This window comes from Procambarus clarkii, chromosome 10 (genome assembly GCF_040958095.1).
Source record: "Procambarus clarkii isolate CNS0578487 chromosome 10, FALCON_Pclarkii_2.0, whole genome shotgun sequence".
Lineage (NCBI taxonomy): Eukaryota > Metazoa > Arthropoda > Malacostraca > Decapoda > Cambaridae > Procambarus > Procambarus clarkii.
The window spans coordinates 39,186,432-39,258,520 of NC_091159.1; the positions used below are offsets into that span (position 1 = coordinate 39,186,432).

Consider the following 72,089-nt stretch of genomic DNA (forward strand, 5'->3'; position numbering starts at 1 on the left):
CATCATTGGAACCCTAATAGTGTTAAATTAAAGCTCATGATTGCAGTGGATGAAGGTGATGTCAGAATCTTAAACAATTGCCTCACAATTGTATGGAGTTTTACTCTATTGTGTAATTAAGCAAATTTATTTGCAGGTTTTTAGCCAACTTTGTGACTGGTTATATAGTAATTTTACATGTAGATGCCTGGCATTTCATTACACCTACCAGTATAAATACTAATATTTCCCTCTTACTCTTAAAACCCACCCCTCTCCATTCTACCCACTATCAACTTGAACTACCACTATCTACCATAACTGCCACATCTATTATAACCTCAATCACCACACAAGCCACAATCACCTACTCACAACCACAACTTCAGACATAACCTCCACTACAAATACAACAACCACTATAGCTACAATCGCTAGAATCATTACCGCAAACACTTTATACACAGCCGCTAATACAGCTAATACAACTACTACATATACTCCTCTCCTTTTACCAGCCTGTGCTCATTACACTTGGCTTTGCCTGTTAAACCAAACAGTACTCATTATCATTCTGAAGCTCATTTTACCCCTCGTAATCATTTCAGTACTTAGTAACCATTTCATGCCCTATATTCATTACACCCCACTGTCCGTATCTGTAGATATGTCGGCCAAGGGATACCTTTCCCTGTCATCCACTATACAGCATGCTTTACAGTTGTTGTTTTTATTTCGTTAGTGTTTTGTCTCTGATAAAAAGCTGTACTTGTAAATTTGTAAGGGAGTTATACTTTTGGGTTTATAATGAGGTTGCTACCGGATTCATGGAAGTCAGTATGGAACTTGGTTCATTATAAAACCATTCTTGGATTAACTGATAATGTTCTACCTCAAAACAAAGAACCATTAGGTGTTTTTTCCACCACTGTGTTGTGCACTTATTGCATTAGAAAACAGTTTTTCATTTTAATTTATCAATAATAAAATTATGGAAGATATATTGTGTTCTTTGAATTGAGTGTTACTGTTATGCACAGTTTTCTAAGTTTCATTTACATATTAAATTTGTTCTCGTTCACTAGGCTGTGCTCATTAAATCAGGCTGTACTCATCATCATTCTTAGGCTCATTTTACCTCTCATAATCATTTCAGTACTTCATGCACATTAGCATACCTCATCATATATTTATGATCAAGATTTCAATGATAGAAAAAAATTGTAAATTGTATTAAAAGGTAAAGTAAATGCCTTTCTCTATTTTTTGTGATTTTTTGTCTTTCACTTGTATTGTAAAAAGCATTCAAGGCCCCCATTCAATAGGAAGTGGAGGGGTTTATTGTATTACTAAATGTTGGAATGGCAGTGAAAATTAAAGTTGGCTGACTCTTCACAATTTCATAAGCAGAATTGTTGAAAGAAGAGTTTGGATAGCATATGTGCATTGCTGACCAAAACTCCAGAGCAGTGCACATATAGAATGTAACAAAAAACTTGGTCACAGTCAGAAACATGTTCTGGCTATGGAGTCAAGGTACTTGCCATTGTGATAAGCTAACCATAAGGAAATATAACTCATGACAAGGTAAACATTACTTAATTGTGTCTAAGGCAGAGTAGATTTATAAGTCCTTAAGAGGTAAATTGTCATTTCCAATAAAGTATACTCTGAGCTTGGTGTTTCACTACATCATTGGAGTGAACAGTATTGTTTATGGTTAAAGGTTTTATGGCTACATTAATGTTCAGACACTTATTAATACCCCCCATAAACTCCCACTATTGCAGTGCTGTATTAATTTATGGGAAAAACTTAGTTTTTGAGTTTGCTGTTAGCTGTATAACTTAAAAGTTAGGAATGATGTAAGGTTGGTTACTTGAATTAATATTGTTCAGGTTATATGCCCAGTCTCCTAATTTTAAAAAGTTCAAACACCTAATTTATTAAATTGAAATTATTGTTTGGTAGATAAAAAATTTTGATTAACTTGTTTCAACTGATTTGTTATTATTAATTATTATTATTAATAGTAGTAGTAGTATTAGTATTATTATTAACAAGCTTAGGTATACATAGCAATGTGTTGCTACCCTACTAGGACTTGTGTGTTACACCAAATTTGTGAATTGATTCTTATACATGTGGATAATTCTTTCGGGATTCCTGATAGACATCAAGTATAAGCCAGTTATAAAAGACGTGGAATAGGCTACAAGTGGAATCATTTTATCATGCTGAAGGTGGCCAGATGAATAAATGCAATATAAACATTTGTCGTGACGATTACAATGTTCAATTGGAGCAGGATATAACTTCAGCCATCTGTTATGTTGAAATTGCAATATGAGTGTATTTAACACCCCATGATTAAATGTACCTTAGACAACTGATCCTAAAAGTTGAAACATTGAAAACAGAAAACTGTCAGTATGTTGCTGAAAGACTGAATTATTTATCAATGATGTGGACTGTGCATGAACTATTATTGAACATTTAATAAATTTTCAGATATCTTGTAATCTTAATTTAATCTTAGTGAAGAGGCAAAGGTGAACATTTGACATAGAGCATATGTTTTATTATCAGTGACATGAAAATAAAGCATTTATAATTTACATTACTAAATTTTATTTACAAAATAATGTGAACATTTAATTTGTTCATTTGTGTGATTTGAAAATGAAGATTTTATATTTTATATTTCTAAGTTTTATAAATTAATAGGGACTTGGAAACTTTCCATGGATTACTGAAATTTTCAGACCAGGGTCTTATGTCTGTTTAATGTACTCACCTAGTTGTGTTTGCGGGGGTTGAGCTCTGGCTCTTTGGTCCCGCCTCTCAACTGTCAATCAACTGGTGTACAGATTCCTGAGCCTATTGGGCTCTTATCATATCTACATTTGAAACTGTGTATGGAGTCAGCCTCCACCACAACACTACTCAATGCATTCCATTTGTTAACTACCCTGACACTGAAAAAATTCTTTCTAACGTCTCTGTGGCTCATCTGGGTACTAAGTTTCCATCTGTGTCCCCTTGTTCGTGTTCCACCTGCGCTAAAGAGTTTGTCTTTGTCCACCCTGTCAATTCCCCTGAGAATTTTGTAGGTGGTTATCATGTCTCTCCTTACTCTTCTGTTTTCCAGGGTTGTGAGGTTCAGCTCCCATAGCCTTTCCTTGTAACTCATTCCTCTCAGTTCCAGGACCAGTCTGGTGGCATACCTCTGAATCTTCTCTAACTTCGTCTTGTGTTTAACTAGGTATGGACTCCAGGCTGGAGCTGCATACTCTAGGATTGGTCTTACATAAGTGGTATACAGGGTCCTGAATGATTCCTTACACAAGTTTCTAAAGGCAGTTCTTATATTGGCCAGTCTAGCATATGTCACTGATGATATCCTTTTGATGTGAGCCTCTGGGGATAGGTTTGGTGTGATATCTATCCCCAGATCTTTCTCTCTATTTGACTCTTGTAGGATTTCACCTCCCAGATGGTACCTTGTGTTCAGCCTTCTGCTCCCTTCGCCTAATTTCATTACTTTACACTTTTCTAAGTTGAACTTTAGCAGCCATTTTCTAGACCATTCCTCCAGTTTGTCCAGGTCGTCCTGTAGTCTCTGTCTATCTTCATCTGTTTTGATTCTTCTCATAATTTTTGCATCGTCAGCAAATATTGAGAGGAATGAGTCTATACCCTTTGGAAGGTCGTTTACATATACTAGAAACAGGATGGGTCCGAGTACAGAGCCCTGTGGAACCCTGCTGGTGACATCTCGCCATTCTGATGCCTCCCCCCCTCACCGTTACTCGCTGTGTCCTATTGCTTAGATACTTGCTCCCTTATCCACTGGAGCACCTTACCTTTTACTCCTGCCTATTGCTCCAACTTTCGTAACAGTCTTTTATGGGGTACTGTGTCAAAAGCTTTCTGACAGTCCAAAGAAAATGCAGTCTGTCCACCCTTCTCTTTCTTGCCTAATTTTTGTTGCTTAGTCATAGAATTCTATTAACCCTGTGAGGCACGATTTACCATCTCTGAACCCTTGCTGGTGGTGTGTTACAAAGCTATTTCTCTCCAGATGCTCTACGAATCTTTTCCTCACAATCTTCTCCATCATCTTGCATGGTATACAAGTTAGGGAAACTGGCCTGTAGTTCAGTGCCTCTTGCCTGTCACTCTTTTTGTAAATTGGGTCTACATTAGCTGTCTTCCAGCTTTCCGGAAGGTCTCCCGTTTCCAGTGACCTGTTATACACCATAGAGAGAGGCACACTTAATATTTCTGCACCTTCTTTTAGAATCCACGGTGAGATTCTGTCAGGCCCAACAGCCTTTGACACATTCAGCTCCAACAGATTCCTTTCGACCTCATCACTGGTGAGGTAAATTTCCTCCAAGGTTGTTCGGTTTGCCTCCTCATTTAGTGCAGGGACCTCTCCTTGTTCTATTGTGAAAACCTCCTGGAATCTCTTGTAGAGTTCTTCACACACCTCTTTGTCGTTCTCTGTGTATCTGTTCTCCCCTTTTCTCAGTTTCATCACTTGTTCCTTCACTGCTGTTTTCCTCCTGATGTGGCTGTGGAGCAGTTTTGGTTGGGTCTTAGCTTTACTCGCAGTGTAAATGTTCGATGTTACAATGTTCTATTGGAGCAGGATATAACTTCAGCCATCTGTTATGTTGAAATTGCAATATGAGTGTATTTAACACCCATGATTAAACGTACCTCAGACAACTGATCCTAAAAGTTGAAATATTGAAATGTGGCTAGAATGTGGCTCTAACACCATGTGCATATTATAAATCCCTATAATGAATATAATATACTCCTGCCTTTACCTCAGTTTGATGTCATTCTTGTTTGTTACTACATTACCAACTGTGATTTGAACTTCAGTAATCAAAGTGATACACCAGATGCTGATATAACGTGTGAAAGATATTCTTGTTTGTTACTACGTTACCAACTGTGATTTGAACTACAGTAATCAAAGTGATACACCAGATGCTGATATAACATGTGAAAGATACTATCATCTACATGCATTGATAAAACACTCAGTAGTATAGTTATGATAAAAAAAATTCCTCTTGCAAAGAATCTTGAGAATATACATTCAAGGCATTCTGTAGCTTTGATCAATACAATTGAGTCGTGTGGGGAAAATAGGAGCTTTACCTCATCACCAGATGCTTGTCCCTCCCCAGGCTGACCTACTTTCTAAGATGTTCGCCATCTTTCAACAATATTAAATTAGAAGAGTACGACAGCTTGCTGAAATCAACACTAGAAAAAGCCCTCAATCTTTCCCTCAGCGACTTACAGTGGAAACAGGCCTCCCTTCCTGTCAGACTCGGGGGGCCTTGGCGTGCGCACAGCAACACAAATTGCTGTACCAGCGTTCCTGTCCTCTTCAGTGGGGTCTGACAACTTGGTGAAGGAAATCCTACCTGAGCACCTAGTTCAACAGGCAGGGGTACATGATCCCAGCTTCACAGACTGCACAACCAAATGGGTCTCTCTCGCAGGACCAGCACCCCAACCACCGCCTTCTGAAGCCCATAAGCAATCCAGCTGGGATCGCCCCATTGCCGACCAAGAAGCTGCGACTTTGCTAGAATCTGCGACAACACCACATGACACTGCCCGACTTAGAGCTGTAGCAGCTCCCCATGCAGGTGATTTCCTATTAGCAACCCCAATGTCAGCAACCGGCACCCGTCTCACACCGCAGGCCCTCCGAATTGCCGTGGCTCTCCGCCTCGCTGCCCCAATCCACACCGAATATGGTCACTGCTTGATCGCAAGCGGGGATGTTTCTGGCGGGGGAGAAAGAAGCAATTGCGCAGCGCGTCCCGCGGCGTTGCGCGGGCAGTTTGGGGCCGTATAAATACGGGCGCACAATGGGGCTCTGCCTCACTCCGCCTGCCCTCGCCGCTGCCCTCGCAAAACATTATTATGACATTATTAAGAGAAGCCTTACCACAGCCGGTTGTCCAGCAGAGAGAGAGCCCTGTTACCTAATGTCCCGCAACTCTGATGAGCCTGTCGGTCGCCCAGACGGAATCACGGTGAACCCCTGGAAGAATGGTAGACAGTTGGTGTGGGACTACACTTGCGTTTCAACTTTAGCCAATACCTATGTTACTTCAGTGCTACACATGCAGGAGGAGCTGCCAATCACCGGGAAGCGGCCAAGTCACATAAATACAGAGACCTTGAGCACCACTACAATTTTGTCCCCATTGCCTCAGAGACACTTGGTGCCTGGGGTAAAAATGCTGCTAGCTTTTTGAAGGAATTGGGGTCTAAGCTAATAGAAACAACTAGAGACTCTAGAGCTGCCAGTTTTCTTTTTCAGCGCCTTAGTGTGGCAATCCAGAGAGGAAATGCTCACTGCATCCATGGTTCCTGCCCGCCATCTGAGGAGCTGGAAGAGCTGTACAACTTGTGACAAGCAGCCTTGCACCCTGCATGTAATCAATATTGTAACTTTTTTTATGTAATGACATTTTCAAATAAAGTTAGATAAATATACACACATACCAAAAGAATAGGGGTGGTAGGAGAAGAAAATATCAAAGTGTTCAGTGAGGATCCACAAGGTCTTCTCTGAGTACTCTTTATTTTCTTCTCCGAGGCTATGGGTCCCTACACTTGCACCAGAGGTGGTACCCCTTCTAGGTTGAAAAAAAAATATATATATATATATATATATATATATATATATATTGGCTGTTGATTGCTGGTGTTGACTTCTTGATGTGTAGTGCCTCGCAAACATCAAGCTGCCTGCTATCGCTGTATCTATCGATGATTTCTGTGTTGTTTACTAGGATTTCTCTGGCGATGGTTTGGTTGTGGGAAGAGATTATATGTTCCTTAATGGAGCCCTGTTGCTTATGCATCGTTAAACGCCTAGAAAGAGATGTTGTTGTCTTGCCTATATACTGGGTTTTTTGGAGCTTACAGTCCCCAAGAGGGCATTTGAAGGCATAGACGACGTTAGTCTCTTTTAAAGCGTTCTGTTTTGTGTCTGGAGAGTTTCTCATGAGAAGGCTGGCCGTTTTTCTGGTTTTATAGTAAATCGTCAGGTGTATCCTCTGATTTTTGTCTGTAGGGATAACGTTTCTATTAACAATATCTTTCAGGACCCTTTCCTCCGTTTTATGAGCTGTGGAAAAGAAGTTCCTGTAAAATAGTCTAATAGGGGGTATAGGTGTTGTGTTAGTTGTCTCTTCAGAGGTTGCATGGCTTTTCACTTAATTTCCTTCTTATGATGTCTTCGACGAAACCTTTGGAGAAGCCGTTATTGACTAGGACCTGCCTTACCCTACAGAGTTCTTCGTCGACTTGTTTCCATTCTGAGCTGTGGCTGAGAGCACGGTCGACATATGCGTTAACAACACTCCTCTTGTACCTGTCTGGGCAGTCGCTGTTGGCATTTAGGCACATTCCTATGTTTGTTTCCTTAGTGTAGACTGCAGTGTGGAAACCTCTGCCCTTTTCCATGACTGTTACATCTAGAAAGGGCAGCTTCCCATCCTTTTCCATCTCGTAAGTGAAACGCAGCACGGAACTCTGCTCAAATGCCTCCTTCAGCTCCTGCAGATGTCTGACATCAGGTACCTGTGTAAAAATGTCGTCAACATACCTGCAGTATATGGCCGGTTTCAAGTTCATGTCGACTAAGACTTTTGCAACATATATATATATATATATATATATATATATATATATATATATATATATATATATATATATATATATATATATATATATATATATATATATATATATATATATATATATATATATATTCTTGGCCTATTCCTATATATATATATATATATATATATATATATATATATATATATATATATATATATATATATAAAATGCTGAACTGTAATGCCAATCCTGACCTTAAAAGCTTCATTGAAGGTTGTAACAGAACCCATGAGCACCACACCAGAAACATATACCTTTTTGATATTCCAAGAGTACGACTTAATCAAACTAGAAATGCTCTACAAATAAAGGGACCCAGAAAATGTGGAATGACCTTCCCAGTCATGTTAAAGACTGTACCTCTCCCAACCAGTTTAAGATAAAAACTAAGAACTACCTAATTAACTCCCTGTAACCTACCTTACCCCTATAATGTCAACCCATGTCTGTTATTTTTAAACAATGCTGTTTGTCGACCAAATTGTATTTTTGCTGTTTTTTTTCCATGTTCCCCCTTTTTTATTTTTATATTTTCTCAACATATTTTATACTTTAATCTCAATTAGTATTAAGTTTTAGTCTTTAGTGTTTTTCCTGCCCGAAACGCTTTGCGTAATAGTGGCTTTAGGCATTGTATGTACTAGCTCTATCGATAAATTCATCAATATTTGTATCACACCTTGTATGTATGTACTTTACCTGAATAAACATTTGAATTTGAATTTGAATATTGACTGACTTTCGCCCTCCTGGGCTGAGGTATGCTGAAGTCTGTAAATACTATATGAATACTGGAACACTTGATAACATACTAATGTTTATACCGATTGGACTCTTCATTGACCTAAGAAAAGCCTTTGATACTGTTAATCACAACTACCTCTTACTTAAACTCCAGCATTATGGAATCCGAGGCCTTGCCCTTGACTACATCCGATCCTATCTTAGTGACAGACACCAATATGTAACCATCAATGATACAACTTCTTCCACTCTACCAATTACCGTTGGAGTGCCACAGGGCAGCATCTTAGGACCTCTTCTATTTCTTATATATATAAACGATCTGCCTAATGTCTCTAATATTCTCAAACCTATATTGTTTGCTGACGATACTACCCTTATCTACTCAAACCTCAACCCACATACACTAAATAATGTTGTGAATAATGAATTAAAAAAAGTCCACTTATGGATGTCAACGAACAAACTAACATTAAACATCGAAAAGACTTACTACATCTTATTTGGAAGCAAATCATCAAATGCAATTCAGCTACAGATAGACAACATTAACATCAGTAATAAAAATGATGGCAAGTTTCTTGGCCTATTCCTAGACAAGAGACTCAACTTCAGCACCCACATTCAACACATAACTAAGAAAGTCTCTAAGACAGTTGGTATACTCTCCAAAATCAGATATTATGTTCCTAACTCTGCTCTCCTCTCACTATATTATGCACTAATCTACCCCTATCTTAATTATGGTATCTGTGCATGGGGGTCTACCACTGCAAACCACCTTAAGCCCATCATCACACAGCAAAAATCTGCTATCAGAATTATAACTAACTCTACTTTCAGACAACACTCAGCTCCCTTGTTTAAATCCCTAAACTTGCTAAATATTAACTCCCTCCACACATTCTCTTGTGTCAACTACATTTACAAAACCCTGTTCTTAAATGCAAACCATGCTCTGAAACTCTCCCTGGACAGATGTAATAGGACCCATTATCACCACACCAGAAATAAATATCTCTTTGATATCCCCAGGGTCAAACTTAATCTGTGTAAACACTCTATGCAAATTAAGGGACCTAGTCTATGGAACTCACTCCCTAGTGAATTGAAAAACTGTAAAACTTTTGCCTTATTTAAAAGCAAAACCAAAAAGTACCTAACTTCATCTTCTTAGTTTCCTACACTGAGCTTTAAATTTGCTCTGTACCTAGTGTTACCCAATCTCCTAATTTTTATGTAATATCAAACAACCTTATCATTGTGTTCATTGCTGTCTTCTTTTATGTGCTAGCCATATGCTGTATTGTGACTACCAATTTTTGTCAACTACCATTCAAGCTGTCATTGCAATCAATCTTATATTGTTTCTGCTGTATTGTGCCTACCAATTTGTTGTCAACTACCATTTTAAGCTGTCATTGCAATCAATCTTAGCTACCTATGTGCTTTAATATACTGTACCTACAATTTTCTCTCATCTTCTTTTTTTTTTCATTTCATGTAATCTGTTATCATTTCTGTCTATAAATTTTGCAAGTATTTACTTCCTTAAAATTTTCTTAGATTAAGGACCTGCCCGAAACGCTGCGCGTGCTAGTGGCTTTACAGTCTCTGTAATGTGTGGCCACGTCACGTCTGTGGTAGAAAAACAAAAGCTGCTCCCGCATCCCGGGAGCTAAACCTAATCTAACCTAACCAAACCTTACCTTTAACCTAACCTAATCTAACGAAACCTTAACCTTATAGAGAGTAGATAAAAACACTAATTATGTAGTCATTCTCAATCCATTCCTATGAGGGTACTTCCCCCTCCTCCCTAAGGACGAGTGCCCGTGTCCCGTCGCACACCAGCATCGGGATTCAGATCCTGAACCCAATATGTGCCTCTGTAACCCTTCCCACCACTGCCCATGGGACAGGTATGGGATGCATGATAAATAAATGAGTGATGACATCGTCAGGAAAGCCGCGTCAGTGATCGGTTGTCAATTGTGTCAAGTTAGGTTTTGTCTACGAGTGGACCGGACTCGATTATTAGTTAAAAGTTCATGGTGTTTTGCTATTGCGATAGTAATGTTGCTGACACCAAACTAGAGTAAACCATGCACTTATTGTATTTGTGGTTAGGTTGTAAATAAGCTTTATGCGGTGTTTTCTGACCAGGGGGAGAAAGATACTGGCAGTATGGGGCGTTAAAGTTTATTGAAGATTAAATTCTGCAGAACATGTAAATATATAAAGTTTATATTAAACACGGTTTATATTATAGACTTATAACAAAGTTGATATTATATTAAACTTAATATTGAACATGTAAATATATAAAGTTTCAAATATAAATTAAGTAAATATATAACGTTTATATTAAAATATATAAAGTAAATATATAAAGTAAGAATTAACAGTAACAATTCCAAGTCCGAGGACTAGATTTAACTTAAAAGGTACACCCGTAGTAAGTATGAGACCTTAGCCTATAGTGACATGGAAACTAATTCTGCAGAAACCTAAAGGTTAACTGGTACTAGAATTAAGGCCGAGTGCAAATGTGTAGTAATTATATAACACTAGGATATAACAGGCAGGACACAAAGAATAACTAATAAGTGAGAGACCACATAACACGTAATGTACCCGGCCAAGAGGCCGTAAAAGACCTAATGGATAAGGAGAAGGGGGTGTGACTACAAGTAGGGCTTACTAGCACCTAGACTGGGCAAAGTATTAGCTGCGGACAGCGGGACACTTGGAGACCGGCGCTGCACCCCCCTTCCCACATGCAGTGGGGAGACAATCGGGACAACTGTGCAAAGCATGACGGGGGCACAAAAGCAGCCGCTTGCAAAGGGGGGGAGGGTGGGGTTTTGCGAGGGCAGCGGCGAGGGTAGGCGGAGTGAGGCAGAGCCCCATTGTGCGCCCGTATTTATACGGCCCCAAACTGCCCGCGCGACGCCGCGGGACGCGCTGCGCAATTGTTTCTTTCTCCCCCGCCAGAAACATCCCCGCTTGCGAAGCAGTGACCATTTCCGGTGAACCACTTCTAAATACTGCCTCTACTAGCACTTAACCTTCAGCAACTGAACTGCTTATTAATCGCTAATCTACAGATGTAATGAGGGCCCAAGGAGCCCTTTAAATTGTTTCTAAATTTGCACAAGATAAGAACAAGTGGGGAGAGAGGAGTTGTCACGCTGAGGAGAACAAGTGTCGGGGCATAACACAGCTGTCTGGCGTGTGGTTGTAGGTTGGCGAGGCAGGTAGGGGCGAGGGGTGGTTGGCGAGGCAGGTAGGGGCGAGGGGTAGTTGGCGAGGCAGGTAGGGGCGAGGGGTGGTTGGCGAGGCAGGTAGGGGCGAGGGGTGGTTGGCGAGGCAGGTAGGGGCGAGGGGTGGTTGGCGAGGCAGGTAGGGGCGAGGGGTGGTTGGCGAGGCAGGTAGGGGCGAGGGGTGGTTGGCGAGGCAGGTAGGGGCGAGGGGTGGTTGGCGAGGCAGGTAGGGGCGAGGGGTGGTTGGCGAGGCAGGTAGGGGCGAGGGGTAGTTGGCGAGGCAGGTAGGGGCGAGGGGTGGTTGGCGAGGCAGGTAGGGGCGAGGGGTGGTTGGCGAGGCAGGTAGGGGCGAGGGGTGGTCAACGTTGGACGACACAGGAAGCATCATCAGTCCTGTCGCATCACTGCAGTGATGCGACTACAAAACGCCGACCACAAAACACAAAACACAACCACAAAACACAGGCTAGACTGGCATTTGCCCGTCTAGCTTTGCGACCACAAAACGCCAGGCTAATTGGGATGCAGTTAATTGGGCTGTTGAGATGCTGTTCTGTCCCTGGTGGTAATTTATGCAGCCCAATGAAAGTACTTATAGTAACGATGTGGTTGATCGTACAAATATGGACGTGACAAAGGTGACGGACTAATAGAACGTAGATTTTTGTTTTACTGAATTTGGACAAAGTTCTTATATTTGTTACTAATAAGACCTAACCTAACCATCCTAGGAATAATACACGCTATCTGAGGCCTAATACAATTTACCTGAGAGCCACTAACACTAGTGGCCTCGACGAGGACAGGAAGCCGGCGGCTTGTCGAAGGTCCCCCCTCCCATTTGCCTTGATGATCTTTTCCAGCTATACATTAAAAGTTAACAGAGTTTGGGCATTTACGACTTTGACGGGTAGGGAGTTCCATGGGTTTATAACCCTGTGGGTGAAAAGCATTCGTTCTCTGTCCTACATTGTGGCTTGTTGAACTTGAAACCGTTGCTCATTGTTTGTGTTACATCTGACCTTTTGAAGAAATTTTCCGAATCAACATCCTCCAAATTATTCGGTATTTTAAAAGTTTCAATGAGATCCGCCCATTCATGCCTGATTTGCAGTAGTGTTAGCCCTGTGGCCATCACTCGTTCCGAGTACGTGAGTTGACTTAGTTCTGGAACGATTTTTGTTGCCTGGTGTTGCACTTTCTCAGAGCACCTATGTCCTGAAGATGAGGTCTCCATGCTTGGATACAGTAATCCAAATGGGGCGCACCAGAGATTTGTGCAGTTGAATCACTACCATCTTTTCCTTAATGTCAAAGGTACGCTTGATTATTCCAAGTGTTTGGTGAGCCTTTTTGACTACTACCTGCTGTGCAACTTTCACTGAGTGGATTTTGACTCTAGGGTCCTTTTCTACATCAATCTGCTGTAATGTAATGTTATTAATTTGGTAGTTGTGGCGTGGGTTGTTGTGCTCCACATGCAGGGTCTTGCATTTGTCGATATTAAAAAGCATTTGCCAGTCTTCTGAACATTTATTCACCACAGTTCCGTTGGCACAGTGGTAAAACACTCCCCTGGCGCTTCGCGAGCTCTTTGGCCTGAGATTGTATCCTGTCCGGGAAGTCAATCCTTAACTGTAGCCTCTGTTCACCCAGCAGTGAATGGGTACATTTGGCAGGTCGTATTCCGGGAAAAATTACCATTAAGGACCTGCCCGAAACGCTTTGCGTGCTAGTGGCTTTACAAGAATGTAAGAACTCTTGTATATATAAATTTGTGGAGTTCATGTATATCTCTTTTTAAGGCTTGAATAGCATTATCATTTCGCACTTTACCACAAATCTTTGTGTCATCTGCACATTTGATGATGTGGTTTGTCACATTTTCATCTATGTCAATATTGGTGATATTGTTAACAACATAAACGATATTATGGTTGGAAATGGGAACAAACCCATTATTTGTATTGGTGCCGGTGGAGATGATGTTATAGTGATATGGGAATTGATATGGAGAAAGGAGGTAAAAAAAATACGTGTTTGCGGGAGAAACCACTTGGCAAAATGATCAGGGGAGGAGTGGAACCTCAAAATAACAATACACTTTGGGTACATTACACGAGCAGTAGGAGTCTAAGAAACAAAATAAACGATTTAATTGCTCTTGTATGCACGGAAAAAAATAGATATTATTGCACTTACCGAAACGTGGATGAATGTAGAAAATGGAGAACTATTAGCAGCATATCAAATAAATGGATTTAAACTAAGTAAATTTTATTCAGGAAAGTACATTGATTTACAAACATTATGTTGGATATATAGATAGAGCTAGTACATACAATACCTAAAGCCACTATAGTATGCATAGCGTTTCGGGCAAGGTGAGGTGGGGAAAACAGACTAAAACTTAATAGTAATTGAGCTTAAAGTATAAATTGCGTTGAAAAAAAGATAAAAAAGGAGGGAACATGGTAGAAAATAGTCAATATACAAGTTGGTCAACAAACAGCATTGTTTAAAAAAAATAACACATGGGTTGACATTTAGGGGTAAGGTAGGTTACATGGAGTTAATTAGATAGTATTTAGTTTTCTTAAACTGGTTGAGAGATGTACAGCCTTTGACATGATTGGGAAGGGCATTCCATATTCTGGGTCTCTTGATTTGTAGAGCATTTCTAGTTTGATTAAGTCGTACTCTTGGAATATCAAATAGATATTTGTTTCTGGTGTGGTGCCCATGGGTTCTGTTACAACTTTCTAAGAAGCTTTTAAGGTCAGGATTGACATTATAATTCAGTTTTAAACTTATAGAGTACACATGAGAGGATGTGCAGTGACTTAATATCTAACATATTCAGAGATTTGAGTAAGGGTACCGAGTGCTGTCTGGGGCCTGAGTTAGATATTGTTCTAATAGATGCTTTGTGTTGGGTAATTAGAGGACTTAAATGATTTTTGGTAGTAGAATCCCAAGCACAAATAACCATAGTTGAGATAAGGATAGACGAGAGAGTAATAGAGCGTCACCAGGGCAGGGCGAGGAACATCTGATCTTAGAAAGAATACCAACAGTTTTAGAAACTTTTCTGCTATATTTAAAATGTGTCCCTGGAAATTCAGCTTGTTATCGATGAGGACACCAAGGCATTTACCATCGACATTACTACTGATTTTTTTTATTGTTTATTTTTGGATTAATTTCATTTGAGGATTTATTACCAAACAAAATATAAGTTTTGTCAATGTTAAGGTTGAGTTTGTTAACAGTTAGCCAAAGATGGACTTTATTTAGTTCAATATTCACAGTGACATTTGTGACACAGTGACGAAGCAAACTATTTCACACAGATATACATATATATATATATATATATATATATATATATATATATATATATATATATATATATATATATATATATATATATATATTTATATATATATATATATATATATATATATTGTGACGATAATCTCCTTCAAGAGATTGAGCCTGCTCTTCCCTCCAAAATTACGTCTTCACAATTATATAAAAAGACTATGGAAGAAATGTCCGACAACAACACCAGCACCAGCAAGGCTTGCCAGGGTGAGCAGAAACGTATGCATCCAGCCACCTGTTCGGACCCAAATCACCAAACTACCCGTTGATCGCTACGGCTCCGCTGATTGGTCGCCGGTCTGGCTGCACCTGCACTCGCCCCCCAATACTACCCGATGTCTGGGGTCGCCCCAACATCAGTCTTCAGAATGTTCCGTGCTTTCGTAGCCAGCACACCTCCCAGCTAGACTCTAGAGTGTACTGAGAGAGGTGGTGGCTTTAAGCCAATATTCCAGCACCTCCCACTTACTGTTGTATTGCACTTCTTGTTATTTTGCCTTAACGTAACTTTTCATTTTGTCATTTAAGTATTCTTATTATTTTGATTCATTGATTTTATTATACATATTTGTTTGTGCATTATTTTCATGTTTTGATTTATTTAACGTAATTAAAATTTCATTGTTAAAGTTTTACTTGTGTTTTGTGTGTCTTCTCCTTACCTTACCACAGACGAAGTTCCAGTTTTTCTATTTTTTTTTATAACTATGTGACGAGGCCACACCCCTAGCCTTAAACAGCCGAACACCAACGCGTTACCGTCACAAGTTATATGGGGGCCTGTCCTAGGAGCCTCACTCAGGTACTGGTGCCAAGTGGTAATTTATGGTAAGCGTATTTAACTTTGTTAACGTAGCTTTACTATTTTTCATTCAATTTCATTTTTTATAAGGTGCGGTGTATTGTGCATTACGAGAGTAACATATAGTGAAGGTGAGACAACTTTGGATTACGTGGTGACTGTAGGCCGCAGTCATACTCTTAATTGGTCATCTCTCCCTCCTTGTTATTACTCGTATTTACCATCTATGTCCCTTGAATATTTCTCATTCTGACAGATCATCATATTGGTACCCTGGTACTGTGGTCTGCCCCGGGTCAAGAGTACCCAATCTTCTGCAATCTGACTGTAGGAGGATAAAGAGGGCCATAGTTCCTCTAGCTCGAACTTTAGTTGCTGAATTGGGACCTCAGCAGCAGTTCTCGTCACCAGTTGACACCTCGCACCCCTACACGTCAGTCAGAGATGATGATACATACAACGGTAGGGAATTAGCTTATTTTTTCAGAGCACAAAAGTTCGCTAATTCTGTAAGTATCATATTAAATTCAGTAGGAAAAACTTGCTTTATGTCCTATAGAGACTTGGCAAGGTATGCCTACATCCTTGGACTACCAATTTTACTTTTGAAGCATTTAACTGTTTCATTTGTTTTCGAAACTTTGTTTCATTTGTTAGTAGGATTTTCTTGCCCTTATTCTCTTACATGAGTACCGGGTACAAGATTTCCTGCGCCCTTGATTTAATTTAATCATTTAATATCTTTCACTTAACGTTAATTGTTAAAGATCACACAGGATAGGTACCAGTTGCCACGTTGTCCTGTTTCTGACATTTCATTATTGAACATTCGTGTACCTTTATTTGCTAATTTCACCATGTTTCGTCTCCAAACTTTCCGTGCAAATCCAGCAGGTGAAATAGGGACTTTAAGTCGTGCCAAGAGGACTGAACTACAAACTCTTGCACATGAGTATCAACTAGAAGTTCCCTACCAAGCCAACAAAAATGACCTACACAACCTGTTGCTGGATTACTATTTAGAGCAAGGTAAGATAGACTCTGAAACTCATGAAACTTACTATATTGCAGATAAAACTGATTTGGCAACGCTGAAACTCAAACTAGAGCTGGCCAAGATTGAACGTGAGCAGCAAAGGGAAGCCCGCGAACAGCAAAGGGAAGCAGCTGACATACGAAGGGAAGAAATCACCCTCAGAGAACGTGAAGCTGCCTTGAGGAGAGAAGAACACGAACGTGGACTCGCCCTCCAGGAACGTGAGGTTGCACTACTCCAGGAGCGGGAACGAGTACAGCTTGAAACCAAACGACGCGAGTTGGAGATGCAACGCGAACATGACAAGCAACAAGCGACTCTGGTTCTTGAGTGTCGTCAACGGGAATACACGTTGGAAACTTCACACCTCGCTCAACGCCAGCAAGCTACTGCCAATCTTCCCATCAGTTTTAATATATCACATGCAAGTAAGTTAATGCCATCCTTTGTAGAAGCAGAAGTTGATGTGTTCTTTACCACCTTTGAAACCCTTGCTAATCAACTCAGTTGGCCTGTCGACCAATGGGCCACACTTCTCAGAGTCCATCTTACAGGTAGAGCTGCAGTCACACTCAGTACTTTGGCGTCTGAGAATGACTACTACACTCTGAAACAAGCAGTGTTGGACGCCTACCTCCTCTCTACTGAAAGTTATAGAAGGAAATTCCGTGACCACCTGAAGGCAAGTACCACTACCTTCCTCGAGTTTGCTAACACGAAACGGAGGTATTTCATGAAATGGCTGGAAGCAGCACATGTCTCTACTTTTACAGAACTCGTCAACCTGATGCTTGTTGAAGAATTCTTGAGACGTGTGCCGCCTCCTGTCCGCCTCTACTTAGCAGATAAAGAAGAAACCGACTACCTGAAGTGTGCTAAGTCGGCTGACACTTACAGCCTCATCCACCGGCTGACACCTGAACCATCCTCCAGTAAGAAGTCGTGGTACAGTTACGAGAAGGTGAGCCCCGATCAAGCTGGTTCACAACTGTACTGCAAATATTGTAGACTCTATGGACATACCATAGACAAGTGTGGTAAGTCTCAATACAAGGGAACCACTGACCAACAACGACCCAAACCAACTCCTCCTAAGTCCGGTAAGCCTGTGATGAATGTTGGTGTTGATGTTAATGATCTTTCTCTTTTCAGTAACCACCTGTATACTGGAACTGTCTCTGCCAACGGTTCAAATCCGGAGGGACGTTTCAAATTGAAGATCTTGAGGGACACAGCGGCTCTACAATCGATCATCTTGAAGTCGGCTGTGCCCAACATAGTCTACACCGGGGAAACGGTCTTCATCACTGACCTCACTGCTACTACTCCATACCCTCTCGCCAGAGTCCACCTGGATTGTCCCTACGTGAACGGGGAAGTCCAAGTCGCCGTCAGGGAAAAGCCTTTTCCCATGCCTGGAGTGCAACTTCTCCTAGGCAACGACTTGGCAGAAGACCTGCAACCGACCAACCTGATCGTCATGGACAAACCCCAGGTGTGTAACTCTGTGCCAAGTAACCCTATTCTTGAGTATGTTCCAGCAGAGGTTCAAGAGAGTGATGAAGTTTCTCCTCCGGTTCTCGTGACCACCCGTGCACAAGCCGCACGTCCACAGCCAGCTGACTCTACTGCTACCGCTGTCCCTCAAGACCCTCAGAAACTACCCCCGCATCTGACCAAGTTGGAGTTCCGTAAGTTGCAGAGGGAAGATCTTACTTTAACACCATTGTTTTTCCAGGCTGAGACTCAACCCGACAGTATTCCTGGGTTCTTCCTAGAGAACGACTTGCTCTACCGCAGATATAGACCCAGTAAACTGAAGGAGGAGGACGATTGGGCCAACACCGAACAACTTGTGATTCCCACCAGCCTGCGGCCCACTATTCTACACCTGGCCCATGGAGCATTCTCCCACTACGGCTTCAACAAGACTTACCATGGGATTCGTCAAGACTACTACTGGCCAGGTATGGTAAATAACGTCAAACAGTACGTAAAACAGTGTCATACATGTCAGATGGCAGGCAAACCGAACGTCTCCATTCCCAGAGCACCACTGATTCCCATACAGGTGCCTGCGGAACCTTTCCACAGACTCATAATAGACTGTGTTGGTCCTTTACCTCGGACCAGTTCAGGTAACGCCTACATCCTAACCATCCTGTGTCCTACCACCAGATTTCCCATAGCAGTTCCAGTGAAGAACATCACGGCTGCTACGGTTATCAAACATCTACTGAAGATCTTCACTCAATACGGATTTCCCAGGGAGATTCAAAGTGACTGTGGCACCAACTTCACCAGTGATCTCTTCAAAAGAACACTGGAGGAGTTCAACATCAAACAGGTATTGTCCAGCCCCTATCATCCTGCTTCACAGGGTTCTCTTGAACGTAGTCATCAGACCATCAAAGCACTCTTGAAAAAGTTTTGTAGTGAAACCTCAAAGGATTGGGATAAGCAGATTGACCTAATAATGTGTATTTTCAGAAGTCTCCCCAATGAGTCCCTAGGAGTATCTCCTTATGAGATGCTCTACGGCCGTAAGTGCCGTACTCCCCTTAAGGCTTTCAAAGACTCTCTCAGAGATGCCACCTTCAGTGAGCATCAGAATGTGCCCCAGTTTCTTCAAAACCTTCAACACATTCTAGAGAGAGTCCACCGCTTTGCTCATGATAATCTATTGAAAGCCCAGGTGAGAATGAAGACTCATTACGACCAGACCAGCAAAGTAAGAAAATTCAAGCCGGGAGACTTCGTCCTTGCTTATTTCCCTATCCCAGGTTCACCTTTACAAAACAGATTTTCAGGACCCTACTGCGTCAAAGAGTGCAGGAATAATAATAATTATGTGATAGAGACTCCTGATAGGCGGCGGAAGACCCAGCTGTGCCACGTCAACCTCCTGAAGCAATATAATGGTACTCCTCCCACTGTCTTGACTAACTATTCCACATTCACAGAACCCTACATCCACAGTGAGACCTTCCCAGCTTCTTCTCCCGAAAGCACTGACAAGGAGTCGGCGCCTTCTAATTCCAAAATCCTTAATGATCTTCCCAAATGCTTTCAGGATAATACTCGTGCTCCTATGCCCTCTTCTAATTCCACTCTCACCTCGTCAGATAAGCCCTTCATCCTCCATGTCGACGCCAATGGTACCGACGTGGGTGGTGTCGTGATGCAGCAACGAGGCGAGAAGAATACACTTGTCAGCGACTACTGCTACAAGGATCTACGGAACAATTGGCAAGGAGCTACTCTTCCTCATCCTGAAGCTTCAGCACTTCACTCCACACCTGAAAAGTGCTCGGTCCACCATCAATACGGACCACACCACCCTACACCTCCTGCAGCACGCCCACTTCTCATCTCAACGTCTTCTACTATGGGCTTGCTAACTGCAGAAATTCAACCTGGAGACACGCTATACCAAGAGTCTGACAACATCTTAGCCCATGATCTCTCCAGAGTTTATGAAGTAGAAGCAACTCCATCTAATACTCCACCACATAACGACGTACTTCTTCCAGAACCGCAGGCTTCGGGGGAGAGTTGTGACGATAATCTCCTTCAAGAGATTGAGCCTGCTCTTCCCTCCAAAATTACGTCTTCACAATTATATAAAAAGACTATGGAAGAAATGTCCGACAACAACACCAGCACCAGCAAGGCTTGCCAGGGTGAGCAGAAACGTATGCATCCAGCCACCTGTTCGGACCCAAATCACCAAACTACCCGTTGATCGCTACGGCTCCGCTGATTGGTCGCCGGTCTGGCTGCACCTGCACTCGCCCCCCAATACTACCCGATGTCTGGGGTCGCCCCAACATCAGTCTTCAGAATGTTCCGTGCTTTCGTAGCCAGCACACCTCCCAGCTAGACTCTAGAGTGTACTGAGAGAGGTGGTGGCTTTAAGCCAATATTCCAGCACCTCCCACTTACTGTTGTATTGCACTTCTTGTTATTTTGCCTTAACGTAACTTTTCATTTTGTCATTTAAGTATTCTTATTATTTTGATTCATTGATTTTATTATACATATTTGTTTGTGCATTATTTTCATGTTTTGATTTATTTAACGTAATTAAAATTTCATTGTTAAAGTTTTACTTGTGTTTTGTGTGTCTTCTCCTTACCTTACCACAGACGAAGTTCCAGTTTTTCTATTTTTTTTTATAACTATGTGACGAGGCCACACCCCTAGCCTTAAACAGCCGAACACCAACGCGTTACCGTCACAATATATATATATATATATATATATATATATATATATATATATATATATATATATATATATATATGTCGTACCTAGTAGCCAGAACGCACTTTTCGGCCTACTATGCAAGCCCCGATTTGCCTAATAAGCCAAGTTTTCCTGAATTAATATATTTTCTCTATTTTTTTTCTTATCAAATGATAAAGCTACCCATTTCATTATGTATGAGGTCATTTTTTTTTATTGGAGTTAAAATTATCGTAGATATATGACCGAACCTAACCAACCCTACCTAACCTAACCTAACCTAACTTTATTGGTTAGGTTAGGTAGCCTAAAATGTTAGGTTAGGTTAGGTTAGGTAGGTTAGGTTAGGTTAGGTTAGGTTGCCGAAAAACAATTAATTCATGAAAACTTGGTTTATTAGGCAAATCTGGCCTTGCATAGTAGGCTGAGAAGTGCGTTCTGGCTACTAGGTACGACATATATATTGTAACACCACTCTATTGTAACACCACTAAAATGTACCACTATACTGGAACACCACTATAATGTACACACTACTGATCCTGAGTAACACTTCCTCATCGGTTGCACTTGATAACACTGTTATGAGCTGACATATGATGGTTACACCGGAACCAAAGGTACACTGCCAATAAGGAAATGCTAACACAGAGATTAAATACGCTGCCACCATCTGCCTTTGACCATTGAAACTATATCAAGCAACGAGGCAAGAAACATTGCTTGACTTGGAGAGTACTTTCTATGACTGTCATTAATTTTGAAAACGGTTGTCAGCCACTATATCCAAAAGGCTAAGAGGATTCAACAATTGACACAGACGGGAAATTTCACGTAAGTTTATTGAGACCAAAATTATGTCAATCACCACTTATAAATGCTACTCTAACACTGGCAAAAAGTTAAGAAATTTGGACATGGAACAAAAACTCAGAGATCACACACATTACCTTAAGACCTCTGTCTCTCCCGGGCTGAGATGTTCTTCACAGACCCGCTCTCGATCCCGGTGTATCGCACTCTCCCCTCCTATGTTCCTACAGGCCCTCTATATACAACCCCCACAGGGGGGAGGGGGAGATCTGCTGTTGCTACCCACCAAAAGTGTACAAACACTCAAGAAATATTTCAAAAAGCTTGTTTGACATTCACCATACACTCTTCAAGAGAGGAGTTATTAATTACGTGTGTGACTAACCTCTGACCTGGCCAAAAGGGGGAGATCCAGGGATGTTTACACATAAGAATCTGGAGTCTAATTTCCTTGCATGAAATATTACATACTTGAAACTATGCTGACTAAGACTAACCCAGGAATTTTTAATCAATATACAAGATAAACCGGAGGTCATCTGGGCTGACCTCTTGGAGAAGGCTTCCCTGGGTGTGAACTCTAAGGGGAGGGGAGGTCCTGGGTGTTACAGCTCCCTTCCCCCGGAGTTAAGACAAAATCGGGTGTATGATAATTAAGCCCAATTTTGTCTTATCCTAACTCATCCAAAATACCACAACTAACCCTAAAAGAAAAAAAAAATTGCCAGTGACATAATGATAAAAGTAAGCTAACTAAATTAACATGAAGCAAAGTACATTATACAGTTATACTGCAGTAAGAACAAAACATAAATGTATAATGAAAGAAACAAACGTACAAAAAAAATACCTTGGCAAAAGTACAAGCAATGATACCGTCACACATGATACGATTCCGATATCCTAATATGACAATAAAGTATCAATGAAAAAAACAAATCCCGACTGCACCCAAGGCAGTCCAGCAAGGCTCCCTCAGAAGGCTGGAAGACCAAAACAAAAAATCGCCTTAAAACAAGCATGACAAAAAAAAAAAATTCCTAATGGAACAGGAAAATTACAAGTAACTAAAGATAATATAATGTCAAAATACAAGGAATAACACAAGGCTACATAATACAACCCTGAGTGACAATACATGGCAATAATGAATACTAAGAACCAATGACATATCCTGCCTGCACACTAGGCAGGCTAGCAAGCCTTCCTCAGAAGGTCAGAAGAACAAAACATACAAAAAAAATGATCAGCAACATGAAAAAAAAAAAAAAATATATATATGTAATACTCCTACTCTAACATTTAAATCTAACTAATTAAAAAATAACAGGAAACATTATACCTAAGTGGGCATACCCCAAACATCTGCTGCGTACCTCATGACCCACAGCCAAACGTATGAGTTATACAAGTTATAAAACATGGTAAAAATACAACAATAGACATGAAGACTCATCAACAGAACCGTACGTTAACAGAATACTTGTGGGCCAATCCATATACCGCACACGACAATAGTGCCAGGGTCAACCTGCATGCACCCTGCACACACTGAAAGTAAGACTACCTCTTACCACAACAGAAATATTACTTAACATTACAACATTTCAATGAAATAAAAAGGCATGCAAATAATAAAAAAAAATATGTACCCATACACTGGTAACAAACAGGAAACCTGGACACTCATCACCAGGACAGACTTATCACATAGACACATGCATGAAATAAAATAATAAGAAATTTCAATAAAAAGTTTGTGCTAGAGACCGAAGTCATCTAGCTAAGAACACTGTCTAGGACCACTTTTTCTAGGCCTAGTTACTTTACATCCCCATAAATGTTACACTTTTAACCCAATTAGACAAAACTATTTGACACCGTTAATAATAGAGTCATTTCTCTGAACCATCATTCGTAAATCTTGACACATTAATGTTCGTGTTTATATACGCGTTTTCTATCGTGCATCCGTTATACTCTCGCGTGGTGGCCTGATGTTGGAGACCCGATGTTGGTGGCGATGTTGGAGACCTGATGTTGGTGACGTGATGTTGGAGACGTGATGTTGGAGACGTGATGTTGGTGACGTGATGCTGGTGACAATGTTGGAGACCTGATGTAGAAGACCTGATGTTGGTCCAGCGTCTGCCCGTCGATGATGCCTGCATATACCCTAAGATCTTCTTGCAACAGCTCTGGGGTACGTCTGGTGACAGAGCGAGTCTACTGGAGACAGACTCCTCGTCAAGCTATCAAACTGCTCGAAGGTGGTGGTGTGAAGAGCAGCGGCAAGTGACAGCGGCCGGGGACTTGGCCGGTCACAAGTGAACGGTGTTAGGAGAGATGTATGGAGGCACATCTCACCTCCAGTTGCTTGAAGCTGACGGTCGATGATGAGTGACATCAGCTACATAGCAGGAGTCGTGACAGCAGGGCAGAGAGTGTGACGTCAACGATGTCTTGCAACAGAAGTAAGCAGGTGCAGGTGTTGGGGCGTGGGTGGCGTGGCGGCAGGCCAGATGGATCCCGACTTCAGCTCCTGGGGCCCATCACTACACAGGCGTTGCTTGTGTCACATTCTACTGAGCCGGTACGCCTTATCGCGCATGCCCTAATGTGCCTGACCTTGGGCCGATGGTGCGAAACGTGCACCCTATTGGCGAGTCAAGCACACTCAGTAGGGAGGTGCCGTTGGAATGTGACCGCCTCGTTGCGCATCTTGGTGGAGTCAGTGATGTGGCATCCCCAAGGTCGAGGGGGAACTGGTAGGTGACTGCTGCTGGCATACACGCTTGTTGACCTCGCGCCTCCACTTCCGGTGTGCCTGCACGGTGTGTCGCAGCAGGCAGGTGGGTGCCTCTGATGATGAACTGCAAGACTGGGGCCCACCATGGTACGTTGACATCTGGACAGCTATGCTCTGCTGGCAGGAACTCTGGCTTGGACAACCTCGTGTGGAGGGAGGTGTCGGCTGGGTGAATGGTGTCATTATCACCGTCCCAGGTAACCGAGTGGTGGGGTTACCGGGAGTGTTGGGAGGGGGGTGGGGTGTAACGTAACCCCCTCTCCACTGTACCAGAGGGGGTGACCCCTCTGGCCTCAATGTTGGTTCACGAGTAGCTGGTACCGGGGACAGAGCGGTGTGGACAAGCAGACCTGGGGAAGACAGAATAACACTCCGACTGGCGGAAGCAAGGACTCTCCCCTGGGCTTTGGTGACAGGGTACAGCCCAAGGGTAGGTAAGGCATGTTCTCTGAATACATTCCATGACAAAATCTCAAAACAATTGCCAGTTTAAAAACTCTGCGAAAACAAACAACTACTAAGGGACGAGACAGTTTACTGAAACTCTCCCTGCCTCGCCCGTGACCTCGTTAACATAGGGTGACAAGGCTGACCCTGGGTACCAATGAGAGTTGACAGAAGGTCCTCCTCCCCATCCTGGACAAGCCCAGCTGGGTCAGTCAACTCAGAAGGGTCAGGAATGGGAATCGCTGAAGGCAGTTCCAGTTCCTCCCTGGCAACGTAACACTTTAATTTGTTGACATGAATAGTTGTGTCACCCTGGTCATCAAAGATTCCCCTGATCAGAAAATTAACTGGGCCAAGCTTCTTAATTACTCTATATGGTCCACGCCATCTAGGTGCTAGCTTCCTACTCTGATTGGCAGGCGCCTTTTCATTTAACCTCATAACCAAGCTTCCCTCTCTAAGTGTCAACGGTTGAACCTTCTTATCATAATAGTGCGCATACCGGCTCCTCGCTGTCTTAGAAGCCTCAGCAGCAATCCTCCAAGCATTTCTCATTTTAGAGAGGATTTCTGAAGGATAATCCTCACCGTACACAGCCTCGTGTCTGTTAAGCAGACCTGATGGGAAGTTACATGAGCGCCCCGTGAAAAGCAGCAGTGGTTGTGTGTTAATTGACTGATGAATGGCAGTGTTCAAGGCTAGTTGAACATAGGGGAGTTGTTCATCCCAGGTGGCAGCATCTTTCTCTGCAAGAATTGCTAGCATATCCTTAATCGTACGATTTGTTCTTTCAGTCATACCGTTTGCTTGCGGATGGTAAGCAGTCGTGAGGGCTGTTGTTGTTTCTAAAATTTTACAAACCTCTTTAAAAGTGTTACCAACGAACTCTTGACCTCTGTCAGATACTAATACTTTAGGTGGTCCAAACACAGTGACAAATTTACTTAAGAAAGCGTCTGCAACAGTCTGGGGGTCCTTACGAGGAAGAGCAACCAAGGTAGTGAACCGGGACAGATGGTCCACTAGCACCAACACGTAGCGATTACCAGAATGACTACTATGTAAATCAATCAAATCCGCTCCCACTCGATCTAAAGGCTCAAAAATGTCAGGGAACTCTTGTAGTGGCGCCTGTACCTTAGGGGTACCTTTTCTCCTTTGACAATTCGGACACGATCTGACAAACTTAGTGATATAAGATAACATCCTAGGAAAATAGAATAAAGTTTTAGCTCTCATATAGGTCTTAAAGACCCCAGGGTGACCAGCGATCTTAGATGCATGCGCAAGTTTCACGGCTGATGATCTTAACACGTCGGGGATGACTAACTGGTAAACCGCACGATCTTTCATGTCGTTAACATAATATAGGACACCCTTCTGCAGGTCAAAATGCTGCAGGGGAAAGTTACCTTTCTTCATAGGGTATTTACCACCCTCCAAATATTCAATTATTTCCTTCCATCGCTGTTCTCCCATTTGAAATTCTCTCATTTTATCACTTGCAATAGTTTCAATGTTGACATTTACGTTAACTGACGCGACGTTCCTACTCAACGTGTCTGGCACAACGTGAGATGGTCCAGGCTTATAAAGGATCTGAAACGAGTGAGCTGACAGCTCATGAGACCAACGGGACATCCGGGGACACTTTGTTTTCTTTTTAAATATATATGTGAGGGCTCTGTGATCTGTGAAAATAACAAAATGACGTTGGAATAGGTAGGGCTCAAAATAACGAACACTTTCAACCACAGCAAGCGCTTCCTTGTCTGTTGCTGAGTATCTAACTTCAGGTCCCTTCACTTTTCTGCTGAAATACGCCACAGGGTGAGGATGGTTCTCTGAATCACGCTGCATTAAGCACCCTCCTATGGCAATACCACTAGCGTCTGTATGCACCTCCCACTCCTTATCAAAGTCAGGCACAGCTAATACTGGGGCGGTAATTAATTGACGTTTGAGCCTAGTATAAGCCTCATCGTGTTCTGAGGTCCACATAAATTTAGCATTCTTCTTTACAAGGTCAGTTAAAGGCGCTGTTATACTAGCAAATCCCTCAATATGGCGGCGGAAGTATCCGGCTGCTCCCAGAAACCGGCGCACATCCCTTGCTGACCTAGGCCTGGGCATCTCAGCAATGGCGCGGCATGAGTCTGGGTCAGGGCGGATGCCATCTGTGCTCACCTGGAACCCCAGAAATTTGAATTTCTGAGATGCCAGGGTGCACTTGTTGATATTTAATTTGAAGCCTGCCTTGTCTAACAATGACAGTGTCTCAGTCAAGTCCCGCAGGTGCTCATCAAACGACCTAGAGTAGATAACCACGTCATCCAGGTATGCTAATGAATGCCTACCTAGCACAGGGCTGAGGATGTAGTTAATAGCCCTCTGAAATGAGGAAGGGGCTGTCTTGAGCCCAAAAGGCATGCGCTTAAACTGAAACTGGTGAACCCCATCAGAGAATGCTGTTTTCTCACGGTCCTTAACTGCAACTGGAATAGCCCAATATGCTGACTTAGCATCCAGAGTGGAGAAATACTTGGCTGCCGCGAACTGATCTATAATTTCCTGAATCCGAGGTAAGGGGTACACGTCCCCCTTTGTTATTTCATTAACTTTCCGATAGTCGACACAAAACCGGTAACTACCATCCGGTTTGCGCACCAGCACCACCGGAGACAGCCATGGTGAAGTGCTTGGTTCTATAACTCCCTGTCTTAACATCTTCTGACACTCCTCTCTGATAGTTTTCTTAGCCTGTTCCGGGAGCCTCCACTGTCTCGTGTACACGGGCTCGTGATCACCTGTTGGAATGGTGTGCTCAATTCTGTCTAACAACCCAATTTGATCATCGTCCGTTGCAAATAATTTGGGGAACATCCGCAAAACTTCCCGCACCCGTTTCCTCTCTAACTGTGGAATGTGCTGTAAGTCTAGTGCTGATATTAATTTATTCAAATTGTTGGTATCGCAAGGTGGCGCAAGCACCGTTGTGCTGTGCCTAGGAGTCTTACTAGTGTCTCTAACATTAAGAGCGCCACATTGCTTAGTGTCTGTAATTGTTTCCGATGGATCTGCTTGAAAGATCGATGTCTCCTCTAAGATAATACCCTGAGACACTCGATCACCCACTCTGAAGCGGTAGGTCTTGTGTGAGAGATTGACTACAGGTATGAGGGCACCTTTGTCCAGGACAACAATTAAGTGGTGGGGAATTAATAGTTTATCAAACCTGCCGGCCACCAGAAGGGTAGTACCAGGCTGGATATGACGACCCACGGCCACCCTAAGGAACCTAAATGATCGTGGTGGGCAAGTCTGCTTGCCAAAAGCATGTAAAATACACGACTTCTTATTATTGTCTGGAGGAGACTGAAACAAAAATTTTGCGTAATTGGCATGATGTTTCTGCTTCCGTTGGATGGAAGCTACAACCGGGGGATGGTCAGTCAATGTCACCGGATAGGATACAGTTCCTAATTTCAACCGGCAATGTCTCGCCCCTTTCTCAGCAGACAGAGAATATGAAAACCTGTGTAAGAAATCCATGCCAATCAAGATATCACCCGGATAAGCAAGATTCTGAACCACTGTACAAGTGTGAGGGTACGACCCATCATGACCTATTTCAAAATTAATTGTGGCCTGACCCAAGATGTCAATTTGTCCCCCATTAACTGCTGTGAGCTGCTTACTACTACATTTAAGCCGTGCATGTTTGAATTTGCTGAAGGCTGAACTCTTAATGAGTGTTGCTTGGCTACCCGTGTCCATGAAAGCAATCAAACTCTCACCCTCAACCTTCACCTCAAATGTAGGTCGACCATCATGAAACGGAACCTTATCTCAGGCTTCAAACACCCCGCTAGGGCAGGCACGCTGCATATGTCCTCGACCCCCACAATTATAACACGTAATATTGTATGTGTGTACCCGCCGAGGGGAAGGCCCTGTCCCCCTTTTCGTAATGGTCTGTGGTCGTGGGATGTCCCCTGGTCCCTTGTCGACCTGCACTGTTGCAGGATCGGCAATAGCATTAACATAAGGGGTCGGCTGGGTGCTGACCCGAGATGCGGTCTGTTCCACGTCACAGAACCAGGATGCGTGTTCTAATAATCTATCAAAGCTCATATGGAGACCCTCTGTTGCAATAAACGGGCCAATGGTGGGAGGTAAAGATCTGCAAAAGAGCTGTTTCGCCAAGCTCTCAACCGCCGCTGTGTCATACCCCAGTTCCTGTCTGAGGTCCCTGACCCTACTCAACACAACAGTACCGAACGCTTTGACTGTAACATTCGGGTCGCGACGAAGATTTGACAAATATCTGTAAGCCTCTTCCTCCGTGATCCGCTCCTTGTAACGTTGTTTTATCGCATGTACGAACTCTGGCCATGTGCCCAAACGTCTAAACGTCTCTAGTTTCATAAGAGGGCCGCTCGGATCCACGCAAAACCCGGCGGCCAGATGGATCTTCACAGGATCGCTGGGCGCCGACGCTAAGGCAGAATCCACCTGCCAGAGCCAGTCCTCTACTGCTCTGTTGCGCTCCACCTTATCACGCGATAGGTCATTGCAAATCAATTTAAGCACGACCGGCTTGGGTAACAACCCCGCTAAGGCTGGCAAATGAGGAGACCCACCCGGGAGGGGCGCGGAGGAAGGGGAATACTGGGCGGGGACATAGGGGAGGTGGGGGGCAGGAGGGTAGGAAGGGGAATGAAGGAAAGGAGGGGGGTTAGGTGTTAAGTGGGAGGGGTAAGGAGGGGAGCTGTGTGTCATGTGAGCTAGGGGGGTGGCTGGTTGATAGGACTGGGGGGTATAGGGTGGTTGAGGGGTAACGGAGGGTTGTGAATTACATTGGTGTTGTTGATGTGGGTGCGCCATGGTTAGTTGTGATGTTGTACCAAGTGCCTGTTGTTGTGGCTGAAGTGGTATCTGAGGTGTTGTACCAAATGCCTGTTGTTGTACCTGAGGTGTTGTACCAAATGCCTGTTGTTGTACCTGAGGTGTTGTACCAAATGCCTGTTGTTGTACCTGAGGTGTTGTACCAAATGCCTGTTGTTGTACCTGAGGTGTTGTACCAAATGCCTGTTGTTGTGGCTGAAGTTGTACCTGAGGTGTTGTACCAAATGCCTGTAGTTGTACCTGAGGTGTTGTACCAAATGCCTGTTGTTGTGGCTGAAGTTGTATCTGAGATGTAGTACCAAGTGCCTGTTGTTGTGGCTGAAGTTGTACCTGAGGTGTTGTACCAAGTGCCTGTAGTTGTACCTGAGGTGTTGTACCAAATGCCTGTTGTTGTGGCTGAAGTTGTATCTGAGATGTAGTACCAAGTGCCTGTTGTTGTGGCTGAAGTTGTATCTGAGATGTTGTACCAAGTGCCTGTTGTTGTGGCTGAAGTTGTATCTGAGATGTTGTACCAAGTGCCTGTTGTTGTGGCTGAAGTTGTATCTGAGATGTTGTACCAAGTGCCTGTTGTTGTGGCTGAAGTTGGATCTGAGATGTTGTACCAAGTGCCTGTTGTTGTGGCTGAAGTTGGATCTGAGATGTTGTACCAAGTGCCTGTTGTTGTGGCTGAAGTTGGATCTGAGATGTTGTACCAAATGCCTGCTGTTGTGGCTGAGGTTGTACCTGAGGTGTTGTACCCAATGCCTGTTGTTGTGGCTGAAGTTGTAGGGAACACAACTGAGTGGATGGCGCAACCGCCGGTATAGGTGGGGACGCGGGGGGCGGTGTGGGCTGTACCTGAGGGGTAGACAGTGTTTGTTGTTGCAGGGGCCCTTGTGACAGCAGGGAGGACGAATGGCTGGGGGAGGCTTGTGGCACCACGGGCCCCTCCCCCAGTAAATCCTCACCTCCTGCCGGTGGGGGTGTAGCGTCTTCTGTAGACTGGCTACCTAGCCCATGGATGATTCCAGGTGCCGGCGAATGATCTGGGTCCGCCATGGCCACAGTACCCGGAAGCACAGAGAATTCGTTATCCCCTAAATGCAAGACCGGAGTCACCCCACGTTGAGACCTCGCTCTGGTCAACATACAACTTACCGGCAATCCCGTAAAACCTTGACCAAGCAAGACAACGCGATGAAATTTTAACACAATATTACTTGCAACGATTGAACGTTAAAAAGTAAGTCACAACAAACGCGCACTCGCTGTAAACACAATATACACCGCGCGAAGCGTCTGCAGAAAGAGGTGGGGACATAGGACAGTACCCTTCCTGAGTGGACAAGAGTTATGACCGCGCGCCCAAGATGAAACAGGTGTTGATAACTTAGTATAAACAATCTCCCAGATCGTCGCACGAGAAACACATGTACACATATGTGCACACAAGAGACGGCAGGTGCACATACAACCTTATCGACACTGAAATTCCTTACACTTATGAAAATATCAGAGTAGAATAATGAAAATAAAAAGATATAATATACTTAACTATGAATTCCCTTAACTAATTGTAAAACTACTCTCGTGGTGATTAAATCTACGATTGTTCCTCGGTAAGCTACGCCTGCTAACTACGTCTGACCCGCCCTTGGGGAAAAACATCCAACACTAGCAGCCGTCCTTCCTAAGACACAATTCACGACCAGAATGTTTGAGGTCAGTCTCGCTGCCAACATGACCCCCTCTATGATGATAACTCAGCTACACTCTAGGTGACGAAGCACCGTCTGCGGCCTTATCGTTAAGATCTAGAACTCGAGGCATCTCCATGTACCTCAGAAATATATCAGTAAGCGTCCTTCACTGATAATTTCCCAGACAACCTGCCGAACAGATTGCTGTACAACCTATAACTGGGTTGTACACCCCTGGAAGCTATGAAGGGAAACGAGAACTAATTTCTGTCCATAGATTTCAGAGCGACGCGCATACCCCAAACTTTCTCTAGTTTCCCGTATGTCGCACTAATCATAACACTTAAAATACGTGTGGCCCCGAGCAACGAAATCGCGAGCCCGCCTAAACTAACAAACAACTACGTGGCCAACTGAGCAGCCGCCGGCGCGCAGGACTCCAATAAAGTGTGAACACACCCACAATTTATTGGACCACCGCTAGCACCATTGTAACACCACTCTATTGTAACACCACTAAAATGTACCACTATACTGGAACACCACTATAATGTACACACTACTGATCCTGAGTAACACTTCCTCATCGGTTGCACTTGATAACACTGTTATGAGCTGACATATGATGGTTACACCGGAACCAAAGGTACACTGCCAATAAGGAAATGCTAACACAGAGATTAAATACGCTGCCACCATCTGCCTTTGACCATTGAAACTATATCAAGCAACGAGGCAAGAAACATTGCTTGACTTGGAGAGTACTTTCTATGACTGTCATTAATTTTGAAAACGGTTGTCAGCCACTATATCCAAAAGGCTAAGAGGATTCAACAATTGACACAGACGGGAAATTTCACGTAAGTTTATTGAGACCAAAATTATGTCAATCACCACTTATAAATGCTACTCTAACACTGGCAAAAAGTTAAGAAATTTGGACATGGAACAAAAACTCAGAGATCACACACATTACCTTAAGACCTCTGTCTCTCCCGGGCTGAGATGTTCTTCACAGACCCGCTCTCGATCCCGGTGTATCGCACTCTCCCCTCCTATGTTCCTACAGGCCCTCTATATACAACCCCCACAGGGGGGAGGGGGAGATCTGCTGTTGCTACCCACCAAAAGTGTACAAACACTCAAGAAATATTTCAAAAAGCTTGTTTGACATTCACCATACACTCTTCAAGAGAGGAGTTATTAATTACGTGTGTGACTAACCTCTGACCTGGCCAAAAGGGGGAGATCCAGGGATGTTTACACATAAGAATCTGGAGTCTAATTTCCTTGCATGAAATATTACATACTTGAAACTATGCTGACTAAGACTAACCCAGGAATTTTTAATCAATATACAAGATAAACCGGAGGTCATCTGGGCTGACCTCTTGGAGAAGGCTTCCCTGGGTGTGAACTCTAAGGGGAGGGGAGGTCCTGGGTGTTACAATATATATATATATATATATATATATATATATATATATATATATATATATATATATATATATATATATATATATATATATATATATATATACAGAGCAATAAATATATTAATAGCAAACTATTAGCTAAATTAAAACTAAAAATTAGCTAAAAAAAACTAAAGAAATAGCAAACTATTTCACACAGATATATATATATATATATATATATATATATATATATATATATATATATATATATATATATATATATATATGTATATATATATGTATATATATATATATATATATATATATATATATATATATATATATATACATATATATATATATATATATATATATATATATATATATATATATATGTATATATATATATATATGTATATATATATATATATATGCCTAAGGCACAACTCTCCTAAACACGAGAGTGAAGTATACAACTTTAGAACACTTTCCCACCAGGAGACTCGAACCCTAGCCAGTACAGAAGCCTTCCAGCAACTGGCATAACAGGTACGCCTTAACCCGCTCCACCACCTGCTCAGACCCTTAAAAGAGATGGTAATTTCCGAGTATTTATATACCCCAAAGATCACCACCTCCCAAGAGCACTAGAGCAAGTGAGGGGTCATTTATACGTTTATTTCATCAAGTCCCTGTTAATATGGGAAGACACAGTGTCTATGCTTAAGGCACAACTCTCCTAAACACGAGAGTGAAGTATACAACATTTTGTATACTTCATATACATTTACTTCATATACTTCATATACTTCATATACGTATACAACATTTTGTATCTGAGTTGTATACTTCACTCTCGTGTTTAGGAGAGTTGTACCTTAAGCATAGACACTGTGTCTTCCCATATTAACAGGGACTTGATGAAATAAACATATAAATGACCCCTCACTTGCTCTAGTGCTCTTGGGAGGTGGTGATCTTTGGGGTATATAAATACTCCGAAATTACCATCTCTTTTAAGGGTCTGAGCAGGTGGTGGAGCGGGTTAAGGCGTACCTGTTATGCCAGTTACTGGAAGGCTTCTGTGCTGGCTAGGGTTCGAGTCTCCTGGTGGGAAAGTGTTCTAAAGTTGTATACTTCACTCTCGTGTTTAGGAGAGTTGTGCCTTAAGCATAGACACTGTCTTCCCATATTAACAGGGACTTGATGAAATGAACGTATAAATGACCCCTCACTTGCTCTAGTGCTCTTGGGAGGTGGTGATCTTTGGGGTATATGATACTCCGAAATTACCATCTCTTTTAAGGGTCTGAGCAGGTGGTGGAGCGGGTTAAGGCGTACCTGTTATGCCAGTTGCTGGAAGGCTTCTGTGCTGGCTAGGGTTCGAGTCTCCTGGTGGGAAAGTGTTCTAAAGTTGTATATATATATATATATATATATATATATATATATATATATATATATATATATATATATATATATATATATATATATATATATATATATATACATATATATATATATATCAACTGAAAACTCACACCCCAGAAGTGACTCGAACCCATACTCCCAGAAGCAACGCATCTGGTATGTACAAGACGCCTTAATCCACTTGACCATCACGACCGGACATAATGAGGTGATAGCCGAGGCTATTTGAACCACCCCACCGCCGGCACTCGGATAGTTATCTTGGGCATAGCATTTTACCAAATCACCTCATTCTTTGGGGCAACACGTGAGGAACACAAATGCGAACAAGCCTGAATGGTCCCCAGGACATATGCAACTGAAAACTCACACCCCAGAAGTGACTCGAACCCATACTCCCAGAAGCAACGCATCTGGTATGTACAAGACGCCTTAATCCACTTGACCATCACGACCGGACATAATGAGGTGATAGCCGAGGCTATTTGAACCACCCCACCGCCGGCACTCGGATAGTTATCTTGGGCATAGCATTTTACCAAATCACCTCATTCTTTGGGGCAACACGTGAGGAACACAAATGCGAACAAGCCTGAATGGTCCCCAGGACATATGCAACTGAAAACTCACACCCCAGAAGTGACTCGAACCCATACTCCCAGAAGCAACGCATCTGGTATGTACAAGACGCCTTAATCCACTTGACCATCACGACCGGACATAATGAGGTGATAGCCGAGGCTATTTGAACCACCCCACCGCCGGCACTCGGATAGTTATCTTGGGCATAGCATTTTACCAAATCACCTCATTCTTTGGGGCAACACGTGAGGAACACAAATGCGAACAAGCCTGAATGGTCCCCAGGACATATGCAACTGAAAACTCACACCCCAGAAGTGACTCGAACCCATACTCCCAGAAGCAACGCATCTGGTATGTACAAGACGCCTTAATCCACTTGACCATCACGACCGGACATAATGAGGTGATAGCCGAGGCTATTTGAACCACCCCACCGCCGGCACTCGGATAGTTATCTTGGGCATAGCATTTTACCAAATCACCTCATTCTTTGGGGCAACACGTGAGGAACACAAATGCGAACAAGCCCATACAAGAGTATGGGTTCGAGTCACTTCTGGGGTGTGAGTTTTCAGTTGCATATGTCCTGGGGACCATTCAGGCTTGTTCGCATTTGTGTTCCTCACGTGTTGCCCCAAAGAATGAGGTGATTTGGTAAAATGCTATGCCCAAGATAACTATCCGAGTGCCGGCGGTGGGGTGGTTCAAATAGCCTCGGCTATCACCTCATTATGTCCGGTCGTGATGGTCAAGTGGATTAAGGCGTCTTGTACATACCAGATGCGTTGCTTCTGGGAGTATGGGTTCGAGTCACTTCTGGGGTGTGAGTTTTCAGTTGCATATGTCCTGGGGACCATTCAGGCTTGTTCGCATTTGTGTTCCTCACGTGTTGCCCCAAAGAATGAGGTGATTTGGTAAAATGCTATGCCCAAGATAACTATCCGAGTGCCGGCGGTGGGGTGGTTCAAATAGCCTCGGCTATCACCTCATTATGTCCGGTCGTGATGGTCAAGTGGATTAAGGCGTCTTGTACATACCAGATGCGTTGCTTCTGGGAGTATGGGTTCGAGTCACTTCTGGGGTGTGAGTTTTCAGTTGCATATGTCCTGGGGACCATTCAGGCTTGTTCGCATTTGTGTTCCTCACGTGTTGCCCCAAAGAATGAGGTGATTTGGTAAAATGCTATGCCCAAGATAACTATCCGAGTGCCGGCGGTGGGGTGGTTCAAATAGCCTCGGCTATCACCTCATTATGTCCGGTCGTGATGGTCAAGTGGATTAAGGCGTCTTGTACATACCAGATGCGTTGCTTCTGGGAGTATGGGTTCGAGTCACTTCTGGGGTGTGAGTTTTCAGTTGCATATGTCCTGGGGACCATTCAGGCTTGTTCGCATTTGTGTTCCTCACGTGTTGCCCCAAAGAATGAGGTGATTTGGTAAAATGCTATGCCCAAGATAACTATCCGAGTGCCGGCGGTGGGGTGGTTCAAATAGCCTCGGCTATCACCTCATTATGTCCGGTCGTGATGGTCAAGTGGATTAAGGCGTCTTGTACATACCAGATGCGTTGCTTCTGGGAGTATGGGTTCGAGTCACTTCTGGGGTGTGAGTTTTCAGTTGCATATGTCCTGGGGACCATTCAGGCTTGTTCGCATATATATATATATATATACAACTTTAGAACACTTTCCCACCAGGAGACTCGAACCTTCAACCTTCCTTCAACCAGGTAAAAAGGGATGTGGTACTGGAAGCAGTTCGAACAAGCTTTCCTTCTCTACTCCCCTTCGTCTCAGCAGGGTACAGTAGGGAATCGACGCTGCTGTTTGGGGAACATGAAGTTGTTTCTGCAGAAGGTGTCCAGCAGGGAGACCCACTTGCTCCTTTTCTTTTTTGCATGGCTGTTAAAGAGGTCACAAGCAGGTTGACCAGCGAACTCAACATCTGGTTCCTGGACGATGGCACCCTGGCAGGGACACAGGAGTCCCTGCTAGAAGATCTACAGCTGGTGAAATCTAAGGGAGAGGAGTTAGGACTCACCCTAAACCCATTAAAGTGTGAAATCATCTCATCTAGCCAACCAACCATAGATGCAGTGCGAACCATATTGCCAGGAGCCCAAGTGATCGCTCCCACCGACAGTGTGCTGCTAGGGGCACCTCTGGGCTCGAGCGCCATTGAGGTAGTCCTCGAAGAAAAGCTGAACGACCTGAGGAGGATGGAGGGAAGAATAGGGGCTTTGGACGCCCACGATGCTCTGTACCTTCTCACAAGGTGCCTGGCTTTGCCCAGACTGACCTATTTCCTAAGGTGTGCTCCCTCCTTCGACAGCCCAAAATTAACAGAATATGACACACTCCTAAGGTCAATAACCGTGAAAGTGTTAAACCTCTCCCTGCAAGATGACCAATGGGACCAAGCAACGCTCCCAGTTAGACTCGGGGGGATAGGTATTCGCAAGGCGACCCAGTTAGCATTGCCGGCATTCTTATCCTCGACCAGTGCAACAGGTGAATTAGTTAAGGAAATACTACCGGAACACCTAAGAGACTTCATTGGGATTCATGATCCCAAATTCGCGGAAGGAGCCGGTCAGTGGGACACTCTTGTCAACTCTCATCCTCGACCGACTTTTCCAAATGACTGCAAACAGTCCAAATGGGATAGCCCCATAGTGGAGAACATCGCCACATCATTGCTGGAGGCAGCTTCCAGGAAGGACAAAGCGCGTCTTCTAGCTGTGCAAGCTCCCCATGCCGGGGACTTCCTGTTGGCAGTCCCTAATTCCGCCTTGGGGACCCGCCTGGACCATCGGACCCTAAGTATTGGTGTTGCTCTGCGCCTTGCCGCCCCTATCTCCACCGAGCACCGGTGTATTTGCGGCCATGCACGGGCAGACCAATACGGCAGCCATGGTCTCATCTGTCGTAAGACACAGGGAAAGATTGCCAGACATGAAGCAGTCAATGACATCATCAAGAGAAGTTTGGCGTCAGCTGGGTGCCCAGCACAAAGGGAACCTCAGTTGTGCAGGCCTGACAACAGCCAAAAACGCCCAGATGGAGTCACCCTGCAGCCGTGGAGAGAAGGTAAACAGGTCGTGTGGGACTACACGTGTGCATCCACATTGGCTGATACCTATCTACCTTACAGCGCAGCTGAGGGAGGCGGGGCGGCCACCTTCAGGGAGACCCAGAAAACTAACAAGTACAGGGACCTAGAACGTTGTTACAGGTTCGTGCCAATAGGCTCTGAGACTCTGGGCGCCTGGGGTAAATGTGCACTTAAGTTCCTGAAGGAGCTGGGCGAGGAACTCATTGGGAAGACTAGAGACCCAAGAGCGGCCAGTTTTATGTTCCAGCGCCTCAGTGTCGCTGTTCAGAGGGGAAATGCGTGTTGTATCTTGGGTACGCACCCGACCCCCGAGGAACTGGACGAGGTCTTCGAACACTGATTGGTATATTGTTATTTTGTTATATAAGTGTGTGTTTTCTGTAAACTGTAACATTGCAATAAAATCAAATAAAAAAAAAAAAAAAAACAATAATAGGGGTGGTAGGAGAGGAAAAGATTAAAGTATTCAGTGAGAATCCACAAGGTCTTCTCTGAACACTATTTATTTTCTTCTTCGAGGATGTGGGTCCCTTTAATTAAACCAGTGGTGGTACCCCTATATATATATATATATATATATATATATATATATATATATATATATATATATATATATATATATATATATATATATATATATATATATATATATATGCCAGCCAGTATCAATAGATGATACTGGAGATCTGTGGAGGTGTGTATGAGTCACAGCCTGGTTCATCAGGTATCCTTTGGAGGTGTTTATCTATGGAAGCGTGTTGAACAGTCTCGGGCCTCTGATGTTGACAGAGTTCTCTCTCAGAGTACCCGTTGCACCTCTACTTTTCAACGGGGGTATTCTGCACATCCTGCCATGTCTTCTGGTCTCATGTGATGTTATTTCTGTGTGCAGATTTGGGACCAGCCCCTCTACTATTTTCCACGTATAGATTATTATGTATCTCTCCCGCCTGCGCTGAAGGGAATATAGATTTAGGCTCTTTAGTCGGCCCCAGTAGTTTAGGTGTTTTACTGAGAGGGTTCTAGCAGTAAAGAATCTCTGCACGCTCTCCAGGTCAGCAATTTCTCCAGCTTTGAAAGGTGCTGTCATTGTGCAGCAGTACTCCACTCTAGAGAGCACTAGCGTTTTGAAAAGTATCATCATCGGTATAGCATGTCTAGTGTAAAAAGTTCTTGTTATCCAACCTGTCATTTTTCTTGCAGTTGTGACGGCTACTTTATTGTGTTCTTTAAAGGTAAGGTCTTCCGACATGAGTACACCCAGATCCTTTACATTGCCTTTTCGTTCTATGTTATGATTTGCCTGAGTTTTGTACGTGGTTTCCGTTTTTATATTTTCATTTTTTCCATAGCGCATGAGCTGGAACTTATCTTCGTTAAACACCATATTATTTTCTGTAGCCCATAGTAAGACCTGATCTACATCTGACTGGAGGTTCGCCGTGTCCTCTATGTTGCCTACTCTCATGAAGATCCTAGTGTCATCTGCAAAGGATGATACAGTGCTATAGGTTATGTCCTTGTTTATGTCCGATATGAGGACGAGAAAAAGTACTGGAGCAAGCACAGTACCCTGGGGGACTGAGCTCTTCATGGTTGTTGGGCTGGATTTTATTTTGTTGACTATTACACATTGGGTTCTGTTAGTCAGGAAATTGTAGATCCATCAGCCTATTTTTTCCAGTAATTCCTCTTTAATGCATTTTATGTGCATTATGTGCATTTATATGCACCATGGTCACATTTGTCAAAGGCTTTTGCGAAATCTGTGTAAATTACATCAGCATTTTGTTTGTCTTCCATGGCATCTAATGCCCTGTCTTAGTGGTCCAGCAACTGTGACAGGTAAGAGCGCCCTGTTCTGAAACCATGTTGTCCGGGGTTATGGAGATGTTGTGATTCCATGTATTTTGTGATCTTACTTCTTAGCACTCTCTCAAAAAATTTTATGATGTGCGATGTTAGTGCTGTAGGTCTGTAATTTTTTCCCCCTGCCTTATTTCCTCCTTTATAGAGTGGTGCTATCTCTGCTGTTTTTAGTATGTCAGGGATAACATCAGTATCTAGGCTTTGTCTCCAAAGAATGTGAAGGGCCTGCGATAGTGGTTTTTTACAGTTCTTGATGAATATGAAGTTCCAAGAATCCAAGACGTTTCGGTTAGTGCAATAATATCTATTTTGCCATGCATACAAGAGCATTTAAATAGTTTATTTTGTTTCTTAAACTCCTACTGTTCGTGTAATATACCCTAAGTGTTATTTTGAGGTTCCACTCCTCCCCTGATCATTTTGCCAAGTTGTTTCTTCTGCAAACACGTATTTTAATTACCTCTTTTTCTCCATATCACTATCTACTAACAGTTTAAACCCAAACAAATCCCTCCCACCACAGGTTCCAACGAGTTGACAACAGCAACAACCCCAGCCCTGGATAAATGCACCCCATCCCGAGCATACATGTCATTTCTTCCATAGAAGTGTTCCCAGTTATCTATAAATGATATTGCATTTAATTTGCAGTATTTGTCTAGTCGGCAATTGACATCAAGTGCTCTCGACAATCATTCATTTCCAACTCCCTTTCTTGGAAGAATGCCACATATGATCGGGATTCCTCCCTTGCTCCTAACTAATTCTCTGACTGTCTTAAATCCCTATATCAGTTCCTCACTCCTAACTCGTCCAACATTATTTCCGCCGGCACTGATACAAATAATGGGTTTGTTCCCATTTCCAGCCATAATATCTTCCATGTTGTTAACAATATCACCAATTCCTGCTCCCGGATAGCAAAACCTTAACCTGTTCCCCCTATCTCTTGCACAAAAAGTTCTATCCAGATACCTCACCTGTGAATCTCCAACAACCAAAATTCGCTTAGGTACTTCCCTTACTTTGAGAGCATCTTGAGGGACCTGCACTCCTTTCGTTGACTTAACTTTCGAGGGAACTACCGTCTCCACACAGCATTCGTCCTCCAGCACGGTGAATGGGTTGGAAGTCATGATATCTGTAGGTGGCCTTGTCAAAGTCTTCTTTAGACCCCTGTCCTTTACGACATTCCATGTCGGCGACTTTCTACTGCTGCGTTCCTCATTTGCTTGAAACACTTACTTCTTGACGGTGTTTCGTCTGCCTTAGCTCCTCCTGCGGGGAATCCACCTCTGCCATCAGAGCTCCACAAAGCTCCCTCACCAGCAGTAGTTCACTCACTACAGCTTCCATTTTCCGGACGGGACACTTGGAGCTCCAGCTACACACGAGGTAGGCATAGTTCTTCAAGCCTACAATACATATATGTACCATACTAGGCCTAGGAATATTTAAGTTTAGTTTTTAGCTCTTTTTTTTCCGGACTATCCAAATAATCGCCAACTGAACCTTAACACCTAATCTAACCTAACCAGTGCCTAAATATGTACAATATAGTTATATATTATAATATTAATTCCTATTTGAGAAAATTCCAGTTTTGAATGAACAGCATGTAATGATTTCTGGACGAGTCTGTGGGGTGGACCGCTGGATGACGGATGTGTGACGGGTTGAGGCTGCGGGCTGCCTATCTTGGTTCACCCGAGACTCAGGTGAGCTCAAAAGAGTTCAAAGAGCTCAGTTCATGAAAATATTTGCACATGATTTTAATTGAAATTGTCCAGTAATTTTATGTAAGCTCTGTTCGGGTGTAAAATTAAATACAGTAACTAAATATATTTAGTTTATTAAAACTGGCTTTATATGAATAAAAGTGACAGCCAATAAGTAAATTTTCAATGTGTGTAATTGGTAATAATTTTAAAATGAGTTACATAAATAATTGTTTTAATGCTGCATTGAAAAAAAGAAAATTATGACCAAAGTTAATGCATTTTGTGTTTGAATGATAAAACTTGAGCAAAGCAGAATTAATACTGTTTAAATACTGTGTAAATGAGTGGAATAAAACGTTAGGCCATAATTGTTTAGTATACATTAACAATACACTTTATGAAATACAAAATTAAGTTCACAAAACCACAAAAACTATTTTGTTACTAATAGGAACATAAAAGTGAATGTCCGTACGGCAGTCTTAATACCAAAGTTATTTATTACCTCCCTTGTATATATATATATATATATATATATATATATATATATATATATATATATATATATATATATATATATACATATATATATATATATATATATATATATATATATATATATACACACGTTGCTGCCTTCAATAATCCAAGGCAAGATTAGCTATCAGCCTTGTCTGATTGTATGGACCTCTTCTTACCAGTCATATGAGATATACAGTTCTCAGCAAGCAGAATTATTATTTATTACTACAGTATATGCAAAAGCATTTATTAAAGTGAAGAAATAGTTAATATTAGCTATTTGTTTGAAGAGATATTTTGTTTAATAGTTGAGTGAGGTTGTTTAAGCTCAGCTCCTTCAGGAAATTAGCTGTATAGGCTCTTCACATTCAGGAAAGAGGCTGTAAGCTCTTTAGTTCTTTCAGGAAAGAGGCTGTTAGCTCTTTCAGCAGAGAGGCTGTAAGCTTTTTACCTCCTTACGGGAAGAGTCTGTAAGCTCCTCATCTCCTTCAAGAAAGTCTGTAAGATCTTCACCTTCAGGAAAGTGGCTGTAAGCTCCTCATTTCAGGGAAAAATGCGCTAGGCTTCTATTCTCCTTCAGTAAAAAGGCTGTATAAGCTCCTCATTTCCTAAAAGGCTGTAACTCTTCATCTCCTTCAAGAAAGAGTCTGCAAGCTCCTCACCTTCAGGAAAGAGGCTATAAGCTCTTCTATTTCAGGAAAGAGGCTGTAAGCTGCTAATCTCCCTCAGGAAAATCTGCAAGCTCCTCATTTCCTAAGAGGCTGTAAGTTCTTCATCTCCGTCAGAGTGAGACATGTCACAAGCTAATGGACGTGTTATAACCAGAGTAAAGAAGAGATAAAGCTATTTTTATGGTAACACTTGGAGGGAGATACTTCACGCCGCAGTCATATGCAAGACAATCAAACCCATTATTATTACGTGAAGTCTGTTGTCTGCCATTCCTTGTTCAACCACGTGTTTGCCGCTGCTTCATATAATGTTCCTTACTGGGGAATCAAAAGATTTATTGCTTGTACAGTAACCTCCTAACTTTATTAATGTTTTCCAAATATGTAAATCTTTTTTTACCGATTTTGAAATGCCAGACACTTAATTCTATGACTTATAATGTCATTATATTGAAATTAGTTTACAAAATGATGACTATTTGCCTGCAAATATAAATTTTGTATTTAGATGTAACCAAAAGTTATGTAGTTAGCACGCAATATGACTGTTGACTGGATTACCCAATGGTAACAGTTAAAAGATATTACGAGTTCATTTATGTACAACTTATTCAAGCGAGCATCACATCCAAACATTACTGCACATACTATCACTCTGAAAGACTATATCTAATGAGCACTTTTGTGGCGCCAAAGAGAGGCATATCGATGACACTCAAGCCAAATATTAATGATACTAAAATAATCATTATTTATTGCTTCAATGTATCGAAAATAATTAATTGCAAGAAAATATCCCTTATGTACCAAAGGCACCAAAATTTGAATGTGTTCTTGAAATTTGAAGATTATTGACAATGTTTAAAACAAAAGACGATATTTTGAGTCCTTAGAATTGATTTTATGTGTACAAAAGGTGAGTGTGTGTGTTTATATGAGATGAACAATGTGTGTTTACATGATATGATCTTTGTGTGTTTAGATGAAATTAACATTGTGTTTTGACTTGAAATGAACGTTTGTGTTTACATATGAATTTTGTGTTTAGATGAAATGAACATTGTGTATTGACTTGAAATGGTCATTATACGTTTACAAGAGATGAACGTGTTTACAAGAAAGGATATGTATGTTTACAAGGAACAATATAATGCATGTTTACACAGAGATGTCATAGTGTGCATTTACGAGAGTTGGTTAAGATTCTGGTGCTTTGACATCTTCTGCAGCAGGTGCATCTCCCTTTACTTCTTCAACAGGTGCTTCTTTCTTAGTATCTTCTTCTTTGACTTCCTCTGAAATAGAGATGAAATAGTAGTTGAGCTTAAGATATGGCCATTGGCTACCAAATTTGCATATGTGATACTTCTTCAACTCCAACTATGGTTAATAACATTCTGAATGGATATCAGAGCAATTTCCAAAGATAACAAGAACATGGGTTAGGTTGATTGCTTGGACACACCCCCACCACCCCATAACCTGGTCCCTGACCACACCGTCTACCCACACCACCACCACCACCACCACCCCATAACCTGGTCCCTGACCACACCATCTACCCACACCACCACCACCACCCCATAACCTGGTCCCTGACCACACCATCTATCTACCCACACCACCACCACCACCCCATAACCTGGTCCCTGACCACACCATCTACCCACACCACCACCACCACCCCATAACCTGGTCCCTGACCACACCATCTATCTACCCACACCACCACCACCACCCCATAACCTGGTCCCTGACCACACCATCTACCCACACCACCACCCCATTACCTGGTCCCTGACCACACCATCTATCTACCCACACCACCACCACCACCCCATAACCTGGTCCCTGACCACACCATCTATCTACCCACACCACCACCACCACCCCATAACCTGGTCCCTGACCACACCATCTACCCACACCACCACCACCCCATAACCTGGTCCCTGACCACACCATCTACCCACACCACCACCACCACCCCATAACCTGGTCCCTGACCACACCATCTACCCACACCACCACCCCATTACCTGGTTCCTGACCACACCATCTACCCACACCACCACCACCACCCCATAACCTGGTCCCTGACCACACCATCTACCCACACCACCACCCCATTACCTGGCCCTGACCACACCAACTACCCACACCACCACCACCACCCCATAACCTGGTCCCTGACCACACCATCTACCCACACCACCAACACCACCACCCCATAACCTGGTCCCTGACCACACCATCTACCCACACCACCACCCCATTACCTGGTCCCTGACCACACCATCTACCCACACCACCACCTCATTACCTGGTCCCTGACCACACCATCTACCCACACCACCACCACCACCCCATAACCTGGTCCCTGACCACACCATCTATCCACACCACCACCACCACCACCCCATAACCTGGTCCCTGACCACACCATCTACCCACACCACCACCACCACCACCCCATAACCTGGTCCCTGACCACACCATCTACCCACACCACCACCACCACCACCCCATAACCTGGTCCCTGACCACACCATCTACCCACACCACGGCCTCCATGCAGTGGGTAAGTTGAGCGTTGAATTAAATTATAAACTGAGACTCATTTCTCACCTTCTTTGTCTTCTTTAGCATCCTTGGTCTCCTCTTTAGTCTCCTCGTTAGCCACATCCTTGGCCTCCTTTGCCACTTCCTCCTCCTCCTTCTTTTCCTCTTGCTTCTCCTCCTTCTTTTCTTCCTTCTTTTCTTCCTTCTCTTCCTTCTTCTCTTCCTTCTTCTCTTCCTGCTTCTCCTCCTCCTTAGTCTCGGGAACTTCCTTTACATCAGCAGATTCTGAAAATTAAACAAGAATATTACTGAATATAATGAAGAATGATTAAATCATTGGTCGTGTAAACATCACAACCCCCTCCCCCCCTCTCACAACACGGAAGTTGTGCAGCCTTCCCTAATTACAAACAAGTAAAAGCAACAGCAGAAATCCAATGCAAATGTGCTTGACGAAAGACAGGTGACACGCTCCTCAGGGATAAGCTTGGCATTATTGGCAGACTAAACAGTAAACTGTAACGGGAACTGATCCGGGAAGAAGTACAAATAATATAACATGTGTATTACAAATAATGTATTATCTAATACAATATTTAACATATAATATCTTGAACACATTACCGATCTGGCAGTGTGATGGTGGTCAGACAAGACCAACACACACTGATCAAGGAGGTTTACACCATAGGGGGTGTACCATGCTTCTCGGTGCATTTTACTGTGAGTTTACTTTAGCCTTGGACTATGTTCTAAAGTATACTTTCTTGTTGGTCAGTAAGCTGTTGTGGTAGCCTAATAACCTTCCACAGGGTGGTAAGCTCTAAGTCCAGCATCAAGCCAACCATACTGTAGCACCACTAATTAAGATAGAAGAGTTAAGGGAGACATGATCACTATATACAAGATTCTCAAAGAAATTGATAGGGTAGTTGAAGACAGTTTATTTAGCACAGGTGATATGCGAATAAGGGGGACACAGGTGAAAACTTAGTACCAAAAATGAGTCAGAGACATTAGAAAGCACTTTTTAGTGTCAAGAGTAATGGAATGCACAAGGCACTGATGTAGTGCAGTCAGACTCTATACACGGTTTCAAATGTAGATGTGAGAGCTCAATAGACTTAGAAATCAGTACACCAGTTGATTGACGGTTGAGAGGCGGGCCTCAGAGCCGAAACTCAACTCCCACAAGCACAATTAGGTGAGTGCCCACTACGATATTTTAGTAATAATAACCCAGGTATAAAATAGAGTATTAAACATAATAGCAGTCTTACTAGTAATGTGAGATGATCACAAATACAAGAGGGTCTGGTATTCAACCGTCCCGCGTCACGTGGTGCGCGTCAAGAGCCCAACTGCGCATTACTCAGCGGCGGGAAGTGGAGCAGTTCTTGGGTACACGCTCCAACGTGGCCACACTGTACACGCTCCAACGTGGCCACACTGTACACGCTCCAACGTATCCACACTGTACACGCTCCAACGTGGCCACATTGTACACGCTCCAACGTGGCCACACTGTACACGCTCCAACGTGGCCACACTGTACACGCTCCAACGTGGCCACACTGTACACGCTCCAACGTGGCCACACTGTACACGCTCCAACGTATCCACACTGTACACGCTCCAACGTGGCCACACTGTACACGCTCCAACGTGGCCACACTGTACACGCTCCAACGTGGCCACACTGTACACGCTCCAACGTGGCCACACTGTACACGCTCCAACGTGGCCACACTGTACACGCTCCAACGTGGCCACACTGTACACGCTCCAACGTATCCACACTGTACACGCTCCAACGTGGCCACACTGTACACGCTCCAACGTGGCCACACTGTACACGCTCCAACGTGGCCACACTGTACACGCTCCAACGTGGCCACACTGTACACGCTCCAACGTGGCCACACTGTACACGCTCCAACGTGGCCACACTGTACACGCTCCAACGTGGCCACACTGTACACGCTCCAACGTGGCCACACTGTACACGCTCCAACGTGGCCACACTGTACACGCTCCAACGTGGCCACACTGTACACGCTCCAACGTGGCCACACTGTACACGCTCCAACGTGGCCACACTGTACACGCTCCAACGTGGCCACACTGTACACGCTCCAACGTGGCCACACTGTACACGCTCCAACGTGGCCACACTGTACACGCTCCAACGTGGCCACACTGTACACGCTCCAACGTGGTTACTCTCATTGCAAACGGCGACCTTCATGGAAACTGCACGTATCACAGAGACGAGCGGTTTAGGAGACATTCTAACTGCTTTGGTATTTATTGGGTTTTGGTGAAGTAAATGTTGGAAAATTTGCTTAGGAGAAAGTATGGGAATGAACAGTTTCCGCATCAAAATTGTTACGAAGCCCATTAATTGTACTTATTATGTAAACTATATACATGTGTGTGTGTGTGTGTTACTCCCTTCCATATTTTGAAAAAATATAATGTGTATATATATATATGTTTATAATAACTAACATTCTCTAACTACGACACATATACTTTCAAACTTAATTTTATTAAAATGCCATTTCTCACATATCTTGTTAAATTTGGGGGTTAGTTTTGGGGTATTTTATATTCCCAAATTTTTTTTTTATAAAAAAATTTGTGAAATTAAGTTATTCGTTAAATACATTGTAGGTGATACCCGAGGGATGCATCGCATCCTCAAAAAATTATACTACTGTACTAATAACATAGGGATCGAACGTACAAAAATTAAATGTTGTACCCATTAACGTTCACGTTGTGTATACCTATTGGTATACTCAAAATTGCATACCCCTAAAAATGCAAAAGTAACTATACAGCCTACCTTAACCTGTCATAAGCCTAAATAAGCTATTCTAGGCCTACTATACGCCATTTTTAGTCTAATTTAGTACATAATTATGCTATATACTAGGCATCCTTTAGGGTGCAGTCTACAAAAATAGTTATAAGTACTATAATTTTTGGACTACATGGAATAATGACTTAGATTGTAAGGTGGATGATACACACGTTTGAAAAAAATGGACCTCCGTAGACCTTGACGTGAGAGAATGGTACTTAGACGTAATTGACCCAACCATTTGCGTATAATAGGAAGGGAAGGGAACTATCAGGAGAAAGCGCCAAACCATTACGACTATATAGCCCTTGGAAGGGGTTAGGATGAGGATTGGGGATGGGACGGGGGGGGGGGAGGAATGGTGCCCAACCACTTGGACGGTCGGGGATTGAACGCCGACCTGCAAGAAGCGAGACCGTCGCTCTACTGTCCAGCCCAAGTGGTTGGGGTGCGTATAATAGGAGAGAACTCACACTCTCAAAGGGCCAAACACTCTAATATAAGAGTAGTGATTTGAGAGAGAGAGAGAGAGAGAGAGACGGGGGGGGGGATTTGTAAGTGTGGGCAAGGAGGATAGATATGGGATGTTGTAGGAGATGGTTGGAGGGAGAGGGGGAGAAAGGTGGAGAGGCTGGGAGGTGGGGAAGACATGTGAGAAGTACTTGGAGGGAGAGTAATGGGGGAACGGGGGGAGGCGGATAAAGGTGGAGCTGGGGAGATGTAGGAGAGGGAGAGACCTGGGCATCATATGTAGTTAGCTACAGGTAATAGTTAATCTGACGAACGAGGCAAAAATATACATTTCTGAACTATTCAGTGTTAGATGGTTTGTATAGTTATAGACTTCCTTTTCGTTACTCAAATTAGGCAGGGTTAGGCTGCTCAAGTTAGGCAAGGTTGGGTTACTAACGCAAGACTAAGTTACTTAAACTATGCAATTAAATGATCCTAGAGGTCTCTAGGGCTGGACGTGACGTCACTCATCCATCAAATATGGCGGCTACGGATCGTATCGCGCATTTAAGTGCTAAGAGTACTTAAGAGTGCTAAGAGTACAAGAATGTAAGACCTTTATTTATTTAAAAAATAAATAAACTCAAGTGTTTTTGCACGTAATTTGGGTCACTGAACAGTATGAGGTCACGGCAGAACCCCACGAGCCTGTGCCCATATTTAGAATTTCTTTTTGTATATTAAAATCAACTCTTTCTGCAAAATCTATAAATAAAAGTATTATCCACTGGTCACAGTTTTTCCAAGTAATCCTTTCCTATACTTTCCCTAACCTATCCCATCGTAATAACCTAATCTAACCTAACACATATCCTACCCTAGCCTAATCCAACCTTATCTAACTTACCCTAATTCTGCATAATATTCCTGCAGGTAAACAACCTGAATGTTATATTCACCGTACGCATTATACTTAGCAATGATATTATCACCAGAGACAATATCGTAGACGATATTATCATCGTAGAAAGATACTTGCACCGTAAACACGATATCATTGTAGCAACGATACTAGCACCGTAAACACGATATAATCACCGTAAACACGATATAATCACCGTATTATTATTACAGTAGCCAAGATAGTATTACAGTAGCCAAGATACTATTACAGCAGCCAAGATACTATTACCGTAGACACGATACTACCACCATAGCCACGATACTATCACCGTAGCCAGGTACTATCACCGTAAAAACGGTACCATCATCGTAGCAAAGATACTATTACCGTAGAAACGATACTAGCACCGTATCCACCCTACTATTAATCTAGCCACGATATTATCACCTTGCGGCCCTTTCACTGTGCATGTGGCCCTTGCACTGTGCATGTGGCCCTTTCACTGTGCATGTGGCCCTTGCATTGTGCATGTGGCCCTTGCACTGTGCATGTGGCCCTTTCACTGTGCATGTGGCCCTTGCATTGTGCATGTGGCCCTTGCACTGTGCATGTGGCCCCTTGCACTGTGCATGTGGCCCCTTGCACTGTGCATGTGGCCCCTTGCACTGTGCATGTGGCCCCTTGCACTGTGCATGTGACCCTTGCACCAGGCATGTGACCCTTGCACCAGGCATGTGACCCTTGCACCAGGCATGTGACCCTTGCACCAGGCATGTGACCCTTGCACCAGGCATGTGACCCTTGCACCAGGCATGTGACCCTTGCACTGTGCATGTGGTCCATGCACCAAGAATGTGGCTCAGGCACCGAGAAGGTGGCCCGTGCGCCGGCATGTACCTGATGACCAAACCACACACACCAAACGACGACGTTTCGGTCCGCCCTGGACCATTATCAAGTCGACTGATAATGGTCCAGGATGGACCGAAACGTCGTCGTCTCCTCATCTTCTGGTGTGTGGTCTGGTCATCATATCTTCAGCACAGGCAAATACCTCTTGCATCGGGCATGCGGACCTTGCATTTGGCAAGTTGTGGCCCTTGCACCGAGGTGGCTTTTGTACCGGAAAGGTGGCCCTTGTACTGGGAAGGTGACCCTTTGTACCGGGCCACCTTCCGGTGATGATACTAGCATCACGAGACCGAGGCCTCTCAGTTTCCGGGCCCTTGTACCGGAAAGGTGGCCCTTGTACCGGAAGGGTGGCCCTTGTACCGGAAGGGTGGCCCTTGTACCGGAAAGGTGGCCCTTGTACCGGAAAGGTGGCCCTTGTACCGGAAAGGTGGCCCTTGTACCGGAAAGGTGGCCCTTGTACTGGAAAGGTGGCCCTTGTACCGGAAAGGTGGCCCTTGTACCGGAAAGGTGGCCCTTGTACCGGAAAGGTGGCCCTTGTACCGGAAAGGTGGCCCTTGTACCGGAAAGGTGGCCCTTGTACCGGAAAGGTGGCCCTTGTACCGGAAAGGTGGCCCTTACACCGAGGTGGCCCTTGTAGCGGGAAGGTGGCCCTTGTACCGGAAAGGTGGCCCTTGTACCGGAAAGGTGGCCCTTGTACCGGAAAGGTGGCCCTTGTACCGGAAAGGTGGCCCTTGTACCGGAAAGGTGGCCCTTACACCGAGGTGACCCTTGTACTGGGAAGATGGCCCTTATACAAGAAAAGTATTCCTTGCACTGGAAATATGATCGTTGCAGTAAAATTACTACTAATGTATAAGCCACCATATAACTGATGAGCATCAGAGGGAGATGTTGCGGACGTTGGTAGATGAGCAAGACCCGGGGGACCTTAAGGAGGGTATCCGGTGCGGTTCAGAGAGTAGCAGCAAACGTTGCGAGATCACTTGCGGCGTATTTCCACAAATTCTGCCTTTATTTTAGTTTGGCAGCTCTGATACAGTTTGATGTGAATCTGTCTTGCAGAGGTCACGACCTGAGGATCAGATCCAACACGAAATATGCGGTAAAATCTGTACAAGCGACTTACGTTCCTTTCCTTTAAGTATGGTACAACCAGTTGGGGAAAAGAAGCCCTAAATTTACTTGTTAAATGTTCCCTAGCCAAGTGCGAGACTACCTCTGCTGTCACCCATCCTCTTACTGGCCAAACACAACTGTACTTAGCTTGCCGGAATAGTTAACACGCACGTCACCCATCCCGAAGCAGTTACATGTTAACGAGGTGATTTCCGACTGGCTTTGTTACACCAATGTGCTGCGAAATATATTTGTCAACCAGTGATTTAATCTGAAAACAAGAATTTTTTCACATTTGGGATGAAAGCATTATCTTCGCACTGACGAGGTAGCCTAATGCCACACGTGTGGGCCCGCCTAGCCTATCACACACACACACACACGGATGGTACAGTAACTGGGACGTGCTCCTACTGCGCCTTCTTCAGGTCCAACACTCACCAGAACTCATGGTGGTGGTGGCAGCGGTGCTGGAAGTGGACGGTGATTGAAGCAGCTAACAACTGACGGATGAACTAAGGGAAGAATGACGGCACACTCGCCATTATATACCCTCCCGGGAGGGATGCCAGATCCCGCCTCACGGGTCACCCGACCTCAGGGAGTACATTGCACCACTGTAAACTTCCCTGGCGACATTACCACACCATGCAGGTATTGTAATTTATGTCCCGACAAATACCATCACGCACGTAATAGTTGACAACAAAATATATGTCTCTATATAAGGTTTTAGACACCTAACCTCGCGCCAAACTTACCAATATCGCCCATATCCGGTTTTCTCCTCGCGCTGGTTCACTCTGGATTAATATATATGAATGTCAGGCTACATTTTGAATCATATTAACCAGGGTATATTTAGAGTAGTATTAACCAGGGTATATTTAGAGTAGTATTAACCAGGGTATATTTAGAGTAGTATTAACCAGGGTATATTTAGAGTAGTATTAACCAGGGTATATGTTCAGTCTTATTAACCAGATTACATTTTGCGTCGTAATCAGGGGTACATTTTGAGTCGTAATAACCAGTGTATATTTTTACCATGGTATTTTGAGTTGTAATAAACAGGGTATATTTTGACTAGGGTACATTATGAGCATTATTAACCAGGGTGCATTATGAGCAGTATTAACCAGGGTACATTATGAGCAGTATTAACCAGGTTATATTATGAACAGTATTAACCAGGGTACATTATGAGCAGTATTAACCAAGGTGCATTATGAGCAGTATTAACCAAGGTACATTGTGAACGGTATTAACCAGGGTACATTATGAGCAGTATTAACCAGGGTACATTATGAGCAGTATTAACCAGGGTACATTATGAGCAGTATTAACCAGGGTACATTATGAGCAGTATTAACCAGGGTACATTATGAGCAGTATTAACCAAGGTGCATTATGAGCAGTATTAACCAAGGTACATTATGAGCAGTATTAACCAGGGTGCATTATGAGTAGTATTAACCAGGGTGCATTATGAGTAGTATTAACCAGGGTGCATTATGAGCAGTATTAACCAGGGTACATTATGAGCAGTATTAACCAGGGTACATTATGAGTTAGCTTAACAGCCCAAAGTTGTAATTCACATGCAAACTTTCAAAGCCTATGAAGAAATCCACAAGGGCCGTGACAAGGATTCGAACCTACGTCCGAGAGCATCCCAGACGCTGCCTTAATCGACTGAGCTACGCCATGGTAAAAAGGAGTTGAAACCGAAGTTCTACTGAACTTACTGAATCCTGCAGCCTCTCCGAGGCACAAACCAGGGTTTTATACATGCACTCGAGCTATGTCAATAGCTCGAGTGCATGAGGTGACACTCGAGCTATGTCAATAACTCGAGTGCATGGGGGGAGTTGTGTAAAACCCTAGTTTGTGCCTGGGAGATTTGTTCATTTCATGCATCACGCAATTGTGATTTATGTGTGTTTCAAAGCCTATTCTTCACAAAATTGTTAGTTTATCAAACGAAAGAATCATTTACAGTAATAAAACAAAATAATCATAGATTAATACAACTCTGTCGAACTTCGAGGAAAAAATTTAATATAAAAATATTTCACTTTAAGTGATATTTTTGTACAGTTAAATTGGTTTATTTTCGACGTCCATAGTGTGGCTGGGTTAAGGACCCGGATGTGAGTGTTTAATTATACTATACATATTTGTGGTGAATTGCTTACAGGCAGTTATCATGTGTCATATTGGTGATCACCTTGCTAAGGTTAGTACTAGTTGTCATTGCATTAAGCATTGTAGTTAATGTAACAGTGCATGCGTGGTTATGAGGTGATGGCTATGAGGTGATGGTTATGAGGTGATGGTCATGAGGTGATGGTTATGAGGTGATGGTTATGAGGTGACGGTCATGAGGTGATGGTCATGTGGTGATGGTTATGAGGTGATGGTTATGAGGTCATGGTCATGTGGTCTGCGTACAGGAAAAGCGTTAACACAGCCAAAGTGTCGAGTGCCTTTATCGTGCAAGGTTACGTACTTAAGTTGTCAAGTGTATGGAGAATGTGTGGGTGTTGCACATGTAGTGCATGTGGGGGGGGGGATGTCTTTGTAGTGTCGGTAGTATGTGGTGTTATACATGTAGTAGACTACTAGACATGGAGGGTGTAGTGTGTGTGGGGGGGGGGTATGCGTAGTGACTCAGTCCCTCAAGGTACTGTGCTTGCTCCAGTACTTTGTCTCCTCCTCATACCAGAGATAAGGACGCAAACTATAGTACCACATCATCCTTTGCGACACAAGGATTCTCATGAGCGTACCTTACCTTGAGGTGCTTCCGGGGCTTAGCGTCCCCGCGGCCCGGTCGTCGACCAGGCCTCCAGGAGTCCAGGAGTAGACAATATAGAGGACACAACACACCTCAACTGATGAAGATTAGGTCTCTCAGTTGACCACAGAAAATAACATAAAACTATAAATAGTTTAAAACGGAAAAAACGGAAACTATATATAAAAATGAAGTTAAATCGCTTTATAGAATATTACAGCAATTTAAAGATCAATACAAGATCATGGCCGTGGAGGGTGTAGTATGTGAGTGTGTCTGTGTAGTGGCCGTGGAGGGTGCAGTAGGTAGGGGCAGTAGTGGTCATGTTGTACGGAGGGGTATCTGTGGAGGGTGTAGTAGTGTGTGGGGGTAATGTGTAGTGGGTGTGGAAGGTGTACAATTTTTTTTTTTTTTTTTTTTTTTTTTTTGAGATATATACAAGAGTTGTTACATTCTTGTACAGCCACTAGTACGCGTAGCGTTTCGGGCAAGTCCTTAATCCTATGGTCCCTGGAATACGATCCCCTGCCGCGAAGAATCGTTTTTTCATCCAAGTACACATTTTACTGTTGTGTTAAACAGAGGCTACAGTTAAGGAATTGCGCCCAGTAAATCCTCCCCGGCCAGGATACGAACCCATGACATAGCGCTCGCGGAACGCCAGGCGAGTGTCTTACCACTACACCACGGAGACTGCCGTGGAGAGAATTAGTGGGTGTCCGTGGCCGTGGAGTGTGAAGCATGTGTTGGTGCCTGAAAAAGATGTGTAGCGGGCGTTGACGGCTTCCCTACACTAGTGTATCGGGTGGGGGGGGAGTTACGGGGGTGACTAAGACTATTGTATAGTTCAACCCTACACCCACCGTGTGTAGCGGTTGTTAACCACACTGCCTCACAGTTTGGTTAACTTTCTATTCCACCTATACCGCCTCCTCTGTTAACTCTCCACTTCAGCGCCTTTCCTTTAGCTTCCTGCTCGTTCTACCACAACTACCCGTTACATTCTACCAACCGTCCAATCTTTCGTTTATCTCCCCTTAACGACCCGTTCTATCCCGTCTATTTCATTAACTTTCCAATCTAGCCTTTATTTCCTCCATTAACGGCTCTAGCGCCGTCAATTCTATTAACCCCGTTATAATTCCGTTGGTGATATTAACGCCCTGTGGTTGGGGCGTTAACACCCCATTGTCCTGTTACGGGGCGTCTGGTCGGGTCTCCACGGCATCAACTCTCATAGTATATAGCCACACAAACACGAGATTGTTGATTTGCACAAGCACCAGAAGGCTTGCACAGGTACCAGAGGTGTTGCACAAGCACCAGAAGGATGTCTTTCACAAGCTCACAAACATAGAAATGCTTATGCACAAACACAAACTCATTACAAACACACAGGAAGTCAGTAAAAGTGCACGCTACAATTCTCGCTGCGTATGAGTGCTGTGTGTGTATTCACCCAGTTGTGCTTGACGGGGTTGAGCTCTGGCTCTTCGGTCCCGCCTCTCAACCTTGTGTGTGTGTGTGTGTGTGTGTGTTTGTGTGCGAGAGAGTGTAAGAGTGAGCGTATGAGTGAATGTGAGTGAATATATGAGTGTGTGTGTGAATGTATGAATGAGAGAGGGTACAGTAGGGTGTGGAGTACACTATCTTGGGGGAGGAGGCTGGCCAGCAGGGAGGGAGGGAGGGAGGGAGGGCCACGTGTCATACTTCACACTGCCTCACGTACACCCCGCGCTCCTGCTGCGCCACCCGTGACGCCAGGCCTGCCACGGAGTGTCAAGGCACGGAGGAGGGAAGGTCAGGCAGGGAGGAGGGAGAGGGAAGGTCAGGCACGGAGGAGGGAGAGGGAAGGTCAGGCAGGGAGGAGGGAGAGGGAAGGTCAGGCACGGAGGAGGGAGAGAGAGACAATTAGGAAGGGAGAGAAGGGTGAGGGCAGGAATACGAGAGTTTAGGGTTAGTGTGGAGGAGACACAAGGGTGTGAAGGGGGGGAGAGGAGCCCCAAGGGGAATGTATGCCAGCTGGAGGGACTAGGTAGTGCCGGCGGGGGTTGGTGTGGGGGAGGGGGCAGTGGGGCTGGGTGGTTGTGGGGGCGTGGCACTACTTGGCCCACGTGTGCAACGCTGTCACTGTATATTGGAGGGTCAATTGTCCAGGATGGTGCAGCTGCTGTGTGTGTTGTGGCCTGCCCTGTCTCACCCCACCTAGCCCCGCCCTGTCCCGCCCGCCCCACCCGTCTAGCCTCTTTCATCCCATCCCAGACTCCCGCTCAGCCCCGCACACCCCCTCGCCTTCCCGGGCTACTGCTGCCGTGTCCTCCCTGCCACGCCTTTCCTCTCCCGTTCCCGCCCCATCCCGCTGCGCCAGCCCGCGTCTTCCCGTTTTTCCTGCCCTAATGTGCCGGGGCCAGTCATCCCTCCCTCACTCCTGCCCTCCCCCTACCCTCTACCCCTTCTTCCCCACGCTGCTCAACCAATCTTTTTCCCCTCGACTGAGGGAACTGTCCATTACCCTTCCTGCTTGACGACCCTCACCCCTTTCTTCCCTGCCCCGCCACACTCCCATGGCCCAGTCTCCCCTTTTTCACTCTTTTCTTTTTAACAAAGAGCACAGTGAAGTGAAGGAGAAGCTGTATAAAGATGGACTATATCGTGTTATTATAACTGGCGGGCCAGCTGTCGCCTCGCTGACACCCTCTGTTACCCGTTGGCCGGGACAGGAAGCCTGTTAGGTTTATCGAGGTCCCCGTTGACCAACTTCTGATCTTTCCCAGGATGGATGCAGCGCACATATGTTCCCTAACTCCTGGATACTTGTTAATTGCTGGGGGGAAATAAAGGTATGTGGTGAAAGAAAACGTTGCCCAAATGCTTCTGCCTACCGCGAGAATTGAACCCAGGACCTTTCGGTTGTGACGGACTTGCTCTATTTTACGAGGTGCCTGGTTTGTAAGGTTCTTCATAGTGCATTTCAACGTAAGCGCATGCGCATAGATTAATTCTTTGGAACATTAATATACTGTAAGCCACTTGGATACAAAGGTACAGTTTTGGGGGTTCATCTTTACAAAAAATTTTGGGCAGATAACGTTTTTTACGTGTTGGTTTTCTGGTAAACATTTTATCATTATTATTATAGTTATTTATGTATTGCGTTGGCTTAGTTGTTGTTGGGTCACCAGCTGGAAGATGGGGCGTCTCATCTTGGCGTAATGTTTCCAGTATTTTGATCGAATTTCAAACTCTGGCGGCTTGCTGTTGTAGTCTGATGTTCAGTTGTTGTATGTTGAGTGATTCATGGAGGTCCTGGATTGTTTGGTCACAGTTAGTTCATTTATTATGCACCCCATACCCATCTTGTGGGTGGTAGTGGAAAGGGTTACAGAGGCACATAATGGGCTCAGGTACTGAACCCCACAATTCATTTAGCTAAGCAAGTTACAATCTTGATGAGCTAGTTACAAAATTCAATATAAGTCGTCACATCAACAATGGGTTCGAGATCGACCTCAAGTACAGGTTCTAAATTAAGCAACTGACATATGTGGCGAGCTAGTGTCACAATTGATATGTTTGTCCTGCACACCGCCCCCCATCCAGTGGACAGTATCACATCGTGAGCTGTGTTTGGCATCTTAGTGCCTTGTCCTGCACCGCTTGTAGTTGTTACATGATCATTTTCTATAATATTCTTATGGTACTGGAGAGTATTCAAAATGCGGACGGACTACAGCCCTGTATAAGTGTTTGTTACTAAAATATTGACCTACGGTTGTTTATTGTTCTGGTCACTCATCCTGTGAATAATATATGTACCTGCATGTTCGTGCCATGATCACCGAGTCTTTTTAAATTTGCCCAAGTTTGTTTTGGCTTTGTCTATCCTGTTATTTATGTGAATTTTAATTCATCTTCTGTTAATCTTGATTTACAGTATTTTGGCAACATTAGTATGCTGGACTGGGTGATTGTCGGGTGTTGTTGTATGTGGAAGTGACTATACGAGCGCTCTCCTGTGTTCCCCCGAGCACTGGGAGCAACGGTTGAGGTATCCTTATATATATATATATATATATATATATATATATATATATATATATATATATATATATATATATATATATATATATATATATATATATATATGTCGTACCTAATAGCCAGAACGCACTTCTGAGCCTACTATGCAAGGCCCGATTTGCCTAATAAACCAAGTTTTCCTGAATTAATATATTTTCTCCAATTTTTTTCTTATGAAGTGATAAAGCTACCCATTTCATTATGTATGAGGTCAATTTTTTTTATTGGAGTTAAAATTAACGTAGATATATGACCGAACCTAACCAACCCTACCTAACCTAACCTAACCTATCTCTATCGGTTAGGTTAGGTTAGGTAGCAGAAAAAGTTAGGTTAGGTTATGTTAGGTAGGTTAGGTAGTCGAAAAAACATTAATTCATGAAAACTTGGCTTATTAGGCAAATCAGGCCTTGCATAGTAGGCTGAGAAGTGCGTTCTGGCTATTAGGTACGACATATATATATATATAATGAAAAGAGGAATGGGTCTCCTTGAAGAACTCCACTCGTTACTCTTGCCAAATCCAGACGTCCCTTCCCTGGCCTTCACTCTCCTGTCCACGGTAGCAGCTTCCTCTCACCCCTGCAGGCATCCCCTATTGTGTGACTTAGTCATCTGACATTATATCATTATATCAAGGAGTATGAAGTCTACCTTCCTTTCTCTACGAGGTAAGATGTTCTATCTTAAAGACTGTGATGGTGTTCCATTGCTCTTCAAATCTTTACTGAATTCTTCCTCTATATCTTCTCACATATCTCTCCTGATACCATGTTGGCTGTCTTGAAGCTGTTTGGTAGCTTTCATCTCTAATAACTTCTTGTGTACTGGGGATCTGTGCAAGTGGTTCAATAACTTCTTGTGTACTGGGGATCTGTGCAAGTGGTTCAATAACTTCTTGTGTACTGGGGATCTGTGCAAGTGGTTCAATAACTTCTTGTGTACTGGGATCTGTGCAAGTGGTTCAATAAGTCTCGGCTTCTTCTCTCAGCTCCTATGATAATGTCTTGTGCTTCATAGCCAGTGATGTCCTTAAGGCTCTCGGTTGTCTTCTGTTGTGGGTGTGTAAATGTCGTCTGCCTCCTGTTGTGGGTGTGTAAATGTCGTCTGCCTCCTGTTGTGGGTGTGTAAATGTCGTCTGCCTCCTGTTGTGGGTGTGTAAATGTCGTCTGCCTCCTGTTGTGGGTGTGTAAATGTCGTCTGCCTCCTGTTGTGGGCGGAGTCAGGAATTATCAGGAATTATTCCTAATAAGAACACAATTATTCCTGATAAGAAGATAAATGTTCCTGATAAGAAGATAAATGTTCCTGATAAGAAGATAAATGTTCCTGATAAGAACATAAATGTTCCTGATAAAGAACATAAATGTTCCTGATAAAGAACATAAATGTTCCTGATAAAGAAGATAAATGTTCCTAATAAGAAGATAATTGTTCCTGATAAGAACTGCCTCCCCCCCCCATAAGAAGTGTGAGTGAGGGAGCGTGAACACACTGTGGGAGCTGCTAGGGAGTACCCTCGTTAATCACCGCCTTGTCTGATGCGGGTATAAATATCACGGATAGTTGTGTTGTCTCGCTGTCTCGCCTCAGCGTGGAGTATTGGGGGGGTGGGGGGGCGGGGTCTCGTATGGTGCTGTCTTGAAGGAAGGGGGGGAGGCAAGGAATGCTAGAGGGGGGGGGTGGTTCAGGTGTGCTGGGTGTGGGGAGGGGAGGGGGAAGGTATAGGGGATAGGAAGGAGGGAAATTGAAATTGAAATTGAAATAAGTTTATTGAGTTAAAATACACACAAAGGGATGAGGTAGCTCAAGCTATTCTCACCCCGTTCAGTACATCGTGTTAATACATCCATAGACACACATCACAAATAATAAACCTACTACCGAACATTCTGAGAGATAAACATATACATTTCTGCCTTTACACAAGTAAGGAAGGCTGGGCCGGAGTGTAATCCCTGGGTAGAGGTCCTCCAGTGTGGTTCATCTACCCCAGTGACCGGTAACAGTCACCCTGGCTTACTCGTCTATGTAAACACAGCTGCCTTATTTGACGGTGTGTGTATTCACCTAGTTGTGCTTGCAGGGACTGTCTGCTCTTTCGGCCCGCCTCAACTGTCAATCAATCAACGATCAGTTTTTTTTCACACACACACACACACCCACACACACACACACACACACACACACACACACACACACCCACACACACACACACACACACACAGATGGTAGTTAACAGGTGGAATGCATTAGGAAGTGATGTGGTGGAGGCTGATTCCACACACAATTTCAAATGTAGATATGATAGAGCCCAGTAGGCTCAGGAATCTGTACACCAGTTGATTGACAGTTGAGAGGCGGGACCAAAGAGCCAGAGCTCAACCCCCGCAAGCACAACTAGGTGTATATACACACCTATCCCCAGGAAGCAGTCCGTAATAACTGTCTAACTCCCACGTATCTATTTACTGCTAGGTAACAGGGGCATCAGGGTGAAAGAAACTCTGCCCATTTGTTTTCCGCCATGGCCGGGGATCGAACCCCGGTCCCGAGGATTACGAGACCTGAGTGCTGTCCACTCAGCCATCAGGCGCCCTCACCTAGTGAATGTACTCACCTAGTTGTTCTTGCGGGGGTTGAGCCTCGGCTCTTTGGTCCCTCCTCTCAACCGTCAATCAACAGGTGTACAGATGAACCTATTGGGCTTTATCATATCTACACTTGAAACTGTGTATGGAGTCTTCCTCCACCACATCACTTCCTTGTAATGATCTGTGATCTGATCTGATCTGTTCAGTCCATTTGTTAACTACTCTGACACTAAACAAATTATTTCTATTGTCTTTATGGCTCATTTGGGCACTCAATGTCCACCTGTGTCCCCTAGTGTGTGTGTGCCGCTTGTGTTAAATAAACTGTCTTTGTCTACCTTATCAATTCCTTTGAGAATCTTGTATGTGGTGATCATGTCCCCTCTAACTCTCCTGTCTCCCAGTGACGTGAGGTTTAATTCCTGGTCTCTCCTCATAGTTCTTGCCCTTCAGTTCAGGCACTAGTCTGATGGCTAACCTCTGAACCTTCTCCAGTTTAGTTTTATGCTTGACGAGATATGGACTCGCTGCTGGAGCTGCGTACTCCAGGATTGGTCTGACATACATAGTATAGAAGGTTCTGAATGATTCCTTACACAAGTTTGTATAGGCCGTTCTTATGTTGGTCAACCTGGCATATGCCTCTCATGTTATCCTCTTGATATGGGGTTCAGTTGACAGGTCTGGCGTGATATCAACCCCCAGGTCTTTCTCATTTTCTGATTGTAGAAGAATTTCATCCCCCAAATGATACCTTATATCCGGTCCCGTGCTCCCTACACCTATCTTCATTACATTACATTTGCTCGGGTTAAACTCTATGAACCATTTGTTGGACCATTCCTTCAGATTGTCCAGGTCTTTTTGAAGCCTAAAGCTGTCCTCCACTGACTTAATCCTTCTCATAATTTTGGTATCATCAGCAAACATTGAGAGGAATGAGTCTCTATCCTCTGAGACCACTCTGAGGTCTCACCCCTCACAATAACTCCCTGCTTCCTATTGCTTAGGTACTCCCTTATCCGTTGGAGCACCCAATCAGTTACTTTTGCGTTTTTCTCCAACTTATGCACCAGCCACTTATGGGGGGACTGTGTCAAACACTTTCCGACAGTTCAAGAATATGCTGTCTTCCCATCCTTCTTTTTCTTGTTTAATTAATCTTTGTCACCTAATCGTAGAAGTCTATTAAACCCGTGAGGCAAGATTTACCATCCCTGAACCCCATGTTGGTGGTGTTGTGTCGAAGTCCCTTGTTACGGCCCTCTCGGGACGCAACGGGGTTCTTACTCTGATGTCGTTAGAGGAAGATATATATATCCGACCCCAAGCCAGTAGAGGCTTTCAAGGGATGCGATCCGTGACGCAAGTAACTTAAAGGGAGTATGGAAAGAAAGTTAAGAACTTAATATAATATAATGTTCACCATCACCATTTAAATATATAAAATAATAGAGTACACAAGGGGGAGGGGTATTAACACTTTACAAAGGGGATCATGCACAAACTAGTCTTCTGCTGAAGACTCTTGATCAAGAAGCTAGGTGCTGAGTCCGCGGTGCTTTCTTCGTGGCCTCAAGACGTGTCCTCTGAGAACGCCGAGCCTACCCTGGCCACAGGTCAGCCACAACACAGGTCCACTGGGGGCACCGTCGTGGAGGCCGTCAACCACACGTCCAGCAGGTCTGCTGGCAGGTACTGAGCCACCAAGGCTGGTACGGCCACTCCACGAACGATAAAAGGGGTACGCCCTAGACAGGAGTCTCGTGTGATATCACCAATCACCCTCCTGTCCTCAATACCCCAGTGGATTATCGTCTCCAACCGTCGGTCCCGGGTAAATCCTTTCACTGCCACTCCACTTGGCAGGCTAACACACCACATAGTTCTTCCGGGGGGACGACGTCACAATAGCTGCAGTAAACTTCACAGTATGGAGACTGGCTGCCTCGGGTAGACTGACTCCACCTTCAACACAGTGGTCCCAGGTCGGCTCTGTAAGCAGACACGTCATCAATAACAGGGACACTAAAACACCACACTTACAGCCTCAGACACAAACACCTGACGTATCCAGTCCATAGATGGCGCTGTCGTCGGAGCACCACCTCACCAGAGGTCAGGAGCGGCGGTGTTGAGTGCTGAACCAGACTGGAAACTGGTCCTCGAGGCCAGTACACGCTGTCCTCACTAGGTGTCGTCGTTCGTTTGGCGGGGGTTTCGGGAGCTGACCCACAGATGGCGTGTTTGTCACTGCTCCAGGCTCGGACGCTGGATCCGGGTTCGTAACACCTCCCCACCAAAAAGAATTTGGTTTGGGGTTCTATAAAAAACACAAACCAAATTAGCAGGGCGACACAACTCCAAATGGACTTACTTATACTATGAACTGGAGAGATGAGGCTGTCTTGTCCACAGAATTGCCCTACTGGGCAATTCCGGCACAATGGGAACTTGCAGATTGAAGGCGATGTCCTGCCTGGCGTAACCTTCCACGTCTTCCACGTCTCCACTGCGATGTCAAGCAGGGGCTTCATCTCACCTCTCTCGAGTACGGATTGGTTTCGACACGATCTGGGGTAACTCGACACTTCCCTATGTCGTGGCACCGATGATGGCTGTCCACAGACGGCATTTCTGGTGCCGGTCCGATGGTCCTTCAGGGAGACAGGCACCTGGAATACAGGGGTCTGATAATTCAGAGTGCTAGCGACAATGGGCAAGTCAGTACTTACTATACTCTCCTCTACTAGGCCCACACCTAGTTTCAACGGGGCTGTTCGTACGTCGCAGGTGGCATTCGCTCTGCCACCGTCAGGTCGACCAACGTTCCGTATAACGCTGTATTGAGGCTCAGCAATCACGCGGGGGGTGTCAACCTGTCGGAAACAGTCACTCATATTATCATTTGTCGTACCTCCTGTATCAACCATCACCTTCCAGGTCCCTCCTTCAACTGCAACACCTGCAGTACAAATCTCCAATCCCTGGGACCTTTTCGCGATGTTCATGGGAGCCATCATTCGTCGGGTCGTCCACCGGTCCTCACTGAGAGCACAAACGAGAACACATACGAGAATCAAACAAAGTATCGCTAAGAAACACGAGGCCAATTGAGGGATAAGCTTCCCGAGCCAGTCATGTCCATAGCCGGCCACATCCACACGCCTGGCTTGGACCGAAGAGGGCACTAGACCTTTTGAACACACCGCACCTACCTCTGACGTCTGGGGAATCTCTGGCTGGTTCACTACATGCTGTAACTTGCCATACCGCAAGCACACATCCGCCTTCGCTCCAGACTCGTTGGTATCCGTGGGTGCCCGCACACAAGGCCTCTCTTCTTGCTCAGGTACCTCTGCCTTCTTAACTTCATGTTCCTCGTCGAGAGAATCAGGAGACACTGCTAGAATATCGTCGATCTGCGGGTGAGAGGACAAATTAAACATGTTTACATCCGGGTCTGTCTTTACCTGGACATTACCATTGCCTGTTACCTCAGACCGTGCTGTTCCGGTAGACTCGTCCGCAACCTTGGGAAGATTGATGCTCCAATCTGTCACCAAGTCGTTGGCTAGTACCACGTCAATCCCAGCCACAGGGAGGGTATCGACTACTGCCAACACACATGTGCCGCTGAAATAAGGCGAGTCAAGATGTACTGGCACTAAGGGGGCGATGTACTGCGTCCTAGGAAACCCAACTAGGACAACCTTTTGTCGCCCATCCACACTTACTCCCTCGGGTAACGAGCTCTTCACGATCAGGGACTGGGCTGCTCCACTATCTCTGAGCACTACAATTGATCTACCAGTATGATCACTCGTTACATACCCGCATGAAGTGTGAGGGGCAAACAAACTTGGTCCTTCCTGCGTCATCGTAGACTGGTTTCCTGCTGGTGGTGTAACACAGCTCATCAACATCACCTCCCTACGTGCGCTGCCACCTCTTCTGCCTCGGCACCTAGCAGCTATATGCCCTTTCTGCCCACAAGTCCAGCACACCATATTCCTCCTCGGGCTCCGGTGTTTCGGACTGCTAGGACTTGTTCTTCGGGGGCTACTTGGGGGAGTCTTCTTAGCACTTTGTGGGACAGGTCTTTCTTCTCCATCATGAGGTCTGTCGAACCGGCGCTGGTAATTCCTTGGGACGTACTTAGCAGACGGCCTATGAGTCAGGATATACTCTTCAGCCATGGTGGCTGCTGCACTCAAGGTCTCCACCTGCTGTTCCTCTAGGTACGTCTTCAGGTCTCCAGACAAACAATCCTTGAAGTCCTCGAGCAGAATCAGCTGCTCGAGGTCTTCCTTGGTCTCCACCTTCCGAGAGGCACACCATTCTTGAAAAAGTCGCTCCTTGATGGTGGCGAATTCGGTGAAAGTGTGCTCTGAGGTCTTCTTCAGGTTTCTGAACTTTTGCCTATATGCCTCAGGTACCAATTGGTACGCCATGAGCACCACTTTCTTCACCATATCGTAATCGCCGGAGTCGTCAAGGGATAACGTAGAGTAGGCGATTTGGGCCTTCCCAGTCAAAACTGACTATCATGATGGCCCAATTCTCCCTTGGCCACTCCAAAGAGGCAGCGACTTTCTCGAAGGCTGCGAAGAACTTCGAAACTTCTCTCTCGTTGAATTTGGGGACCATTTTGATATTCCTTACCGGATCGAAACCGCTTACTCCAGTTTGTCTCTGTCCAGCGCCTAATCGTAATACTTCTAGTTCATGTTGTCTCTGTCTTTCTTTTTCTTCTCTTTCTCGTTCTTCTCTCTCTCTTTCTCGTTCTTCTCTCTCTCGTTTCTCTTCTAATTCTAGACGCCTCATCGCCAATTCCTTTTCTTTCATCTCCATTTCTTTATTTTTCATCTCCACTTCTTTATCTTTTAATTCTCGTTCTACTTCTAACTTCTTCCACTCTATCTCACGATTGATCTCTAGGGCACGCATTTTGACTGTTAGGAAGCTGATATTAAGCTCACCTGCATCACTGTCAATGTCACTGCCCTTATCTTCCTTTTCTGTGGAAGCTATTTCCTCACCTTCCCTTGTACTAGGAGTCTCGCTTCCCTGTTTCTCTTCTGCCTTCAGGTGCCGGTGAACCTTGGACAAGATCTCCACACGGGAATCACTGGCACGGATCTTGATCTCCAGGTAGGCGCTCACTAGTACAAGCTCTGGTTTGCTCAAATATTTTAATCTGGCAAGACAATCCTCTCTGTTCAGAAAAGCCTGAACCTCGTCCAGATCATCGATGGTAGCTTTGTCTGCCATTGTCACAGATGGAACACTTAGCACTTAACACACTGCTTACACGTTAGCACTTAACACACCGAGCACTGTTCTACGCCAATATTGCACTTTATCGCACCAAACACTGCACTTGCCAATATTGCACGTAATCACTCCGGGCACCGCACTACCCAATATTGCACTGAGTCCAAGCGAACCCTTCGCTCTACAATATTGCACTAAATCACCGAGCACCGCACTAGTCAATATTGCACTTAATCGCTTAATCACAGCGAGCACCGCACTGCACAATATCGCACTTAGTCACTGAGCACCGCACAGGACGTATAACGTCACAATCGTCACACAGGGGGAATTATATACAGGGATTACGCCACTTCACCACCCCTGTCAAACACACTTAACAAGGGGACGGATCCCGCTGGGGATGCCAATTATGTTACGGCCCTCTCGGGACGCAACGGGGTTCTTACTCTGATGTCGTTAGAGGAAGATATATATATCCAACCCCAAGCCAGTAGAGGCTTTCAAGGGATGCGATCCGTGACGCAAGTAACTTAAAGGGAGTATGGAAAGAAAGTTAAGAACTTAATATAATATAATGTTCACCATCACCATTTAAATATATAAAATAATAGAGTACACAAGGGGGAGGGGTATTAACACTTTACAAAGGGGATCATGCACAAACTAGTCTTCTGCTGAAGACTCTTGATTAAGAAGCTAGGTGCTGAGTCCGCGGTGCTTTCTTCGTGGCCTCAAGACGTGTCCTCTGAGAACGCCGAGCCTACCCTGGCCACAGGTCAGCCACAACACAGGTCCACTGGGGGCACCGTCGTGGAGGCCGTCAACCACACGTCCAGCAGGTCTGCTGGCAGGTACTGAGCCACCAAGGCTGGTACGGCCACTCCACGAACGATAAAAGGGGTACGCCCTAGACAGGAGTTTCGTGTGATATCACCAATCACCCTCCTGTCCTCAATACCCCAGTGGATTATCGTCTCCAACCGTCGGTCCCGGGTAAATCCTTTCACTGCCACTCCACTTGGCAGGCTAACACACCACAGTGTTCTTCCGGGGGGACGACGTCACAATAGCTGCAGTAAACTTCACAGTATGGAGACTGGCTGCCTCGGGTAGACTGACTCCACCTTCAACACAGTGGTCCCAGGTCGGCTCTGTAAGCAGACACGTCATCAATAACAGGGACACTAAAACACCACACTTACAGCCTCAGACACAAACACCTGACGTATCCAGTCCATAGATGGCGCTGTCGTCGGAGCACCACCTCACCAGAGGTCAGGAGCGGCGGTGTTGAGTGCTGAACCAGACTGGAAACTGGTCCTCGAGGCCAGTACACGCTGTCCTCACTAGGTGTCGTCGTTCGTTTGGCGGGGGTTTCGGGAGCTGACCCACAGATGGCGTGTTTGTCACTGCTCCAGGCTCGGACGCTGGATCCGGGTTCGTAACATCCCTTCTCTCCAGATATGTTACTAAGTTTTTTCTCATGATCTTCTCCATCGTCGACTCGAGCTATTAGCACTTAAACCTCGCTTTTCTAACTGATCTGTTTTCCTCTGTTATGACTACTGTGTGTATTTCTCTCTAACAGAAAGCCGCCCGTAGCAGATGCTTCGGGCTGCTTCACGAAGCAGCTGCTATGGGAAGCAGCTGTTCCGTTCTCCAATCTGATATCTCTGCTCTCACTGTAACCCTTTGCCTCCTTCCTGAGAGGTACTCTTTGACCCATTTTAGGACTCTTCCCGACACACCAGCATGCTTGTCTAGTATGAGTAGGAGTCTCTTGTGTGGGACAGTTTTAAAGGCTTTCTGATAGTCGAGAAATGTGCAGTCTACCCATTCTCCTCTCTGTTGTTTTGATTTTTGTCATTTTATTGTAAGACTCCATCAAGTTTGTCAAACTGGATTTTCCTTGACTAAGCTGTTTATTGACAACATTTATGTGTTCAAAATGATCAGTGTTCAATTAGCGTGCTTTGGCTCAGTCTTTGTAGTAACTTGCAGGAGCTACTTGTTAGTGATACGGGTCTGTAGTTTAACGGTTCATGTAGACTGGCACCACATTAGCAACTTTCCAGCAGTCAGGAAGTTCTTCCGTTACTAGAGAGGAACTAAATATTATAGGAAGGGGACTTCAGGCGCCTCAATTAGTATCCAAGGCGGTATTTTGTTTGGTCTCACAGCTTGCCTGGGGATTGTATCGTTCCTTCTTCTGGCGTCACTGGCATTTCAGTGAAGCTTTCCCGCGGAAGTGTTCACTCGGTTTGGGCTCTTAGTTTTTGTGGCAAATCAGATTCCAGCTTGAATACTGCCTTGAAGCTTTTGTTAAGTTCCTGGCAATATCTTCTCATCATTCTCCACGTGTCCTTCCGCACTTTCTTCAAAACTGATGAAATGATCATTCACAGTCATCTTCCCCTGATGCTGCTATGGGACAGTTTTGGCTGGGACTTAGCACCGTATGTAATCCTCACACTCACCCTTCATGCTCCTCACACTCACCCTTCATGCTCCTCACACTCACCCCTTCATGCTCCTCACACTCACCCCTTCATGCTCCTCACACTCACCCCTTCATGCTCCTCACACTCACCCTTCATGCTCCACACACTCACCCTTCATGCTCCACACACTCACCCTTCATGCTCCACACACTCACCCTTCATGCTCCACACACTCACCACCTTCATGCTCCTCACACTCACCCTTCATGCTCCACACACTCACCACCTTCATGCTCCTCACACTCACCCTTCATGCTCCTCACACTCACCCCTTCATGCTCCACACACTCACCCTTCATGCTCCACACACTCACCCTTCATGTTCCTCACACTCACCCTTCATGCTCCACACACTCACCCTTCATGCTCCTCACACTCACCCTTCATGCTCCTCACACTCACCCCTTCATGCTCCACACACTCACCCCTTCATGCTCCACACACTCACCACCTTCATGCTCCACACACTCACCCTTCATGCTCCACACACTCACCACCTTCATGCTCCACACACTCACCCTTCATGCTCCACACACTCACCCTTCATGCTCCACACACTCACCACCTTCATGCTCCACACACTCACCCTCATGCTCCTCACACTCACCCTTCATGCTCCTCACACTCACCCCTTCATGCTCCACACACTCACCCTTCATGCTCCACACACTCACCCTTCATGTTCCTCACACTCACCCTTCATGCTCCACACACTCACCCTTCATGCTCCTCACACTCACCCTTCATGCTCCTCACACTCACCCCTTCATGCTCCACACACTCACCCCTTCATGCTCCACACACTCACCACCTTCATGCTCCACACACTCACCCTTCATGCTCCACACACTCACCACCTTCATGCTCCACACACTCACCCTTCATGCTCCACACACTCACCCTTCATGCTCCACACACTCACCACCTTCATGCTCCACACACTCACCCTTCATGCTCCACACACTCACCCCTTCATGCTCCACACACTCACCCCTTCATGCTCCACACACTCACCACCTTCATGCTCCACACACTCACCCTTCATGCTCCACACACTCACCACCTTCATGCTCCACACACTCACCCTTCATGCTCCACACACTCACCACCTTCATGCTCCACACACTCACCCTTCATGCTCCACACACTCACCACCTTCATGCTCCACACACTCACCCTTCATGCTCCACACACTCACCCTTCATGCTCCACACACTCACCCCTTCATGCTCCACACACTCACCCTTCATGCTCCACACACTCACCCTTCATGCTCCTCACACTCACCCTTCATGCTCCACACACTCACCCTTCATGCTCCACACACTCACCACCTTTATGCTCCACACACTCACCCTTCATGCTCCTCACACTCACCCTTCATGCTCCACACACTCACCCCTTCATGCTCCTCACACTCACCCTTCATGCTCCTCACACTCACCCTTCATGCTCCACACACTCACCCTTCATGCTCCTCACACTCACCCTTCATGCTCCACACACTCACCCTTCATGCTCCTCACACTCACCCTTCATGCTCCACACACTCACCCTTCATGCTCCACACACTCACCACCTTTATGCTCCACACACTCACCCTTCATGCTCCACACACTCACCCTTCATGCTCCACACACTCACCACCTTTATGCTCCACACACTCACCCTTCATGCTCCTCACACTCACCCTTCATGCTCCACACACTCACCCCTTCATGCTCCACACACTCACCCTTCATGCTCCTCACACTCACCCTTCATGCTCCACACACTCACCCTTCATGCTCCTCACACTCACCCTTCATGCTCCACACACTCACCCTTCATGCTCCTCACACTCACCCTTCATGCTCCACACACTCACCCTTCATGCTCCACACACTCACCACCTTTATGCTCCACACACTCACCCTTCATGCTCCTCACACTCACCCTTCATGCTCCACACACTCACCCTTCATGCTCCTCACACTCACCCTTCATGCTCCTCACACTCACCCTTCATGCTCCTCACACTCACCCCTTCATGCTCCACACACTCACCCTTCATGCTCCTCACACTCACCCCTTCATGCTCCACACACTCACCCTTCATGCTCCACACACTCACCCTTCATGCTCCACACACTCACCCTTCATGCTCCTTACACTCACCCCTTCATGCTCCACACACTCACCCTTCATGCTCCACACACTCACCCTTCATGCTCCTTACACTCACCCCTTCATGTTCCACACACTCACCCTTCATGCTCCTCACACTCACCCCTTCATGCTCCACACACTCACCCTTCATGCTCCTCACACTCACCCCTTCATACTCCTCACACTCACCCCTTCATGCTCCACACACTCACCCTTCATGCTCCTGACACTCACCCCTTCATGTTCCTCACACTCACCCTTCATGCTCCTCACACTCACCCCTTCATGCTCCTCACACTCACCCCTTCATGCTCCTCACACTCACCCTTCATGCTCCTCACACTCACCCCTTCATGCTCCACACACTCACCCTTCATGCTCCACACACTCACCCTTCATGCTCCTCACACTCACCACCTTCATGCTCCACACACTCACCCTTCATGCTCCTCACACTCACCCCTTCATGCTCCTCACACTCACCCCTTCATGCTCCTCACACTCACCCAAGGTAAGGCTATACAATAACGCAGAGAGAGGTGAGTCTGTCACTATGCCTACACTTATCATCAGTATGATGCACAGGAAACAACTACTTTTGAAGCTAAGATTATGTGGCGGGGCTTAGCAGCTGAAGCCCAACACTTGCACCTACAGCTACAGGGTGAAGACACTCGTCAGTGGTGGAC

The 72,089-nt window shown here is 44.6% G+C and overlaps 1 protein-coding gene across 1 annotated transcript; it reads right to left on the reverse strand.

Annotated features, from left to right (window-relative positions):
- Positions 1-43,515: 43,515 nt before the first annotated feature.
- Positions 43,516-52,569, reverse strand: LOC138363053 (chemotaxis regulatory protein ChePep-like). The gene is made up of 3 exons (XM_069321898.1): positions 52,439-52,569; positions 45,810-46,028; positions 43,516-44,476 (listed from the first exon to the last, which is right to left on the reverse strand). Exons 1-3 carry the CDS (start codon positions 52,446-52,448, stop codon positions 44,379-44,381), a joined length of 327 nt encoding a protein of 108 aa, XP_069177999.1. The 5' UTR covers positions 52,449-52,569; the 3' UTR covers positions 43,516-44,378.
- Positions 52,570-72,089: the final 19,520 nt, after the last annotated feature.

Excerpts from the sequence above, each read along its gene's own strand:
- LOC138363053 (XM_069321898.1), bottom strand. Across the intron at positions 44,477-45,809 it reads TGCTAAAGAAGACAAAGAAG|AGGAAGTCAAAGAAGAAGAT; the intron begins GTGAGAAATGAG and ends TCTCTATTTCAG.